Here is a 72,089-nt window from a genome sequence, read left to right as displayed (position 1 = left end):
CACATATTGTTAAAATTTATATATATACATGTATATAATATTACATACATACATATAATTTTAAGAACAAAAATAGTTTCAAGGGATTTGGGAATTGGGCTTTGTCTTCTCTATATGTGTTTTTCTGCAGACAAGCCATTGAGTTTAGAAGGGAATGCATCACATATAACCTAGACAAGGCCTCTAATTGGTATGCTAGCCCACGCAAAAGCTATCTGATTGCATTCAGTAACTGGCAGGGACAGAAAGCATTTCTAAGGGAAATAATATCTTGCTGTGAATCTGGAAATATCTATGTAAGAACTGAACAGTAAACACCAGCCTTAATTTTAATGCCTCATATTACGCAAAATTTTCAAAAGACAAGGTCTCTGATATTCAAACTCATCCCCTGGGAAAGTGATGGTATCATAAGACTGTTATAGGAGTCAATGTCAAATTTCCAACTGCTCGGGGATGCAGTCAGAGCTTTAGACTATCGACATTTCTAGATCATCATTTTCTCTCACAAACAAAAGTATTTACCTATTAAGAACTGTCAAAGGCTGAGATTCCACGATCTATCTGGCTGCTGGCAATCACCCCTTTTAGGTTGAGCTCTGATGGGGCAATATTTAGGTTCTAATGGCCCTTAAAAGCTGCAAGGTGCAAATGTGAAACGATGAAATCCGGACCGTAATGGCCATTTGCAGAATGATCTTGCAAAGCTGCTGAGAGATGTGGCTGTTGATGAGGCATCTCCATCAAAATGTGCTCCCAGAAATGCATTCTCCATGATACCTGCTTTATTTAATGGTGATCGTTCTCATCCTCCACCTCCCCTCCCACAACTAAAGATGATTACTCTGATAGTAAGCTGTGTCTCACCCATCATTTTCTGTCAATTTTCTTGCCTCTGGAAAAGATTCTGTTTGGGTTCTCAGATTAATTCTCAAGGCAAAGCACTCGCCTCTTATCCCTGCTAACTCTGTTCAGAATAGATATCCTGTGAGAGTTAACTCAGCAAACAAAACTTAGAGTATGATTTAAACACAACACATCAATTAAAGTTTGAGAGGGGAATAGGAAAAGATTCAAGAATAACTTTCCTATAGAAACACATGTTAGACATGAAACATTCTGTGAAGTCAGCCATACACATCTGTTAGCTAAGCAGCAGGATTGCTGCTCAATCTCCCATCCAATAATCTAGATTGATGTCCCATCAGCATCTGCAGCATGAGCTGTGCATACCTGATGACATTTAAGCCCAATAAAAAACAGAAAGTAATAATCATACAGCAGTCACACAACCATTGACAAGTGATTTTTACTAACCATTCAGTAGTGTCCCTTCTCTGAAGCCCCTAAAAGGAGGCCCAGGATGGCATTCAAAATATTTCTCAGGACTAAATTCCTGGGATTAAAGGATTTCAGGCACCCTTCTCTAAAAGCATTTCTTTATGGCTCTTCTTTCCAACATGGGTACATTCAACATCTATAAAGATGATGAATCCTTAGTGCCCAAGACTTTATCCCTCCTCAGCTGAGCTGGGGAAAAATCTTGACCTATGCAAAACATATTGAGTGATTCAGGCAGTTGTGACATTTAAAGGGATGACAGAGAGGGCCAGAGGCCATGGAGATGAAATCCAGCCTCATTTGCAAAAGGAGACTGGTTTCAATTGCAAGGCCCTCATCTCTTAATCAGTAGGGTTCTCAGGAGAGTGCCCACTTTTCATTTCTTTTTTCCCACAAGGTAATCAATTACTTGAGAAAAATCCAATTCTGAGGCACTAGAAGGCTTTCTGTTGTTGTTGGTATTAGATCATGAGGCTATCATTTAAGCACATTAGTTAAAATGTATTAATAGATTAGGTGCAAGCTGGGTGTGGTGGTGCAAACTTGTAGTCCCAGCTACTCGAGAAGCTGAGGTGGAAGCATTATTTGAGCCCAGGAGTTCGAGGCCAGCCTGGACAGCATAATGAGACCCAGTTTCTAAAAATTAATTGTTAATTAATTAAGTGATTACTAAAGTAAGCACTTCCCAAGTGGGAAGCTGGAAGTGCATTAGGCATTAAAGCCCACTTTCAAATTTGTCCTCGTGGCATAGTTGATGACCATGGTATTACTGATATCTGTGCCTGGGCGATGGAGTACCAGAGGATGAAGGATCTATTCTGCAGTCTTATGATGATGCTATGGTCAGTGGTGGAACATTTTTCCCAGGGCCAAGATATAGGTGGGGTAAAATTTTATCTCAGCAGTATGTTTGATTCCCGAATCCTTCTGAAATGACAGGTGAGAGGAACACTGATAAAAGAGTTGAGTATCTCTCTCTCTCTCTCTCTCTCACTCTCTCTCAAACACACACACACACACACACATGCACACACACACACACAGCATTCCCTGGAAAAATTGTTTTGGTGAAAGGCTCCATTTTTTATTCCTCTACTCCTCTTTTAGATATTCACCCAACAACACTTTACTTTCTATTATTAATACTTTCTTCAAACACTAACTCCAACCAGAACCCAGTAACACTTTTGAAAGATTCCCAAAACATCCTGCAGGAAGAAACTCACACAACTCAAATCGACTTATCTGACCATAGACACTCCTTTCTTTCTGCAAGCACCTGCAAACACCCTATGGATCTTTGGTCCTGCTGAAAAGAACTTTTGGGAAATGCTAAACAAACTTACAGGTATATTCTCCTGTCCTGCGCCCCTGCCTTTTGGTCAATCCTTTTTCTTCTCTGCTCTTTTCCCATTTTACTCTTCTCTGCCCCATTTCTCTTGCTTTTCCAGATTTGCTCCATCTCTTCTCCACTGAGTCTTTCATACTTCCCCCAGTGATCTTAATACTCTTCCTTAGGTGGTTTTTTCTTTGATTACCTCTTTGCCACCTTCCAAACCTGGATTTCTGTTTTTCACTCCACATAATCTCTTCTGCAGATCACAGTGTTTCCTCCAAAGTAAATTCAAGAATCCAATAAAGCAACTTGGTCTTTAGTCACTTAATTTGTGGTTTACTGCCTCTGCCATCCATTCTAATTCTTTCTTAAGAATCTTTGCATCTTTAGAAACATTGCTTTCTCAGCATATCCTTTTATTATTATTTCCTTAATATTTGTTTCCTACAAAAATTTTTAAAAATCTTTTCACTCCATTTTTTCTTTTTTTGAGACAGGGTCTTGCTCTGTTGCCCAGGCTGGAGTACAGTAGCCTGATCTTGGCTCACTGCAACCTCCACCTCCCAAGCTCAGGTGATCCTCCTGCTTCAGCCTCCCAAGTAGCTGGGACTACAGGCACCCTCCACCATGCCGGGCTAATTTTTGTACTTTTAGTAGGGACAGGGTTTCACTGTATTGGCCAGGCTAGTCTCAAGCTCTTGACCTCAAGAGATCCACCTGCCTTGGCCTCCCTAAGTGCTGGGATTACAGGCGTGGGCCATTGTGCCCGGCCTCACTCCATGTTTTTTATCTTTATTTTTTCCATTCCAAAAAACTTCACCAGAGACTATTTTTACCAGCTTCTATGTTTCATCCCTGCCTTTTAAAACATTCACAGTACAATATCACATATATGTAAATAAATTGGTGTAATAAAGCCTTCCACATATTTGTTTACTTGTGATATTGATTTACCTGGTTTCATATTGAGAAGTCCTACCTATATTCCTGTAATCCTTTTTAATAAAATCTAAAATGCTTTCCCCTATTTTTCGTATTCACGTAAATTATTTGGTGCCATATGAATTGTAAGATCTTTATTGTTCTGCCTAAATGCTCTCAATTAAAAAACAAAAACAAACCTCAGGGTGTTTTGTTTTCCTTCTGAAGTTAACATCATACAATAATATGCGCCCGACCTCCTCCAGTTTCTGAAATTCTTAGTAATTATACAGTCTCTCATAGAGGTCATTCTTTATGATAGTGTTTTCTCTCCAAATGCACTTAGTATCTTTTTTCATACAACAGTAAGTATACAGCTTCGAGAGGAACTACTGAGGAGATAGACAGATGATATATAGACAGGTAGACAGATAAATAAATAGGTGGATAAATAAAAGATTGTCTTTAAACTTTATTTGAAAAATAAAGTAAGAGCTACCATTTATGAAGCATTTACTATGTGTTGCCAAGCTCTACTCATTTACACATTTGTCTCCTCTAATTCTTGTAACAATCTTGCAGTGTGGACATTCATATTCCCATTTTATAGCAAAGAGAGATGAGTTTCATGGAGATAAAGCAACTTCCTTAAGGTTACATAATTTCTGAGTAATCAAAATGAGATTTGAACCCTGCTCTACCTAATTCCAAAGGCTATTAGGCTATACCTCTATATCTTTATCGAAAAACTACCAGTTATTTCCACTAGGATGTCTCAAAACAGCAACTCTAGGACTCAGCTAGTGGTGGCCTAGACCCATATTTGGATAATAAAGAATTTCAGGCTGTATACAACTACCAGCATGGGATAGACACTGGCCAGAAGAGCTGTCTATATCCTAGTGAGGGCAAGTTAGGCTGGATCCTTAAAGCATCATACCAAACAAACATGGGAATGCATCTTCCAGCAGTTCATGCTGGAGGTCAGATCGCACACATACACACATTCCTCCCCCACACAGGAGGAGACTGTGTTTATCGGATTATATGACCAAAAGCCCAATAACACACTTGGCTCCAAGCATGGATCAATGCTGAAATAGTACATATATTGTGTTGTTAAAAATGCTTCACAATACAATTTACGTTAATAAATTGTGTTGTTAAGAATCCCAGCACTTTGGGAGCCTGAGGCAGGCGGATCACGAAGTCAGGAGATCGAGACCATCCTGGCTAACACTGTGAAACCCCGTCTCTACTAAAAATACAAAAAATTAGCCGGGCATGGTGGCGTGCGCCTGTAGTCCCAGCTACTCGGGAGGCTGAGGCAGGAGAATGGAGTGAACCTGGGAGGCGGAACTTGCAGTGAGCCGAGATCGCGCCACTGCACTCCAGCCTGGGCGACAGAGCGAGACCCCGCCCCAAAATAAAACAAAAAAAGAAAAAAATAATGCTTCTCTCCCTCTCTCCATCTCTTGGCACAACTTCACCTAATTTGGCTTCATTCTCAGGCAGGCTATTTATTCTCTTGCATCAGTAAGGTGGCCATTAGCAGCTACAGGCTTACATTGTGTCCCTAGTGGAAAAGAACTTTGTTTTTCCTTACTGGTTCAACAAAAGTCCTACAATTGACTGGGACAGTGTGGGTGAAGTGTTACTTCACCAACTAAGCACATACTCTGGCCATGGGAGAGAGTATACTGATTTTTCATACCTGGACCCTGGGTTCACTCCTAAGGCTGGCAGGAAGACAGGGTTGTCAGCCCAATCAGAGCCACATGAACTGAGAGTTGGGAGCAGATGTTTCTGACAGAAGGTAAAATGGGTTCTGGGTGACCATAAATAACAATGTTCACTACTCTTTTATCGGAATTAATACAAAAACCTGCAATAGCTGAGAAACACGAGTGCCAAGGCTGACTCAGTTTCTGCACTGCTGATTCAGGTTTCTTAAACTCCAAGTGAAGAAGGACAAAATTGGTAATTTAGCTCTATCAGGAAGAAACAAAAAATTACAAGGGCAAGGAGCCAGACATTCATTCATTTACATATTCATTCATTCTGCAAACACATGTCCATTTATTCTGACACTGGACATTGATCTACTATGTGTCAAGCCTGTGACTGGTGCTGGGGATGTAGATGAGAGCTAGTACTTTTCTTTAAGGAATGTACAACCTAGAAGAAGAGAGACAGAGAGGTTTCAATAAATAGCTGCAACACAAGGAGGTAAGTACAATATTCCATTTCCCCCCCAAGGTGGCCTCTTCTGGTAGCAATACCCTCAGTCTACAAAGTATTTTCTAAAAAGAAGGAAAGCACCATTCATGTATTAGGAAAATGTCATAATCAATCATATACCTGCTTCACTCTTTAGGAATCTGTTTGCTTTCTCTGGGCTTCTAACAAGATTTTTCCTCTTTCTTTAGGAATTCTGAATCTAACCATAGCTAACTTCCCTGCAAGTGAAATAGAAACAGGGCACAAATATCCCCAAATAATTTCATTTATTTTAGAGTGACTAGAAAATGTAATTTGGCCTAGATCCTACCTTACTCGCTATGAGGCCAGGGATAAGTCATTTAACATCTTGGGGCCTCTGTTTATACATCTGTGAAATGGAGATGATAATGCAACAGAGGATTGTTGGGAAAATTAAATGAGATATTATACATAAACCTCTTGGAAAAGCGCATGGCTTGGAGTGGGTATACAACAATAAATAGTAACTGCAGTTGTATTTTTATGTGTTATTGTAATGATTATAATTGAATTGAAGATCAGAGAAGGTGAGAGTCTTGCTCAGATTTCCTCAGCTTATTAATGGCAGGATCAAGGCTCAGAACCAGGTTTACTGACTGTCATATGAGAGCTTTTACCCTGATATCACTGGGCCTCACCACTGTAAAGTTAACATTCCCAGTCATGCTTGGCTCAGACAGTTCCTGAAGTCATTTGTATTCCTTCAGCACATACCTGTGGGGAGAGTGAGTGTGGCACTGACAAGAATAATCATACTTGGCATTAGCAGAATATTTTATACTTTTCAAAGCTTTTGCATATGGTACCTCATGTGGGATTAAGTATTTGCCATGGACACTCCATGCATGGATAATCAAAGTTAGAATTTTATGCTAGTTATTAGATTTGACTTCAGCTTGCTTTCTGGGGACCTACAAATCAGTTGATCGAGTGTAAGTTGTATTCATCTTTACCAGTTTTCAGGGAACTTAGGTCACCCAACATTGAAAGTTTGGTTTGCATGTCTTAGAGAAAAGCTGTATTTCCAGGGATTTGCCTTGTAAGTGTAGAAAGAGGAGTGGTGGTGACAGAGAAGACGCTAGGAATATGATGTAAAATTTAAGCTCTTGCCAGTATCCTGACAGGTACTTCCAGGAGATAGGATTGCCTCCCCAGTACCCCCAGAGCTCAGAGTGAGCCAGAAGGATACACTGGCCATGGGTCACCCCAGAGGATGGGTTGACACAGCCCCCACTGTCTGCCCCTTCTTTATGTGAGGCAATGTATACAAGGCTATTGGTATAGTACCCATCACTTAACAAATGGCAGTTTGAGGATAAAAGAAAGGGCTTTAAAGTCAGAAGAACTTGAGTTCAAACACCTGCTATGCTGTCTACCAAATGGTAACCTTGAGCAAGCCACTTAGCCTCTCTGGTCCTCGATTTACTCACACTTTAAATAGGTATTGGGGCACCAATCTGGTAAAATTATGATAAAGATAAAATCTATGAATACAGTGCCTGCATGTGGGAAGTGTGTAAAACAGTAACTCTTATTAATACTAACTTACTATCATTAGCAGTAGTAGTTGAAGTCATTATTTACGCAATTCTGAAGGCTGGGGTGGTGTTCCTTAAGACTGTGTCTCTCACTGTGGCAACTAGAAGACTAGAAGACTGGTTGGAAGCAGCTTTTCAGGATGCAGTTCAGGATACGCTCTAAGATTCCAGACAACCTGAGAGGCTTGAAGGTTGGTGCAGTTGAGGGGAAAACAGTCCATTGCCATACTATAGGAAACCAGCATCCACTGTCACTGAAGGATGCTGCTAGGAAGAGCTCTACACTACGTGGGAGCGCCACAAGGGCAGGCGTGGTATCAGTGCCTGAGACATCCTGCACATGGTCCATGAATAAGGAGAAGCTCTTGTGAGACATAGCTGTTGGGAGGTATCACCTGGAACCAGAATTTATTTAACCAGAAGCAATTACAGAAAAGCCAAAGGGCTGGGCATAGCGGCTCATGCCTGTAATCCCAGCACTTTGGGAGGCCAAAGCAGGTGGATCATTAGAGGCCAGGAGCTCGAGACCAGCCTGGCCAACACGGTAAAACCCCATCTCTACTAAAAATACAAAAATTAGTTGGGCGTGGTGGCACACACCTGTAATCCCAGCTACTCAGGAGGCTGAGGTATGAGAATCACTTGAACTAGGGAGATGGAGGTTGCTGTGAGCCGAGGTTGCCCCACTGAACTCCAGCCTGGGTGACAGAGCAAGACACTGTCGCAAAAACACAAAAACAAAAGCCCAAGGACCAGGAGTGACCACATTCCAGATTCAGGTGCTGTAGGAAACGTTATAGCTTAGGAGCTCCAGCTTACTCCAGTACCCAAAGACAATCTAGGTCAGGTGAGTGTGTGCATTTGTGTGTCTGGGAGGTGGTTTGGTAGGAAGCTGATCAAAAAGGTTAGTATTTGAGTGTTTCAATGCCCCATGTCCACTTCAGGAGACCTGGAGGGGCTGAAGACCCTAATTTGGATAAGACCCTGAGACTGCTAAAGAGACCCTAAAGTATAACCTGGCTGCAGGTTCCTAGTATGATAAGTAGCCTGAGAAAAAGAGGGTTTCATTAGCAAAGGAAATGAGAGCTCTTGTATTCTATTTTATGGGAAATAACATTATCATTCCACAAGGAGATTTCAGAGGGAACATAGCTCTGAACTAAATTATCCTGCTGCAAGTGCATCCAAACTTTTTGACCCCTTGATCTGTGTAGAATAACCTTTGCCCATTCTGGAAAAATAAGCCTTCCACAAACTTCATAGTGTTTAAAAAAATAAGTTGATAAAGACCTTTTTTCTCGTCACCTCTTCACCTTGCTGTGGATTGAGGCTTCCAAGTCAGTGCCTTCTATGACCTTGAACAAGTTTATTATCTCTCAGAGCCTTGATTTTCCGCTGGAGAATAAGTATATATAAACACATATATACACATACACACGTGCACATATATATGTGTATATATACACATACACACATATATATGTGTATATATACACATACACACATATATATGTGTATATATACACATACACACATATATATGTGTATATATACACATACACACACACATATATGTATATATACGTATATATGTATGTATACATACATATATACGTATATATACATATATGTTTCAACTGTACATTGTTAACATAAAGTGGAGATAAGAAACTTTGTATAATGCTTGGCATTAACAATCATAGCAATTACAATAATATTACTTATTAAGTAGTTGATATATTCAACATACTGGGATTACTGCTTAATCTATAACAACCCTCAGGTAAGGTAGTATTATTATTCCTAATTTGACAGATGAAGATACTGAGACTTTGAGAGGTAAACACATTTGCCCAAAATATCACAGCAAGTAAGTAGCAGGGCCAAGCTTCAAACTCAAGCATGCTAATGTTAAGGAACCTGCACTTAACCACTTTGTTATACTTCCTCTATATAGTAATGATTCTTCCATTCACTAAGTAATTACTGTGTCCCTATTATGTACAATGCACAGTAAGCATCCCATCATGAACCTCTGGGAACAGCTTTTTTCAAAGAACAGATTATTAGTTCGGTGTAAAGCACAGTAATTGGCAAGAAGGTACTAAAGAAACATGGGTTAGCTGTTGTCTCTGCTGTTATAATATCAGAACTGGAAGTTAGAAAGAGGAAGCAAATGGAACCCAAGGGAGGAGAAGCATGGGAAACTCAACAAGAAGCCGTTTGCACTAGGAGCTTTAGCTCTCTGGGTTTTTTTGTTTTTGTTTGTTTGTTTGTTTGTTTGTTTGTTTCTCTCTCGGATGTCATGTATTAGTATCATCTCCTTGAAATGATTTTGGAGAATAGAAGTCAAGCCTAATTTTCCTGTGGGCCTAGCACACCCAGGCCTTCAGAGAGCTACAGGTATCTGCTGTATCAATTGTACTGTGAGCATGTTTGCCATCAGTGTGTGGCAACTCCTCTGAGGTCAAGACTTTCAAGAGACTGGGGAAGGAACTTGGTACAAAGCACCATTTCCCAAATTAGGTACTGCCCTTTGGTGGTAATAAATCTATAATCCAGAGGCCTTCTCAGTGACCAGCCATTTCTTCAGGTGAAATGGAGTCTTGCTCTGGTCCTCAAGGCACACCTGCTGTGCCCTGGGGCAGTACCCAGTGTTCTGGCAAGGTGGAACCTCTATGTGAGATAGAGACCCAGGCAACTTCCGTTGGAACACTGGTGTAGTTAGAAAGCCTACATCCTAAAGAACCTTGGTCCAAGGGCAAACTGCTCACCTCTTCTCCTCATGCAAGACCCCACATGTGAGCTCTGCCTGTCAAGCAGGCACAACCCCATGACATAATCGAAGGACGACTAACAGCAGGATCACTGTACCTGAGACGGAAAGGCTGTGAAGTTGGCCTTGCTGTTCCTGCCATTCAAAACTAGAATCCACACCCTTCTGTTCTCAGAGATATCTTTTAATGTCACTAAAACATGATGCCTACTAAGTTCATTTTTTTTTTTTACCTTTTTAAGAAGGAAATCACTCACAAATACAGGGAAATATTTCCACTTTCCTCGTGAGAAAATAATCTATAGCTTAAAGAAAAAAATTAACTAAGCCCTGGTAATATTCTGGCCAAGTAGAGAGGCTTGGCTGCACCTCCTGAGCAGCAAAGCCAAACCTTTCCCCTCTCGCTTCATGGTTTCTGCTGCTGACCCGCTCTGTAGCACCTGGGCCCAACAGCAGCGGCCATGTTGAAATAGGAACAATTAGGGCCAACCTCTTGGATGTCCCATAGTCAATCTTATGGACAAACTTGACTAAGGAAAGAGAAATTCATTATGACTAGAAGAGTAGAAAGTTATTAGTTCCCAGACAATTAGCAACAAATCAGTAGGTAGCTTATTGACTATCTTAGTGGTGAGCCACTGTCTGATATTAATAATTCGTAAGATGCTTAAGAATATCCTTCTTTTTTTTATTTTTTATATTTTTGAGACAGGGTCTCCCTCTGTTGCCCAGGCTGAAGTTCAGTGGCACGATTATAGCTCACTCACAGTCTCGACCTCCTGGGCTCAAGCAATCTTCCTGCCTCAGTCTGCCGAGTAGTGAGACTACAAGCATATACCACCATGCCCGGCTAATTTTTTAAAAAACTTTTTTTTTTAGAGACAGGGTCTTCCTATGTTGTCCAGGCCGGTCACAAACTCGTGGCTCAAGTGATTGTCCTGCTTTGGCCTCCTGAAGTGCTGGGATGACAGCCATCAGCTACCATGCCCTCCCAGAACATTCTTGATGAAGCACGGGAAGTTGAAAAAATAAGTCCCAGCCTAGCCCCAGTGTTTCTGACCAACCACTCCAGGGTAGGCTCTTTCTATTAGGCAGTTATCGTCCCTTCAGTTGACTCCCCTGTGAGCCAATATGTGAAGTCAGAGCTCTTACAATGTTTTCTCCAAGCCACTGAGTTGCCAACTTCTGTGCGTCCTCACACAGGGGGCTGTGAGGGAGATCTGAGAGGCTGAGCGATAGACCACATTCAATATCACGTCTGCTGTCCAGGATTTGTGGGATTTGTGGAAACTTAGATCAATTATTTAGGTTTTCAAGCTTCATTTTTTATCACCTATACACTGAAATTAATAACACTTACCTGATACGGTAATGAAGAGGACTAAATGAGCTAATATGTGTAAAGTGCCCAGCAAAGAGTCTGGCCCATGCTTAGCACTCAGAAGTTCTCTGACAAGGATGGGCGAGGTGATGTCCTGTACCAGAACACTGCAGGGAACAAAGCACCAAGAATCCAAGAGGGATATGCCTCCTATGACTCCTGAGTGTTAGACACCAGGGCCTTTCAGCATTCCAAGAGAGGAAAAAATCATCCCATCTGATTAGAATGTTTTGGAAAAGTATCAGGAAGGAGGTAGCATTTGAAATGGACTTTGATTGCTCATGCAGTAATGAGGGGAAGGTCATTCCAGGCAGAGGAAACAGTAGGAGCAAAGTCAAGGAGGTGGGGATGCACTGTGATTTGGGGAAAGTGGGGTAGTCCATATAGTCTGGAAAAAAAAGTTTTCTAATGTAGGGAGATAAATACAAGACTGAATGGCCAGACTAAAATCAAACCGTGGAGGATCTTAAATGTTGAGTTAATACATTTGAGCACCATTCAGAAAGCAACAGGGAGCTAGCTGTTCACAGTCTTTTAACAGAGGAGTTAAAACAGAGGACACCATCGTAGACATAAATGCTATAGTAATAGGTCCTTATTTTCATTAATTTTCCAACTAGGCTTAGAGCAAGGATTTCTCAGTTTAGGACGGAAGCTAGAAGGTGATACTTACAAGGTAGTTATGGCAAGAATCACCAGAAACAATAAGATAAGGATCCTATCAATTAATATTTGTAGTACAACAAACCATCTCAAAATTTAATGGCTTAAAACAACCATTTACTTAGCTCTAGGGGTCAGTACTTTGAGCTGGGCTTAGCTGGGTCTGGAGTCAGCTGCCAAGTCAGCTGGATTTATTGTTGACCAGGGCACCATGGGTCTCGTCCAAGTGGCTTCTCATCTTCCAGTAGGCTAGGCTGGACTTACTCACTTGGAGAAAGCAGGGATTCTAGGAGAGTGAGTTGTGGTGTGCAAAGTGGCTTCTTGAAATCCAGGCTTGAGACTGGCATGTCATAACTCCTGCCACTTGCTGTTTGTCAAAGCAACTCACGGGGTCAACCCACATTTAAGGGGTAGAGGAAGAGACTAATTTCTTGGCAAGTGAACCTGCAAAGTCACATTGCACATCTACCATAAAGAAAGAGTTCTAATATGTAGCCATTTTTTGTAATCTACAACATGACTATTGGGATTTAACAAATATAAGGACACCCTGTATAGTTACATCCATTCCTGGTTACATATTCAAGCAAATAGCAATAGTGAATCCCAACAGACCATAAACATGGGGCATTCAGAAATCCTAATGTGAGTCTATTGCAGTAAGTTCTAAAGAGGAGTAAAGGGCTTATGGCTCACTGGCCAGATGTAACCAAATGTGTTTGTGACTTCTTACTCAGGACAAAAAAGCAAAATTTAATGGGCTATGAAGGAAGAATTGATCCATGAAGCAATTTGGTAGCAACTGCCGACAGCTTACCGAGAATTAAAGTAATAACAGAAAACTGTCTGAAATGGTTCAAGAGAATAACCTCCAACACTGAAAGTGAAATCATTCAGCGAGGAATAAAGATAAAGAGCCAGCATGGTAGTGCTGAGGCTGAAAATTCAAAAGAAAATTTCAGGGACTCTTGATTCTCATCCTTTTTCTTTCTCCTTGTTTTATTTTTTTAATGCATGAAAAAAAAATCAGACGCATCATCGCCAAACTCAGCATGCAATTAAAATGGCAGTCAGGACCAGCCATAATTTTGCCAAATCGATTTCTCGTAATGATGTTTGCAACCCCTCTGAGGTTTGGAAGTGAAGTCTGCCCAGCTTATCCATTTCTTTTTCCTCACAAGCATGTGCACACTGAGATTGGTATTGCTGGACTGCTCATGAATGCTAAGGGCCAGACATTGATTTCCGTTTTGGAGCGGGTGTGGGAGAAAGCATTTCAGTCAATGAGTTGGTGGTCTCCATCCAGTTCCCTAGCATACTAGTACCCCTAGCCGCACTGTGCCATGACAATGGGACCCTTTGTTGACAGTCTTGGCACAAGCACTAAGGATTAACTGGGCATGCTGCCTCCGCATCTCTCAGCTGCAGCTCTGCTCAGTTCAGAACACAGCTCAGGACCAGGAGACAGCCTGAGAAGGCTTCATTTGTTACTGCCCATGGCTCACCAATGCTGGGGACAATCTGTTGTTTGAAAGTTGTACACTGGGTTTTTTATTTCAGACATAAGCTACACATGGCTCTTCTCACTTATGATGAAGGCAGTTAGCTCCATTATTTTCTTGCCAAGAGATATTCACAGTCCAGAGCATATACAGGAACACACTTTGTTGGGTGACCCACAGCCAAGAAGCGAGTCTCTTTATGCCATGGCATTTCCCTGTAAAGTGTGCAGTATGGAAGTTTAAAACAAGTTTTTGCAGTATGACAGCAATGGCATAGATGATTACAAAGTAAAATTTAGTGTATCTAGGAATGTTCTTGGCTGGGCTCACCCTTCTAAGATATCAAACTGTAAATACAGACTTTAAAGAGATTTTAAAGTAGAGTAGACATCTGTTTGTGTGGGTGGGAGAGGGTGTTTTGCTTTGTTGTTGATTGTTTATTCTGCCTGTTTAGCATACCTTCCTTTTTTCTTGTAAACACCCCAGGATACTTCTGAGAATTACCCATCACCACCACTTCATCATACACAGACCCTTAATTTATTTAGGTGAGGTTGACCCAATCCTCTCAGCTCCATGGTTGAACATATGACTCAAGAATGACCAACTGGACTATTCGAACAACCAATTGGGTAATCAAACTCAGTGATTATTTCACAAGTGAGCCCTTGACTCAAACCAAGACAATCTGAGTCCATTGCAAGATTTTGCTGGTACTCTTGAAAAAGAGGCATTATCATTTCACTGAGTTAGCTAAAGAAGTAAGGTGTAAGTTTGGGACTGCTGCTTGGAGCAATTTAACCAAATTTAAACAAAAAGAGAGCAGCCGAAGGAGATGAAGAGGAATCAATTCCAGATGTCATATTTTGAGTCTCTGGATCCAGCCATGCCTAAAGCTAAATCTATTGCTTGACTTTTAAATTATGTAAACCAATAAATCTCCCCTTATTTAAACTAGTTTGAGGTGCATCTTTGTCCCTTGAAATTGAAAGTGCCTTCATCCATTTCTAAGATTCTCTACTTTGTGATCATCCTTTGGGTCAAGTGAATGTAGAAGCCACTGGAGGTGATGTTTTCTCATAAGTATTCAGAGATAGAGACTAGCAACACAATGGGTGAATCACTCTTTTATTTCCCCCTTATAGGAATGAATGACTTTTTAATGTTCAGAAATATTTTCTCCTAATATGAATCAAGCTCATTTTCTCTTAGATAGCCATGGAGAAATTCCATGTCCTCCTTCCACAAATCTTCATCTAAAGGAAGACAAAATTTAAGTTGTCCCTTTAGTCTGTCTTTTGAGATTTTTTTTCCTTTGGTCATTCTGTTTCTCTTTGTTGGCTTAGATATTGTCTTGGTTAGTTTTTTGAAGTAGAGCGATGCTAATCTGATTAGGTAACTTCCCCATTTAAATCTCTTAATTGGCTCCCCACTTACCTTAATATAATGCCCACCTTCTTTCCATGGGATATAAATAGTACCTCCATTTCTAGCATCTAATTGGCTGGCTAAGTCCCATTTTACTCTCTTGTACCCAGGGCTCAGAACATTCCACTTCACTAACATTTGTTCCTTTTTTGAGGCTTGTATCTGAGGTAAGCAGGGTCTCAGGGACAATATGAGTCAGTGCCATCTTGGCAGCTCTCACAATCCTGGGAAGAAGTATTACAGTAGCCAGCAGGAGAGATTTGCTTGTTAGGCCTCCCTCCTGGAATCAGGTGCTAGCTCTGAGGCCCAGGAAAACACCATAGGTATAACTCCCAGAACTCCTTGAGGCATCATATGGATCCCTAGCTACTGGTTTGGATAGTACTCTTTGAAACAGAGAAATGGGGACCTTGGGAACCTTAAAGAAGGTGTTTCCAGTCACTGGAATTCACACAGGACAAGTAAGAGAGAAGTATTTAGCACATCAAAGTGTGAGGGTGGGAGCATACAATTTTCACCCATTATATCATCTGTGCCCAACTGAGAGCTTGGAACAGGTAAAAGGTGCATAGTAAATATTTGCAAATGGAACCAGATATTTTAGTAAGGGTCTGACAGATGATGCTAGAAGTATTAATTCTGATTTCTTCCACCTCACAGTTATTTAACAGGACCCATAATAATGGTAGCTTTCTCACAACAGCACAACATTATTGATTCATATAGTTTGTGGCCAGTTGGTATCCTTAATAAGCCTGTGGCTAATCAAGCAGATGTTTTGTCTGTGCAAAAAAGAAGGAAGGAAGGAAGGCAGGCAGGCAGGCAGGCAGGCAGGAAGGAAGGAAGGAAGGAAAAAAGGAAGAAGGGAAGGAGGGAGGGAGGAAGGAAGGAAAAGAAAAAAAGAAAGAGAAAAAGAGAAGGAAGAAAGAAGAAGGAAGGAGGAAAAGAAAGAAAGAAAGAGAAAGAAAGAACGAAAGAAAGAAAGAAAGAAAGAAAGAAAGAAAGAAAGAAAGAAAGAGAACGGGAAATAGAGAAAGAAAGAACGAGAAAGAGAGAAAGAAAGAAGGAAGGGAGGAAGGAAGGATCCAGATATTAAAATATTGAGGTGCTAATTGTTTTTTCTTTCAGTTTCGAATACATGTGAAAAGGATGTAGCTTTGCCTCACCTGCTCTACTGTATTCCAATTATGCTGTTGGACGAATCTGGGCTAATTTATGATAATAATTCTAACCCAGTGAGTCCAGTATGAATCACACCGATGAATCATATCGTTTCTCCAGGCACAATTATGTCTTACAAATACATCTTCCAGAACAAAATTTTAAAGGTGGTGCATGTATGATCATTTTACTTTACTTTCTCTCTTGGACTTCATTAAATCAACAGAGAATCAAAATGGCACCCAAAAAACTGGAAAAAAGATCATACTCAAGGCAGAAAAACAAACATGAAACCCTCTAGAACCATAAATCATATCTACTAAATATTGTGAAACATTGAAAATTTATCTATAAGAACAGAAATTATGAGCTAAATACGTATCCTCAGACCACTTTCAGCAAAAAGATCTCCCTAAAATAAGGGATGGTTTTATAAAGGCCTACTGAATAATTAAAGATAAGATAAAAGTTTGTCAAAATTCGAGGATAAGACTTTTAAAAAATTTTAAGTGTACAATGTAATAAATTTTGACATAACATAAACACATAAACCACTGCATGAATCAAAATTTGAACATACCCATCACCCCCCAAATTTTCCTGTGTTCCTTTGTAATCCTTACCTCCTGTCTCTCTTCACCACCCCATTCCCAGGGCAACAACTGATTTGCTTTCTATCATTATTGATTCATTTGTAATTTCTATAATTCTAGAATATAAGTGGCATCATACAGCATGCACTCAGTTGTGGACTGGTTTCTTTCACTTAGCACAATCACATTGAGATTAATCCAACTTATTGTGTACATGAATAGTTTATTTCTTTTTATTATCCCATGATTTGTATATACCATAATGTGTTTATCCATTCACCTATTAATGAACATGTGTGTTGCTGCCAAATACTGCTTTCACCAAAAAAGCTGCTGTAAACATTTGAATATAAATATTTTATGGATATATGCTTACATTTCTCTTGAGTAAGAACATAGGAGTGGAATGACTGGTTAAATGGTAGATGTATGTTTAATTATTTTAAGAAACTGCCAAATTGTTTTCCAACATAGTTGTTCCATTTTAAATAAGAATTCCAGTTGATTCACGTTCTTGCCAACACTTGTCAGAGTTAGTCTTTTTAATGTCAGCTATTCTAATAGTTGTGCAGGGGTATCACACTGTGGTTTTAATTTTCAGTTTTCTAATTACTATTTATGTTGAGAATCTTTCATATGCTTATTTGTCATTCATAAATATTCCTAGGTGAAGTGTCTCTTAAAATCTTTGGCCCAGTTTTTAATTGGGTTGTTCACTTTCTTATTATTGAGTTTTGAGTATTTTTAATCTATTCTGGACACAAGCCTTTTATCAGATATGTGATTTGCAAATATTCTTTTCCAGTCAGTGGTTTGTCTTTTCAGTTTTATGAAAAGTTCTTAATTTTGATGGAATCTTGTATATCATTTTTCTCATGTGTTTGTTGTCATATCTAAGAAATCTTTGCCTAACCAAGGTAACAAAGATTTGATTCTATGTTTTTTTCTAGAAGTTTTATAGTTTTAGGTTTTCAGTTTAGGTCTATATTCCAGTTTGGAGAACATTTTTGCATTTGGTGTGAGGAATAGATTGAAGTTCATTCCTTACATATGCATGTCCCATTGTCCCAGCACCATTTGTTGAAAAGCCTGTTCTTTCTCTGCTAAATTGCCTTTTGTCAAAAAACAACTGACCATATATTTGGGTCTATTTCTGAATTCTCAAATCTGTTCCATTGATCTATTTGTCTACATTTATGCCAATATTATATTATCTTGATTTCTGTAGCTTTATAGTAAGTTTGAAATCATGTAGCACAAATTAAACAATTTTATTATACTTTAAAAAAGTTATTGTAGGCCCTTTACATTTTTATCTAAATTTCAGAATTAATTTACCAATTTTTATTTTTTAAAAGGCCTGCTTGGGTTTTTATCAGAACTGTATTGAATCTATAGAACTTTACATCTTAGTAAAGTTAAATCTTCCAACCCATGAATATAGTGTATTTTTCAATTTATGTAGTTCTCCTTTAGTTCCCTTCAGCAAAATTCAGTTTCCATTATATAGGCATTGTGTATCCTTTTCACTTTTTTTTTTTTTTAAAGACACGGGGTCTTGCTATGTTGCCCAGGCTGGTCTTAAACTACTGGGTGCAAGCAATCCCTCTTCCTTGACCTCCCAAAGTGCTGCGATTACAGGCCTAAGCCACCACGCCCAGCTTTGTGCATCTTTTTCAGTTGTTTCTGTAAGTACTAAATTTTTTTGGTGTTTTGGAAAATGGCATGTTTTAAAATTTTAAACATTAATATTATATTGGGATGCAGTTGGTTTGGTATATTGATCTTGTATCCTAAAAACTCGCTAAATTTCTCTATTAATTTTAGTAGTTTTTATTAAAGACTCTGTGGGGTTATACTATTCCATAAGATTATGGAAGGCAAAACCTCCTATTTGTTTTTCTTGCATTGATTAGAATCTCAATAGCAATGTTGAATAGAAGTGGTGAGAGCAGATATCTTGGGCTTATTCCTGATCTTGGTGAAAAGCATGTGGTGTTTCACCCTTAAGTTTGGTGTTAGCTATAAGTTTTCCATAGATGTCTTTTATCAGATTGAGAAAGTTCCCCTCTAGTTCTACTTTGCCGAAATTTGTATTCAGAATGCATGTGGGATTTTATGTAATGCTTTACCTGTATAAATTGATATGCCATATGACTTTTATTTTTTGTCTATTAGTGTGATGAATTACATTTATTAATTTTGAATATTAAATCAATCTTGGATTGCTACATTAAACTCCACTGGTTGGATTCAGTTCGTTAAAGTTTTGTTAAGAATTTTTGTATCTATCTTCATAGGATATATTACTTTTTGGTTTCGTTTTTCTTTTTTTTTTTGGTAATGTTTTTCTGGTTTGGTGTCAGAGTAATAGCCTCATAAAATGGATTTGGAATATGCTATCTTCTTCAACTTTAAGGAACAGTTCATATAGTATTGGTATTATTTATTCCTTAAATATTTGATACTAAGAGTAAGTAAAATCCTCTAGGCCTGGAGTTTTCTTTGTGAGAAAATTTTCTCTTTGAATTCAATTGCTTTGAATTGACTTGGGCTATGAGGTCAGCTGTGGTTACAGTTTACTTCCAGCTGATATTATATCACTTTAAATATATTATAGAAACTTCTCAACAGTGTACTTCCATTTCTCCTCTGCTAGTCTTTGTGTTATCGTTGTCATAAATTTTACTTCTGCATATGTTTTAAGTTTCATAATACCCTGTTATTATTTTTGTATTAACCAGTCAATTACCTTTTTAAAAGATTAAAACAGTAAGGAAAGAAATCTGTCATTGAGTATCTGTTCACTTTTTTTTTCAGTCTTTTTTCTCTGTGCATAAGTTTGGCTAATTTCTTTTGCTGTTTTCAAGTTCTCTAATCATTTTTTTGCAATGTCTAATATGCCGTTGATCATATCCAGTGTATTTTTCGTCTCAGACAATGCAGTTTTCATTTTTTAAAGATTGAATTGGCTCTTTTAAAACTGTCTTCCTCTATATAACATGCTAAATCATTCCTCTATCTTCTTGAACATACAGAATACTTTTTAAATAACTATTTTAATGAACTTACTTATTTCATCTGTGTTTCATATAGGTGGGTTTCAATTGATTTATTTTAAATTCTATCATCTGTATCATTTGTAGCTGGGTTTCCGTCACCTAATTTTTCTTCTCATTATGGACTGTATTTTCCTGATTCTTTTTGTGACTAATACATTTTATTGAATTCTAGACTTTTTAATTTTACCTTGCCAGGTGTTGTACTTTTTTGCATATCTATAAAAATTCTTGAGCTTTGTTCTGAATCGTGGCTAAGTTGTTTGAAAATAGTTTTTGATCCTTTTGGGTATCATTTTTAACCTTTATTAGTCTTCATTCAGAGCACAGTTTAGGATTTTTTTTTTCCTATTACTGAGCAAAACCCTTTTGAGAAATCTATCCAGTGCCTAATGAATTATGAAGATTTTCAATATTTCATCCATAGCTGGACGATCAGGACAGGAACTGTTCTTAACCCTCAGAGATCTTCCAGGTGTGTTGCTTCTGACTTTTTGGGAGGGTTTTTCCTTACACAAGTGCTGATCAGTAGTACTCAGCTGAAGACTGAGATGAACCTTGCTGATCTGCTGATCTCTCGACTTTGTTCTCTTTCTCTCTCTCTCTCTCTCTCTCTCTCTCTCTCCCCCTGCACTCTGTCCTGTGAGCTCTAGCCACTTTGGGCTCACTGTGTCCCCAGCTTCTTCTGTTCATTTCAAGGAGACTGCCAGGCTCTGCTAAGACTCTGTCTAAGCAGTGACCTAAAATCTCTCTCTGAGCAGTTACCTGGGGCAATCTCAAGGCTCACTTTATTTGTTTCATGGCGTCAGTCTCATTTGTTGTCTGATGTCCAATATCTTGAAAACCACTGTTTCACATATTTTGTCTGTATTTTGTTTGTTTGTGCTTTTAGGCAGAAGAGGAAGACTGGTCCTCATTATTTCATCTTAGCCAAAAACAGAAGCTGGACGTAAGAATTTAAAAGAAGTCAAGTTTTCCTTTAAAATTTCAAGCAGGCAAAATTTCAGTAAATTATAGGATTTCTTCCCAAATCTTTTTTGAAAAAAATATGCTTATTACTACATTTGGCCTCTGAAAATTTCTTAAAATAAACAATTCATAGGTGAAGAAATCATGATAAAAGGTGTTGTGGTGAGCTCTGACTGCTTAAATTCATAAATTAAGGTTTTAAAGCATGGGGAACAATATTATAGAATCAAACATGATTATTATAACTGTTGGCAACCTGCTGTAATAATAAATTAAGTAAAAATTAGGGGTTGGGATAGGAAAGAGGAGAAGAAAGACATATTTGTCTTGTTTTTAATAGCAGTGGGTCAATAATGATGTTTAAAATTGAAACCTGTAATTGGAAAAACAGAACAAAACAAAAATTTTAACTGCCTACTATTTTTCCTGATCCTTTCTTTTTTTAATTTTTGATTTTTTTAAGAAAATAAGGAGGGTGGAGCCAAGATGGCCAAATAGGAACAGCTCCAGTCTACAGCTCCCAGAGTGAGCGACGCAGAAGACAGGTGATTTCTGCATTTCCAACTGAGGTACCAGGTTCATCTCAATAGGGAGTGCCAGACAGTGGGTGCAGGACAGTGGGTGCTTTGCGTGAGCTGAAGCAGGACAAGGCATTGCCTCACCCAGGAAGTGCAAGGGGTCAGGGAATTCCCTTTCCTAGTCAAAGAAAGGGGTGACAGACGGCACCTGGAAAATCGAGTCACTCCCACCCTAATACTGCACTTTTCCAACTGGCTTAACAAATGGCACACCAGGAGATAATACCCCGCACCTGGCTCAGAGGGTCCTACGCCCACGGAGCCTCGCTGATTGCTAGCACAGCAGTCTGAGATCAAACTGCAAGGCAGCATCGAGACTGGGGGAGGGGCGCCCGCCATTGCCAAGGCTTGAGTAGGTAAACAAAGCAGCCGGGAAGCTCCAACTGCGTGGAGCCCACCACAGCTCAAGGAGGTCTGCCTGCCTCTGTAGGCTCCACCTCTGGGGGCAGGGCACAGACAAACAAAAGGCAGCAGTAACATCTGCAGACTTAATTGTCCCTGTCTGACAGCTTTGAAGAGAGTAGTGGTTTTCCCAGCATGCAGCTTGATATCTGAGAATGGGCAGACTGCCTCCTCAAGTGGGTCCCTGACCCCCGAGTAGCCTAACTGGGAGGCACCCCCCAGTAGGCACGGACTGACACCTCACACAGCTGGGTACTCCTCTGAGATGAAACTTCCAGAGGAACGATCAGGCAGCAGCATTTGCAGTTCACCAATATCCGCTGTTCTGCAGCCACTGCTGCTGACACCCAGGCAAACAGGGTCTGGAGTGGACCTCCAGCAAACTCCGACAGACCTGCAGCTGAGGGTCCTGACTGTTAGAAGGAAAACTAACAAACAGAAAGGACATCCACACCAAAAACCCATCTGTACATCACCATCATCAAAGACCAAAGGTAGATAAAACCACAAAGATAGGGAAAAAACAGAGCATAAAAACTGGAAACTCTAAAAATCAGAGCGCTTCTCCTCCTCCAAAGGAACGCAGCTCCTCACCAGCAACGGAACAAAGCTGGAAGGAGAATGACTTTGACGAGTTGAGAGAAGAAGGCTTCAGAAGATCAAACTACTCCGAGCTAAAGGAGGAAGTTCGAACCAATGGCAAAGAAGTGAAAACCTTGAAAAAAAGTTAGACGAATGGCTAACTAGAATAACCAATGCAGAGAAGTCCTTAAAGTACCTGATGGAGCTGAAAACCAAGGCACGAGAACTATGTGACGAATGCAAAAGTCTCAGTAGCTGATGCGATCAACTGGAAGAAAGGGTATCAGCAATGGAAGATGAAATGAATGAAATGAAGTGAGAAGAGAAGTTTAGAGAAAAAAGAATAAAAAGAAATGAACAAAGCCTCCAAGAAATATGGGACTATGTGAAAAGACCAAATCTACGTCTGATTGGTGTACCTGAAAGTGAGGGGGAGAATGGAACCAAGTTGGAAAACACTCTGCAGGATATTATCTAGGAGAACTTCCCCAACCTAGCAAGGCAGGCCAGCATTCAAATTCAGGAAATACAGAGAACGCCACAAAGATACTCCTTGAGAAGAGCAACTCCAAGACACATAATTGTCAGATTCACCAAAGTTGAAATGAAAGAAAAAATGTTAAGGGCAGCAAGAGAGAAAGGTTGGGTTACCCACAAAGGGAAGCCCATCAGACTAACAGCTGATCTCTCCGCAGAAACTCTACAAGTCAGAAGAGAGTGGGGGCCAATATTCAACATTCTTAAAGAAAAGAATTTTCAACCCAGAATTTCATATCCAGCCAAACTAAGCTTCATAAGTGAAGGAGAAATAAAATACTTTACAAACAAGCAAATGCCGAGAGATTTTGTCACCTCCCGGCCTGCCCTAAAAGAGTTCCTGAAGGAAGCACCAAACAGGGAAAGGAACAACCGGTACCAACCACTGTAAAAACAAGCCAAATTGTAAAGACCATCAAGGCTAGGAAGAAACTGCATCAACTAACGAGCAAAATCACCAGCTAACATCATAATGACAGGATCAAATTCAAACATAACGATATTAATCTTAAATGTAAATGGGCTAAATGCTCCAATTAAAAGACACAGACTGGCAAATTGGACAAAGAGTCAAGACCCATCAGTGTGCTGTATTGAGGAAACCCATCTCACGTGCAGAGGCACACATGGGCTCAAAATAGACGGATGGAGGAAGGTCTATCAAGCAAATGGAAAACAAAAAAAGGCAGGGGTTGCAATCCTAGTCTCAGATAAAACAGACTTTAAACCAACAAAGATCAAAAGAGATAAAGAAGGCCATTACATAATGATAAAGGGATCAATTCAACGAGAAGAGCTAACTATCCTAAATATATATGCACCCAATACAGGAGCACCCAGATTCATAAAGCAAGTGCTTAGTGACCTACAAAGAGACTTAGACTCCCACACAATAATAATGGGAGACTTTAACACCCCACTGTCAACATTAGACAGATCAACGAGACAGAAAGTTAACAAGGATATCCAGGACTTGAACTCAGTTCTGCACCAAGCAGACCTAATAGACATCTACAGAACTCTCCACCCCAAATCAACAGAATATACATTCTTTACAGCACCACACCACACCTATTCCAAAATTGACCACATAGTTGGAAGTAAAGCACTCCTCAGCAAATGTAAAAGAACAGAAATTATAACAAGCTGTCTCTCAGACCACAGTGCAATCAAACTAGAACTCAGGATTAAGAATCTCACTCAAAACTGCTCAACTACATGGAAACTGAACAACCTGCTCCTGAATGACTACTGGGTACATAACGAAATAAAGGCAGAAATAAAGATGTTCTTTGAAACCAATGAGAACAAAGACACAACATACCAGAATCTCTGGGACACACTCAAAGCAGTGTGTAGAGGGAAATTTATAGCACTAAATGCCCACAAGAGAAAGCAGGAAAGATCTAAAATTGACACCCTAATATCACAATTAAAAGAACTAGAGAAGCAAGAGCAAACACATTCAAAAGCTAGCAGAAGGCAAGAAATAACTAAGATCAGAGCAGAACTGAAGGAAATAGAGACACAAAAAACCCTTCAAAACATCAATGAGTCCAGGAGCTGGTTTTTTGAAAGGATCAACAAAATTGATAGACCGCTAGCAAGACTAATAAAGAGGAAAAGAGAGAAGAATCAAATAGACGCAATAAAAAATGACAAAGGGGATATCAACACTGATCCCACAGAAATACAAAGTACCATCAGAGAATACTATAAACACCTCTACGCAAATAAACTAGAAAATCTAGAAGAAATGGATAAATTCTTCGACACATACAAGTTCCCAAGACTAAACCAGGAAGAAGTTGAATCTCTGAATAGGCCAATAACAGGCTCTGAAATTGAGGCAATAATTAATAGCTTACCAACCAAAAAGAGTCCAGGACCAGATGGATTCACAGCCGAATTCAACCAGAGGTACAAGGAGGAGCTGGTACCATTCCTTCTGAAACTATTCCAATCAATAGAAAAAGAGGGAATCCTCCCTAACTCATTTTATGAGGCCAGCATCATCCTGATACCAAAGCCTGGCAGAGATGCAACAAAAAAAGAGAATTTTAGACCAATATCCTTGATGAACATTGATGCAAAAATCCTCAATAAAATACTGGCAAACTGAATCTAGCAGCACATCAAAAACTTATCCACCATGATCAAGTGGGCTTCATCCCTGGGATGCAAGGCTGGTTCAACATACGCAAATCAATAAACGTAATCCAGCATATAAACAGAACCAAAGACAAAAAGCACATGATTATCTCAATAGATGCAGAAAAGGCCTTTGACAAAATTCAACAACTCTTCATTCTAAAAACTCTCAATAAATTAGGTATTGATGGGACGTAACTCAAAATAATAAGATCTATCTATGACAAACCCACAGCCACTATCATACTGAATGGACAAAAACTGGAAGCATTCCCTTTGAAAACTGGCATAAGACAGGGATGCCCTGTCTCACCACTCCTATTCTACGTAGTGTTGGAAGTTCTGGCCAGGGCAATCAGGCAGGAGAAGGAAACAAAGGGCATTCAATTAGGAAAAGAGGAAGTCAAATTGTCCCTGTTTGCAGATGACATGATTGTATATCTAGAAAACCCCATCATCTCAGCCCAAAATCTCCTTAAGCTGATAAGCAACTTCAGCAAAGTCTCAGGATACAAAATCAATGTGCAAAAATTACAAGCATTCTTATATACCAATAACAGACAAACAGAGAGCCAAATCATGAGTGAACTCCCATTCACAATTGCTTCAAAGAGAATAAAATAGCTAGGAATCCAACTTACAAGGGATTTGAAGGACCTCTTCAAGGATAACTACAAACCACTGCTCAATGAAATAAAAGAGGGTACAAACAAATGGAAGAACATTCCATGCTCATGGGTAGGAAGAATCAATATCGTGAAAATGGCCATACTGCCCAAGGTAATTTATAGATTCAATGCCATCCCCATCAATCTACCAATGCCTTTCTTCACAGAATTGGAAAAAACCACTTTAAAGTTCATATGGAACCAAAAAAGAGCCCGCATTGCCAAGTCAATCCTAAGCCAAAAGAACAAAGAACAAACTGGAGGCATCATGCTACCTGACTTCAAAATATGCTACAAGGCTAAAGTAACCAAAACAGCATGGTACTGGTACCAAAACAGAGATACAGACCAATGGAACAGAACAGAGCCCTCAGAAATAATGCCACATATCTACAACTACCTGATCTTTGACAAACCTGACAAAAACAAGCAATGGGGAAAGGATTCCCTATTTAATAAATGGTGCTGGGAAAACTGGCTAGCCATATGTAGAAAGCTGAAACTGGATCCCTTCCTTACACCTTATACAAAAATTAACTCAAGATGGATTTAAGACTTAAATGTTAGACCTAAAACCATAAAAACCCTAGAAGAAAACCTAGGCAATACCATTCAGGACATAGGCATGAGCAAGGACTTCATGTCTAAAACACCAAACGCAATGGCAACAAAAGCCAAAATTGACAAATGGGATCTAATTAAACTCAAGAGCTTCTGCACAGCAAAAGAAACTGCCTTCGGAGTGAACAGGCAACCTACAGAATGGGAGAAAATTTTTGCAACCTACTCATCTGACAAAGGGCCAATATCCAGAATCTACAATGAACTCAAACAAATTGATAAGAAAAAAACAAACAACCCCATCAAAAAGTGGGCAAGGATATGAACAGACGCTTCTCAAAAGAAGACATTTATGCAGCCAAAAAACACATGAAAAAATGCTCATCATCACTGGCCATCAGAGAAATGCAAATCAAAACCACAATGAGATACCATCTCACACCAGTTAGAACGGCGATTATTCAAAAGTCAGGACACAACAGGTGCTGGAGAGGATGTGGAGAAATAGGAACACTTTTACACTGTTGGTGGGACTGTAAACTGGTTCAACCATTGTGGAAGTCAGTGTGGCGATTCCTCAGGGATCTAGAACTAGAAATACAATTTGACCCAGCCATCCCATTACTGGGTATATACCCAAAGGATTATAAATCATGCTGCTATAAAGACACATGCACACGTATGTTTATTGCGGCACTGTTCACAATAGCAAAGACTTGGAACCGACCCAAATGTCCAACAATGATAGACTGAATTAAAGAAATGTGGCACATATACACATGGAATACTATGCAGCCATAAAAAAATGATGAGTTCATGTTCTTTGTAGGGACATGGATGAAGCTGGAAACCATCATTCTCAGCAAACTATTGCAAGGACAAAAAACCAAACACCGCATGTTCTCACTCATAGGTGGGAATTGAACAATGAGAACACATGGACACAGGAAGGGGAACATCACACACCAGGGACTGTTGTAGGGTGGGGGGAGGGGGGAGGGATAGCATTAGGAGATATACCTAATGCTAAATGACGAGTTAATGGGTGCAGCACACCAACATGGCACATGTATACATATGTAACAAACCTGCACGTTGTGCACATGTACCCTAAAACTTAAAGTATAATAATAATAAAATTTAAAAAAAAAGAAAATAAGGGGTGTGTGTGTGTGTGTGTGTGTGTGTGTGATTCAGCAATTCTTTTGCATGTATTCAGTTTTTTCTTCCTTTTAATACAGCCAAATGAACACAAAAGCTTTCCTTTTTTTTCTGAAAACCCATGAGTATCAGAATAAAAGAATTTAAAAAGGTATAAACTCATCATAATAAAGAAAACAGAAAAGGAAATTATAAGCAGATAATAGATTTCAACAATTTCTGGAAGAGAGAAAGAAGGGTGCTCGCTGATTAAGAAAAGATTTAAAAGCTGCAGCCTAAATATACCTGTCTCCTGGGCAGGAAGCAGGGGCTAAAGTGGAGAGTATTAGAGAATTATAGGGAGGATCTTGATTAAGAAATCATAAAGCAAGTGAATGGCAGCCATAAAATTGGGTTGAACACAGGCAACGGATTTAAGGTACATGCATAGGTCAATTGATTCCCTCATCCCCTTACCCCCAATTAAAAAAACAGAGGGTAAGTATTTAGCCCTTTAGGAGACTGTACTATTATTACAGATATTTTTGTTCCTTTTTTTTTTTTTTGTGGTACACATGCCTATCCAAGAGTTAAATAGCCTTGTCCTGTTGTACTTGCTCAAGGTCATGTGATTTCTTTGGCAACAAATACTAGCAGAAATGATGTGTTTCACTTTCAAGCAGAAGTGTTAAGGGCCAGCACATGGTTCACCATGTGTCTGTTCCCTTTGCCACAACACTGCCAGTATCTTTGAGAGGAGCTATTTTTGTTAGCCTAGGTCAGGTAATAAAGCAAGAGGAAGCAGAACATAAGCCAATGCATGGTAGACTTGTGATAATCTTTGTTATTGTAAACCATTGGGATTTGGAGGGTTGTTTGTTACTATAGCATTGCTTAGCCGAAACTAATACAAACTCCAGTACAAAACAAGGAAAGAATGCCCCCCTGCCCCGACGCACACATACACACACACATAAGGTTCTCCTTCAAAGAACAAACTGGAGAGAATTAAAATAGCTATTGTGGCTGTCATTGCTACAGAGGAAAAGCACTCATCATTCTCACCATTCTTGAACTTGGGAGGCCCTTATATAATAACCGTTGCCTTGTGCACTCACACTGAGGAAGAGCCTTCCTGCCAATTTTCTAGCTGTATACACAGTTCTTCCAGTCAACATTCATCTTTCTTCATTCTTAACCTTGTAAATAGACAAGTAAGGTTCATTATTCATTTAGGGAAAGTCCCAGTCTGAAGTGATGGAATAATATAGTCCAAAAAATATGAGGCCAGGGGAAATAGGGATTATTCAGAAAACAGACAGAAACAGAAAGAAAGGAAGAAAGGGGAGAGAAGGAAGACAGAAACAGGAGAAAATAGTAGAGAAATAAAGACAAATAAAGAATATTCTCTTTATTTTCCAGGAAAGTTAGAAAGATATTTTATCAATAATACAAATACAGGATGGTGTAACAGAGCTCTAGTTTTCCTCCCTAAATACATTTCTACCCTTCTTCCTGATGGCATGCAGCTAGACTATTTTTCATGTTCCTTCACAGTTAGTTGTAACATGTGACAGTTCTACTCTATTTAATGTGAAACGAAGCAATGCATGCAACTATTGTCCCAGAACTTCTTTTTTCCTTTCCGTGTGAATGTGGCTGTGACACAGCTTTGGCCATGCAAAAGAGAGTGACACCTTAAGGGATGACATGGTGGAAGATGGAGGGAACTTGGGCTCCTGACGGCTTCGGGAAGCACAATCACCCCATCCATCTCATGTCAGTTACACAAGAATGAAATGGAGTTTGGTATTATTTAAGTCACCATATTTTGGGGCCTATTGTGACAGCCACCTAGATTTATGTCAATAACATAGATGATTTGAAAAATAACAGAGAGCAAAACAAGCACAGGGAAATTAACAAACAAAATGGCCAAAAAATGAAATAATGGAAGAAAACTTGAGGATCTATCCCAGTACATATCACTAAAAAAGACAGGAAAAATACAAGAGAACATATAATAAAGTATCAATGCCAAAGCTTCAATGCCTGACGACTAGAAGTTCCAGAGAAAGGATGAAAAATGTGAACAGGAGAAAATTAGTAAACAACAACAACAACAACAACCATTGATTATATTTATACAAAAGAAAAAAAAACAGAAAAACTGAATCTTCCTGTTAGACATCAGGATAGTGGTTACCTTGCCAGGGTGATCAGAACAAAACAGGAGAAAAGTTTCTGAGGTGCTGGAATCATCCCATTTCCTGTCTTTAGTGCTTGTTACAGGGATATTTTCAGCTTTTGGAAAAAGAAATAGATTATACTCTTATGACTCATGGATTTTTCTCCAAGTAGATTATATGTAAATAAAAATTTTTAAATAAAACAAAATGAAGAAATATGAACAAAACTTTCCCGCACTGAAGTGAGATGAATCTTTACTTTAAAAGAGCTTTTCAAGTCCTAGAAAAAGAATATACAAAAAGAAATACCATTCTATAATTTCTAAGATTTCCTAATGCTAAAGTTAAAGAGATCTCAAAAGTTGCCAAAGAGAGAAGAAAAAAGTAATTTACAGAAGAATAAAAGTAGATCATCATCAAACATCTCACCATCAGTCATACATGCTGAAAAATGATAAAATAGAGCCTTTGAAATTCTGAGATAATTAATTTGATCCTAGAATTCTATACCTAATCCAACTAATAAGCAACTATGAATAGTCACATCATTTTCAGATGTGTCAGAACTCACTAAGTTTGTCTCCTTATTTCAAAGTAGTTATTTAAAGATGTACTCCAGCGAAACAGGATAAGAACTAGAAAAGTGAAGACATAGGATATAAGAAATGGAGGAACTGCCGGGCGCAGTGGCTCACACCTGTAATCCCAGCAGTTTGGGAGGTCAAGGCGGGCAGTTCAGGAGGTCAGGAGATTGAGACCATCCTGGCTAATACAGTGAAACCCCATCTCTACTAAAAATAAAAAATAAAATAAAAAAAAATTAGCCAAGCGTAGTGGCATGTGCCTGTAGTTCCAGCTACTTGGGAGGCTGAGGCAAGTGAATCACTTGAACCCAGGAGGCGGAGGTTGCAGTGAGCCAAGATTGCACCACTGCACTCCATCCTGGGTGACAGAGTGAGACTCCATCTCAAAAAAATTAAAAAAAATAAAAAGAAAAGAAAAAAGAAATGGAGGAACAAAACCAAGAGTCCAATGAAAAGATCAATTAGAATGACTGCTGTGTGACAGGCCAAAAAAGAATTGACTAATCATAGAACAAGAAATCGCTGTCCAATGAGCATGCCTTCAGAAAGAAGGGAATAGATTCCAAAGAGTAGTTAGAATGATTAAGAGCTGGACACTATCAATTACATTTTTCCCCTCTCAAGGCAAGAGACAATTAAAAACTCCAGAAAGCAAACAAGAATATTGTGTCCTAAATAAAAAACAAATTAGAATTTGGTGAAGTATAAGAATAAAGAATCTTTCGACCTTGGTTCTGGAAACATTCCATTTTTCAGTGAAACAGGAAGAGAAGGAATCAGAGTGTTACATTGGTTCTGCAGGGAAACATTTACATAGTCATAATGTAAATGCTTTTAAATGCTTTCAACATTTATGGAAAATTATAAAGATTCATCACAATTAGAGAACAAAATGTAAATGCTATCAACCTTGATAATACAAAGTAAGAGTACAAATACTTTTAGATCTGATATGTGAAAAAAATGGGAAAGGGAAGAGGGAAAAATATGACAAAAAGGTAATGTTGCTAGTATCTTTATTTAAAAATTGCATAGTCATGGAACATTTTTAAAAATTGTGCTAAAAAGAGATACATAAATTTATGGTGATAAGACTATCAGAAATTAAAACAGAGAATAAAAATGTATTACTTTTCTCTACTAATGAAATATACAACTTCCAATAAGTTATGAATGAAAGCATTTGTTAGGTAATGTTACTCAATACAATATTTAAAGAAAACTTCTGAAAACTAGAACCCGGATCTATATGTTTATAGCATAGCGCTTGGCATATAGAAGTTCAAAATAAGTATTTGTTGAGAGAGCCAGTACTTGTCTCTTTTTGTTCTTTTGTTTCCTATCTTGAATTGCTTTTTTGACAGAGCTGGTGCCCATACTGCTAATGTTTAGTTGGATTTTTAGACTTGTTTGAAAATTGTTGCATAGTACCTAAGACAAAGGTCTTACCAAGGAATCAAACAGAGGTCATCTCAATTAAGATAAATGGAAATCGCTAATGAGTGGTTAGCATGAAAATAAAAGCCTTAGGCCGGGCGAGGTGGCTCATGTCTGTAATCCCAGCACTTTGGGAGGCCGAGGCGGGCGGATCACGAGGTCAGGAGTTCCAGACCAGCCTGGCCAACATGGTGAAAGCCCCATCTCTACTAAAAATACAAAAAATTAGCAACATGTGGTGGCGGGTGCCTGTAATCCCAGCTACTCAGCAAGCTGAGGCAGAATTGCTGGAACCCGGAGGCAGAGGTTGCAGTGAGCCCAGATCACACCACTACACACCAGCCTGGGTGACAGAGCAGGACTCCATCTCGGGAAAAAAAAAAAAAAAAAGAAAGAAAAGAAAAGCCTTAGTTGTGCAATGGCTAATTTCCTAATTTCACTTGTGAATTTCTCTTAGGAAAAATAAAATCTAGTAAAGATCAAGATGGCGCCTCCCAACCCCAGGTTTTTCTTCAGTCTGAACAGTGAGTTAGAGACACACGCTATTGTGCATCTGGGGTTGAGGGAGTGGGGTCGATGTTTAATACTTACTTAGTCCTTCCTTCCAGACAAATCCATTTCCTTTGACATCATTTCTGCTCCTCCATCAGTTGTGAATATAAAATTTGATTATCCAACAACAAATCCTGGTTTAGTTTCCCCGTCCTTAATCAACATTCCAAAGCTGTCTGTTTACTTAGTTTTTGCAAGCAACTTTTTCTCAAACCCCAGAGTATGCTTTATGAACAGTAACTCACATTTCTGAAAATATTAGAACAATGTTCTCTCTATAGCATTTTATTTTTTGGAGGACTCTCTTATCTTCATATATGACAAGGGGTAACTATTTCCACATTCTCATTATTGACCCTTTTCTCTCTATAATGGGCTATTATCAACCTGATTTTAAAGGAGAGATTGTGCCAAGAGATGGCCTTTTCTTTAAAATGACACCTTTTAAAACACAAAATAAGCAAGCAACTGATTCAAAACAATTAAGGAGTTAGGTTTTCTTCATAATGACAATGTCATCAGTGACAGAATTAGCTGACTGTTATTTCTTTGCCTTCAATTAGTTACTGAACTACTTCAGCCAGAACCCCTGGTTTTATTCCTGTTAGCTGGTTGGGGCTGAGGAAACTGGTATAGATTCTCTTGCTGTGTAAATTCTGTGTATTTTATGGCTATTGCCTTGAATAATATTCATTAATCAAAGAGAGCAGAGTTAAACAGACATTTGCGTGCTTCTATCTTTTCCCCATTTGGATTCCATGGTCCAAGCTCTGGGAAGCCGCTAGAGTTGCCATTTTTCAGGAATTTGTTTGCGAAGTGGCCGATTTACCTCAAGGCCCCTGTGGCTAACACCAAGTGCAAGAAATGACAGGCATGCCATAGCCTGTCAGCTGCTACAATTAAGTAACGTTAATGGCCACGACTGCAGAAAGGGGAGGATAAGAATCATAAAACAGTAGACGTGCATAGGACCATCCAATGCCATCATTTTATATATGAGAAAATTGGGTTCAGAGATTAATGGGTTTGTTCAAGGTCACACAGGTACTTTATCAGGGCCTTATGGTGTTGTGATTTCTTTATAATCCACCTGCTCACCATATTCAGCTGCTAGAATGATTCTCTGCCAACCCAGTTTTGTTACATCACTCCCCTGCTTGGAAACCTTTAGTAACCCCCTATTGTTTCTAGTGTCAGAGCTGTGAGGGGCAAGCAGCTGGCAGAAGCCCAGAGCTCTGTCAGGGACCAGGCGCCTGCAATGAGAAATAAATGGCCAGCTCTAGCAGCAGCTGTGGAAGTCAGATGACAGAGAGGCAGATCATTTGGGTTCTGCTCCCACCTGCATCATTCTAACAAGCTGTCTTGACTTTGGATGAGCCCCTATGACAGACAATCCAGACCTTGATTTTCTCATCTGCAAAATGAGCAAGTTAGACTGTACAGATGTCCATGCTTCCCTTCAACTTGGGAAGTTCATGCCACACCCGTAGCTTTCCCCAGTGCCTCAAAGTTGAAATGTAATATGTACACAATGCTTTTTCCTCTGAGTGCTTTCTGGTCTTCCTTACCTCCCAGGTAAAGAATGAGAAGGTTTGCCCAGTGAGAATCCTGTAGTTTTACACTTGTGAAGGACAGAAAAACTATGGGAATAATTGAAGTCCAACATTATCCTCTTCTGAACTAACTTACTGCCTGCAACCCTTGCCCACTCTCTCTTATACCAACCTTATTTCTTCCCAGTTGGATTTCTCCCCGTTTCTTTCTCCCCCTTCTACAATTTTCCTCCTTCTCATAGACTGATCCTTTATGAATAACCATATTTCCATTTCTCTTTCCAATCTTTCCCTCTCCTCCTTCTATCATTTTTTTTCTCCCATTCTTCCTTCGGTTTGTCTATTCTGGTGGCAAACATCACCTGTCTGTCTCCATCATCAGGAAAAAATTATTTTCCAATCTGGAAAAGCAATCAGTCAATCAGAGGAGCTTTCTCTTTTTTTCTTTTTTTTTTTCTTTTCAAGCTTCAACCAATCTAGATCATTGTGGAGCAGAATAAAGATTTCTAATGGGATGAAGAAAGGTAATTTTTCTCAGGGCAAAGAAATAAGATTGTTGACAGGAAATGACCCCAGCCTTTGCCCTCTAACTTAACAGAATACCTAACCACACTGTTTTGTTCATTCAGAGAGAATCACCGGTGCACCTTTGCAGAAAAATATCCCACAGACTTGCAGGAAATCCCATTTCTCTGATTCCTCATGAGTCAGTGTCTAACAAAGGAAAGAAAGAATGAGTTTTGCTTCACGTTAAGAAAAGTTGGCAACCAAAGTTAAAGGCAGGTCCGGACGCTCTGTACTCTGTGTAGATTATCAATCACCTGAAGGCTATAGCTCCAGCTTCCTCAAGCCTCTCTTACTGCCACCCTTTGACCCTTAGCAAGTAGCTTTTCTCTGCAGTGAGAAATGAAATGGGAAAAGTGGGTAGAGAAATAGAATACAAGGGGGGAAGGTAGAAAAAAACAACAGAGTAGGACACAGTAGAAGGTGGCAAAAAGTGAAGGGCTTTTGCAAGGGAGATATTATTCCACTGGCTTTCTGTAAGGTTTTCTCAACATGTGCATGCTGAAAACACAGGATCCGCTGCATGCCCATCAGTGCAATTCCCAAGGCTCTGCTTTCATTAAATGCAATTTCCTTTCCTCGGGCCCTGCGTTTGCGGCTGCACTGGTTACGGTTTGGGATATTTCATCCATTTGTGACCTTTCTTTCCTGACACCCTGCTTACAGGCAAGTGTTCATGCCAGTTAACCTTCTCTGTTTTCCCCAGGTGACCTTATGAATTTCCAACAGGAAAAATACAAAATCGCCAATTTGTTTGTTCATTACCCAGAGGATAAACACAAAGTGGAGAAGCCTTTTATCTTGCTGCACCGGCAAACCTCCTTATTACTCAGCATCGAACAAACATTTGCTAAGAGTTAATAAATCCAGAGTGTGGCTTTCTTTGTTCGGGGAATGTCCTACCATCCGGGGCAATCACTCATTAAGGAAAAAGAAATACAACACACTCATATTTTATTCATGGCTTCAGAAATCCCAGGGGGGAAAAAACCCAAAATTTATAGACACAGAGAAACCCAAAACAAAAGGTTCCCACTTTCTTATTTCAAATGACACCTTCTGACCCCCAGCCCCTTTGAGGAGATGCTGATCCATGTACAAAATGGTTTCAATACCATTGCCATTTCAGTCAATTGGTCTAATTGTTAACACTGAGCCCAGCGACCTTTCACCATATCCCACCGTTAAAAGAGACTGAGGTTTATTAAAGCATAGCTCTGAATAAGTCCAATGGGTAATACATTTTGCAGTCATCAATCACAAATATCCTCTCAAGATTATTTAGACTTCCTTTCCCAACTTTCTGCCGTAGAGGTATCTGGGCAGGATTCACATTAACGGCATCAACATAGCAACTCTAGCAAGTGTTAATTTACCAATGATTCCTGTGTCTGCTAGCCTGGAAAGGCTCTGCTGATTTATTGGACTTGAGCAGAACTCTCATCCATTATAGCTTGTCTTAACTTAATCAAAGGTATCTTCTCCCTTCAGATTGTCTCACCTACAAACTCCACGGTCACCATGATAAATGTGCCCGCTTGACTTCTTTTTCTGATTACAGTGAATGAAGCATCACAAATAACTTGATACATTCTGTTAATGCTATGGCTTCAGTGCTGAGATGGCTGGAGTTATGTCATGTAGCATTGGCTATGTGGGGAGCTGGAAGGTGATTGCACTGGGGTTTTGATTGAGTGATGTAATTGATGATTGGAAGCAGAACAGAATTCACAGGGATTTCTTGGTTGTTTAAAAGATCAAGAAAGCAAAGCAATTTTCTTGTTTGTTAAGGGAGGCCTTTTCATCCCTCTACCAACAGCAATACGCATATGCACCCCCATTCCGACCCAGCACACACACACACACACACACACACACACACACTCACACACACGTATGCACACACCACAACCCACAGACAGCCACATCCTCTGCAGAAAACATGAGTGGCTTAGAACAGTCTTTAATCTAAACTCTCCCCAAACACAGTGGTTGATAAAAAGAGGATAAGGATGTATCTGAACAAACAAGAACTGGAGGAAACAACTGATACATTTTGAATTTTCAAGTAACTAATAAATTATACCCGAAGGAAAACAGAGTGTTTAAATAACCAAGTATTTTTTTGTACGGAAGAAGTGTCTTGTTTTTGTTTTTTAAGTGGCTTATGGTAAGTGTTCAAGATTAATCTCTAGACTTTGCCTTTGACCTCCTTTTAATTAACAATGATTTGAAATTGGCAACCATGAACTTAAAGTGTTATTCTTTGACTAATTCACCTACCTCCTCTTCTTTGTAGATTTTGACGTCCTCCAAGCAGGTGACGGTTTTATTCCTCTTTGCAACCCCAGCAATTCAGCTAGTGTTTGATCTGTTCAGGGTATTCATAAAATATGAATGTTAAACTGAATTGTTCACATTTAGGAGAAAAATCCCATTAATTTATGTTGTCTCCTATATATGGACCTAGTTCCAAGGATAAATATGGACTGATAAAGCCTCCAGTTGACTGCTTCACTTTTAAATCAGCCCTGTTAAAGAGCAAGCTTTTCTAAATTTCCCTGGTCAATAAGTGCCCCACCCCTTCCCTGGTCAACCTATGGTATCTGGCAACCAGAAAGTCAATATATATATTCCTCTGCTATTGTTTGTGGTGAACATATTTTATTCTATTAAATACATCAGGTTTCTGTAGTACTGTGTTTAAAACAAAGCCTGCAAAGAGTAGACATTGAGTGACAAGTTCAGAGTTTAGATCAGAAGTCAGAAAAACATGGCCTAGGCAAATCTTGCTTATAGCCTATTTTTGTATAGCTTACAAGCTGTATATGATGGTTTTGACATTTTTAAAGGATGTTAAAGAAAGCAATAAAAAAGAATATGCAAGAAAAACCATATGTGGTGCACAAAGCCTAGAATATTTACAGAATGTTTAAAATATTTAGAGAAAAAGTTTGCTGACCCCTGGCTTAGATAATTTTAGACAGCCAACTTCTGAGCATTTTTGAGCATGAAGTAGTTTGATAAAGGTTGATTTTTAAGTATGTTGATCAAAAAACAATGTGGAGAAAAAATTATACTAATAGACCTAGTATAAGATAATAAATTAGTGAAAAGAAATGAGAAAATGAATGTGTCATCTTCTCTAGCAGTGTATACACTCCTTAAAGTAAGAAATGCATTGACAGATTCTTGATTTTTCTGGGAAGATCACGATTTTATATAATCTTATTATTTTCTAAACAAGTAATTTTTTGTTTATATTCTTGTAGGAGAATTTAGCAGATTATAAAATTTTAGTTTGTTTGAAGATGCTATTCCTTTGTATCATAGCACCTATTATAACGGATAAGTCTGCTGTTACTTGAATCCATTCTTATGAAGGTAATCTATCTTTTTCTCTTATTCCATATCATAATTTCTATTTGCATTTCATGTTCTGCAGTTTTACTAGGATCTATGCTGTAGGCTTATTTTTATTTTCTGTAACAGCTTTTTCTAACTAGTGCTTCTTCAATCTATGGGTTCATGTGCTCCTTCATTAAAAAACAACAACAAAAAATTTCTAGCCATTGTTTTTTTGAAATCACTTCTTTGCTTTTCTCATTCCTTACAACTCTTGATACAGCTATCATTAGATTTTCTTATTATTGCTTTCACATCTTTTAAATGCTCTTCCCAATTTTCTGCTTTATCATCTCTGCTTTGCAAAGATGATTTCACTAAATCAGTCTTCCAATTTACTGATTCTCTTACCAGCCACATTTAGTATATGCATTAATCTGTCCATTTAATTTTTCTAAAATGAAACTATTTGGTTCTTTTTCAACTCTGTATCCTTTTTATTAGGTCTAATTTTTCTATTATTGATTCTATTCCTTTTTATCTCTTCAAATATTTTAAACATGCTTATTTTATTGTTTCAGAGTATACTCTTCTATTTATGGTAGTCTTGTGAAGCTCTCCTTGGGGAAAAGATATAAGGCTTATAACTTTCATTGGAGTGGAGAAAACATAGTGTGCAACTTGGAACCAACTGGCCATTTATGGAATAAATGACAATTTAAAGAAAGGAATGAATTATTAGAAAGATAAATTAGGACACAATTGAAAAAGATCATTTTCTTTAAAAATGTTGGAGTTTAAGATGCATGTAATAGAGAGCCATGGAAGGTGAAGCAGGGTACCCTGGTAAAAAGAATGCTGTAGGAATCTCTTAATATCAAAATTTTAAGAAACTTTGGCATTTTTCTAACACAAATGCTTTAATTACAGGGAAGGAAAGAGAATGTACAAGATAAGTTACTCTGCTCAAGAAGTTACAGCCAAGGGAAAGTATTGCATAGAAGCAAGAAGATAAATAAAATTGGAGGAGACAAGAAGATTGATTAGGAAGCTGTAGTAATTCAGGTGTGAAATGAAGAGATCTTGTACTAGGTTAGTAATATTGAGAATAGCAAGAAAAGGATAAAGGAATGATCTACAGGGCTCCTGAATGTTTGTAATATATGGAACAGTGTATAATGGAAAGGTAATTCTAAATTGAAAGCTGAGACAACTGTGGGCCCATTAACATTACTGTAGACAATAAAATGTTAAAAGAAATACTAAGAAGTTCAAGCAAAAAAGAATGGCAGAGAGGAGAGAAGCCTTTTGGCATGTTGTACGCATTTGACACATGTTTACATTATTTTAATATTATTATTATTATTATTTTACTGCCCAGGGAGAGGTATGATTTAGTGGGGAAGAAAACTTGGACTTTGGAGTAAAAAAAAAAAAAAAGTATGCACTATTGGGCATGTTATAACTTCTTTTTATCTTATATCCCTCACTTTCCTGCCTCACTAGAGAATTTTATGGATCAGATGTAACAAGGTGACATGAAAGGTTTTGTAACCTACAAAGCATTATTATTCAAATGTGAGATACTACTTTTCCTGGTCATAGTATTGCAAGTAGAGTTAAGTATCTTTCAGGCATAGATTTTGGAGTAAAAAGTAATGCTCCAGGCTCAGCTTAGCTCCTACAAATTCTGCAATACTGGACAATTTCTTTTTTTCCCCTGTATCTAAGTTTATGAATCTATGCAACATGCATAACTGCAGTATTTACAGCTTGCTGGGTGGATGATATTGGGATCATGTGTGTAAAGCACAAGATCAGGCATGCAGTTGATAATTAATGTTAACTCTTGTCACCACACTGATTTTAAAGAACATGGATGTGTTGCATGGCTGAAATTACCTTTTTACAGCTCTGTAGTTCTTGTGGCTGATGAAGATAAAATTCTGCCTGAATTTTAAGGGCTAGAAGATCTGAAAGCTCTCATAGTTGAAGCCAAAGGGTAATTTGATTAAAGCTGAAGGAAATGAACATAAATGTTCCTTAGCCCATCTGACATATATGAAGTGATACCAAGAACATCACTGTTTACTCAACTTTTGTAGTTGGAAGTGAAAAAGTTTTATGGGTGGGGTACCATCTTTTATTTTCTATTCTATAATCTTGCATTGAGCACATATTATTTCTTTTAAAAGATTCATTTTAAAAGAATGTGCAGTTCTAGGGGAATCAGCTTCTGCCTATTCTATGACCAACACATGATGCTTGCAATGAATTTTCTCAACCTCTGAAAGTTGTAAAATATAAGTATATAGTCATAACATATTGAAATGAACCACCATGGACACTAGTTAAGTTGGACAGAAATTTCAGAAATTTCACTGTGGCTTGAAAGCAAGGAAACCATTAATTTCTAATACTCCATATTAGCCTGGCAACTGTATGGACCTAGCAGGTGTTGCCCAGGAAGCCATGTTTCCTTAGAATTAATGACACGCCATAATTGTAGCAATTTTTCTAAGTCTCTAGAGTGTCTGTAATTAAGAAGTTTAACTGCACTTAAAATGATATAAAGTGCCATTAGTCCCATGCTAAATCATTTCAGATTACTGCTATATTTGCCAGTGAAATTATCCAGGTAATTTTCTCAACCTGACTAATGTAAGGTTTCACACATGAGTACTTCCATTGAATAAAACTTCAGGCTTATTACAAAAAAGAAAATGTTTTGAAGCTCCACAAAATTGAAATGTGAAGCTTTGCTGTTTATTTTCGTCTCTCTGAGCCAGTTTCCTCATTGAGTGGGTTGGACTAGACCAGTGGCTGCCATTTAATTTGCAAAGTGATTTCTTTCCCCTCCATGTAATCAGTGGAACTTCCCTTCAAATACAATTGTAACTGAACACCCAGGTCAGCTCAGGCTGAAGAAAGAAATCAGAAGACCCCCACCTACCTTGTGTTCACCCCTAAGAAGACCCATCCCTCTTTAAAACCTCCAAAACTCCGTGGATTAAATATTGGGGTGGTACACAAGTAATTGCAGTTTGGGCCATTACTTTCAATGGCAAAAACCACAATTACATTTGCACCAACCTAATAACATTTAGGTCCTTTCTAGTTTGCTATTTTACTTCTAAGTAAGGTTCCATCTCAAGTGTTTAATTCATTACCATATATATTTTTTTCTCTACAACCTTCCCTTAAAGACAAGTTCCAAAAAGTGAAGTAGTTTTAATTCATATGAAAAAGAAAACTAGGGTGAAGATTTCTTTTAAGTTAATAGCCCAGTCTATTGTCCTAAAACAAAATGGTGGTCAATAAAATATTTAGAATTAGCACATCTTTTTTATGCATGCATTTCCAGTGTGAGAGGGAAAAGAGTCAGATGTTCAACACAAAATAATTGTTTTCATTTATGGTGTCTTCAACGCATTGCTCTGTTATGTTTCATTTTGCTAACAGTGCCTGTTCTAATAATGTCAGTTACTTAGGTTTATGGGGTAACCTGATAACCAATCCAGCCTTATTCATAGATTTACCCCAGTTTCTTATGGGGTGGTAAGAGATATGATGCTATAATTTAATTAGGTCAGAAACTGATATATGCTATGCAAAAAGAAATTACATGATTCATTTGAATCTTAAAACCCGAAATATATACAATCATAGCTCATCATTACTCACCATCCAGCCATTAAATTGTCTTATGTGAAGTGCTTACATTTTACCCTTTCTAGTGATTTTTATTCTTCTGGCACTTGTGTCTTTCATCTGAGACCAAAACGATCTGCCTAAATCCTTCTGTTAAAAAATCTGCCTAAAACACTTACTATTTCTATGTTTTCAAGTCTGCTATCTTTATTTTTGTGCAAGAACATTATTTGGCCTGCATTTAAACAGATATCTTCATTTAGATATAAAATTCTAGTTTTGCAATTATTTTGTTTCATCCCTTCAAAGATACCCCATTGTCTTCCTGCTTCTATCACTTTCATTTAGAAGTCAGGCAATGCCCTGTTGCTCCTTTTGAAGGTAGTACATATTTTCTATGCTCTGGCTGTTTTAAGAGCCTCTTCTTGCCTTTAACTTTCAGCAGTCTTTCTATACTGTGCTTAGGTGTAGTTTTCTTGCATTTATCTTACTTGGAATGCTTGAGGCTTTTTGAATCTGGTTTGAAGCCTTTCATCAGTTTTGAAAACTTCTTATATCTTGAATGTTTATTTCTCCTCCGTTCTCTCTCCTTTCCTTCTGACACTTCAGCTGCATGTATGCTATAACTTTTTACTATGTTTCATATTCCTAAAGGATGCTTTTCTATGTTATCTTTTTTTTTTCTGGATTTCTATCCAGGCATTTTTTATTGACTTGTCTCATAGTTGACTAATTCTCTTATCAGTTGTTTCTAATTGGTGATCAAACACATCTACTAAGTTTTTAGATTTTCTTTGCTATAAATTCCATTTATTTCTATTGTACTAGTACCAGTTTTCTGCTAAAATTATCCATGTTTTTATCAAGTTTTTTGATACATTAATTATAGTTCTCTTTTTTGGTTGTCTTTCTTAGTAATTTTTTCTCTTGTATTCTGACATGGCTAGTAATTTTTTGTTAAAATGGACATAATATATAAAAAATATATAAAGATAAATAGAGGGTCTGGATAACATTATCTTCCTCCATATTTACATTATTCAATGTAATAGTAACAAGGCACAGGGAGCTATTTCAACTTAAATTAGTTAAAATTAATTAAAATGTGTAATTTCTTCATCACACTAGCCACATTTCATGTGCTCAATAGCCACATGTGGCTAGTATCTACATCATTAAACAGCACAGATATAGAACATCTCCATCATCACAGAAAGTTCCCTTGGACAGCTTTACTCCAGAGGACTCATTTTTGCTTCTGGATGACAGTCACTCCATTGTGAGGTGAATAGAAGCTGGGTTTTACTCTTTTTGAAGCTAGATCTATTCCTGCTTGTTTTTATTCCTAAGGTGAAGCCCTTCAGGGTTCCCAAGTGAAACCCTGAGTCATTTAGCAGCCCCATTACCTCTAATTTGTTGTCTCTATAGCTGTTAGACTGCCCATAGGTCTGGTCATCTTCTTCTTTTTTTTTTCAATCATACTTTAAGTTCTGGGATATATGTACAGAACGTGAAGGTTCGTTACATAGGTATACAAGTGCTATAGTGGTTTGCTGCACCCATCAACCCGTCATCTACATTAAGTATTTCTCCTAATGCTGTCCCTTCCCTTGCTCCCCATCCCCCGACAGGCCTTGGTGTGCACTGTTCCCCTCCCTGTGCCCATATGTTCTCACTGTTCAACTCCCACTTATGAGTGAAAACATGCGGTATTTGGTTTTCTGTTCCTGTGTTAGTTTGCTGAGAATGATGGTTTCTAGCTTCATCCATGTCCCTGCAAAGGTTATCATATTCCTTAGATAACCAATAAATATATTGGCTCTGGGTTTGTCATTCTTTTTTATAGCTGCATAGTATTCCATGGTGTATATGTGCCACATTTTCTTTATCCAGTCTATCATTGATGGGCATTTGGGTTGGTTCCAAGTCTTTGCTATTGTGAACAGTGCTGCAATAAATATATGTGTGTATGTGTCTTTACAATAGAATGACTTATAATCCTTTGGGTATATACACAGTAATGGGATTGCTGGATCAAATGGTATTTCTGGTTTAGATCCTTGAGGAATTGCCACACTGTCTTCCACAATGGTTGAACTAATTTACACTCCCACCGACAGAGTAAAAGCATTCCTATTTCTCCAAATCCTCTCCAGTATCTGTTGTTTCCTGACTTTTTAATGATCACCATTCTAACTTGCAAGCGGTGGAATCTCACTGTGGTTTTGATTTGCATTTCTCTAATGACCAGTGCTGATGAGACTTTTTTGACATGTTTGTTGACCACATAAATGTCTTCTTTTGAAAAGTGTCTGTTCATACACTTTGCCCACTTTTTGATGGGGTTGTTTGTTTTTTTCTTGTAAATTTGTTGAATTTTCTTGTAGATTCTGAATTTTAGCTGTCTGTCAGATGGATACATTGCAAAAATTTTCTCCCATTCGGTAGGTTGCCTGTTCACTCTGATTATAGTTTCTTTTGCGGTACAGAAGCTCTTTAGTTTAATTAGATCCCATTTGTCAGTTTTGGCTTTTATTGCCATTGCTTTTGGTGTTTTAGTCATGAAGTCTTTGCCCATGCCTATGACCTGAATGGTATTGCCTAGGTTTTCTTCTAGGGTTTTTATGGCTTTAGGTTTTATGTTTAAATCTTTAATCCATCTTGAATTAATTTTTGTATAAGGTGTAAGGAAGGGGTCCAGTTTCAGTTTTCTGCATATGGCTAGCCAGTTTTCCCAACATCATTTATTAAATAGGGAATCCTTTCCCCATTGCTTGTTTTTGTCAGGTTTGTCATAGATCAGATGGTTGTAGATGTGTGGTGTTATTTCTGAGGCCTCTGTTCTGTTCTATTGGTCTATATATCTCTTTTGGTACAAGTACCACGCTGTTTGGGTTACTGTAGCCTTGTAGTATAGTTTGAAGTCAGGTAGCATGATGCCTCCAGCTTTGTTCTCTTTGCTTAGGGTCATCTTGGCTATACAGGCTCCTTTTTGGTTCCATATGAAATTTAAAGTAGTGTTTTCTAATTCTGTGAAGAAAGTCAATGGTAGCTTGATGGGAATAGCATTGAATCTATAAATTACTTTGGGCAGTATGGCCATTTTCACGATATTGATTCTTCCTATCCATGAGCATGGAATGTTTTTCCATTTGTTTGTGTCCTCTCTTATTTCCTTGAGCAGTGGTTTGTAGTTCTCCTTGAAAAGGTCCTTCACATTCCTTGTAAGTTGTATTCCTAGGTGTTTTATTCTCTTTGTAGCAACTGTGAATGGGAGTTTGCTTAGGATTTGGCTCGTTGTCTATTATTGGTGTATAGGAATGCTTGTGACTTTTGCACAATGATGTTGTATCCAGAGACTTTGCTGCAGTTGCTTATCAGCTTAAGGAGTTTTTGGGCTGAGACAATGGGGTTTTCTAAATATACAATCATGTAATCTGCATACAGAGATAATTTGACTTCCTCTTTTCCTATCTGAATACCCTTTATTTCTTTCTCTTGCCTGATTGCCTTGGCAGAACTTCCAATACTATGTTGAATAGGAGTAGTGAGAGAGGGCACCCTTGTCTTGTGCCTGTTTTCAAAGGTAATGTTTCCAGTTTTTGCCCATTCAGTATGATATTGGCTCTGGGTTTGTCATTAGTTTGAGATATGGTCCATCAGTATCTAGTTTATTGAGTGTTTTTAGCATGAAGGAGTGTTGAATTTTATCAAAGGCCTTTTCTGCATCTATTGAGATAATCATGTGGTTTTTGTCATTGGCTCTGTTTATGTAATGGATTACGTTTATTGATATGCATATGTTGAACCAGCCTTGCATCTTGGGGATGAAGCCGACTTGATGAGATCATGGTGGATAAACTTTTTAATGTGCTGCTGGATTTGGTTTACCAGTATTTTTTTATTTTATTTTATTTTATTTTATTATTTTATTTTATTTTTTGAGAAAGAGTCTCATTCTGTTGCCCAGGCTGGGGTGCAATGGCACAATCTTGGCTCATTGCAACCTCCATTTCCTGGGTTCAAGCGATTCTTGTGCCGCAGCCTCCTGAATAGCTGAGGTAATTTTTTGTACTTTAGTAGAGACAGAGTTTCGCCATGTTGCCCAGGCTGGTCTTGAAATCCTGAGCTTAGGTAATCTGCCTCCCTCGGCCTCCCAAAGTACTAGGATTACAGGCATGAGTCACCGCACCCAGCCACCAGTATTATATTGAGGATTTTCGTGTTGATGTTCATCAGGGATATTGGCCAGAAATTTTCTTTTTTTGTTGTGTCTCTGCCAGGTTTTGGTATCAGGATGATGCTGGCCTCATAAAATTAGTTTGGGAGGGGTCCCTCTTTTTCCATTGTGTGGAACAGTTTCAGGAGGAATGGTACCAGCTCCTCTTTGCACCTCTGGTGGAATTCGGCTGTGAATCCATCTGGTCCTGGGCTTTTTTTCATTGGTAGGCTATTAATTACTGTCTCAATTTCAGAACTTGTTATTGGTCTACTCAAGGATTCGACTTCTTCCTGGTTTAGTTTTGGGAGGGTGTATGTGTCCAGAAATTTATCCATTTCTTCTAGATTTGCTAGTTTATTTGTGTAGAGGTGTTTATAGTATTCTCTGATGGTAGTTTGCATTTCTGTGGGATCAGTGGTGATCTCTCCTTTATCATTTTTTATTGTGTCTATTTGATTCTTCTCTCTTTTCTTCTTTATTAGTCTGGCTAGTAGTTTATCAATTTTGTTAATCTTTTCAAAAAACCAGCTCCTGGATTCATTGATTTTTTTGAATAGTTTTTGGGTCTTTATCTCCTTCAGTTCTGCTCTTAGTTATTTCTTGTCTTCTGCTAGCTTTTGCATTTGTTTGCTCTTGCTTCTCTAATTCTTTTAACTGTGATGTTAGGGTGTCGATTTTAGAGCTTTCCTGCTTTCTCCTGTGGGCATTTAGTGCTATAAATTTCCCTCTACACACTGCTTTAACTGTGCCCCAGAGATTCTGGTATGTTGTGTCTTTATTCTCATTGGTTACAAAGAACTTATTTATTTCTGCCTTAACTTTGTTATTTACCCAGTAGTCATTCAGGAGAAGGTTGTTCAGCTTCCATGTAGTTGTGTTGTTTTGAGTGAGTTTCTTGATCCTGAGTTCTAAATTGATTGCACTGTGGTCTGAGAGACTGTTTGTTATGATTTCCATTCTTTTGCATTTGCTGAGGAGTGTTTTACTTTCAATTGTGTGGTCAATTTTAGAATAAGTGCTGTGTGGTGCTGAGAAGAATGTATATTCTCTTGACTTGGAGTGGAGAGTCTGTAGATGTCTATTAGCTCCACTTGGTCCAGAGCTAAGTACAAGTCCTGACTATCATTGTTAAATTTCTGTCTCATTGATTTGCCTAATATTGAGAGTGGGGTGTTAAATTTTCCCACTATTATTGTGTGGGAGTCTAAGTCTCTTTGTAGGTCTCTAAGAACTTGCTTTATGAATCTGGGTGCTCCTGTATTGGGCACATATATATTTAGGATAGTTAGCTCTTCTTGTTGCATTGATCCCTTTACCATTAGGCAATGCCCTTCTTTGTCTTTTTTGATCTTTGTTGGTTTAAAGTCTGTTTAATCAGAGACTAGGATTGCAAGCCCTGCTTTTTTTGGCATTCCATTTGCTTGGTAAATCTTCTTCCATCCCTTTATTTTGAGCCTATGTGTGTCTTTGCACATGAGATGGGTCTCCTGAATACAGCACACTGATGGGTCTTGACTCTTTATCCAATTTGTCAGTCTGTGACTTTTATCAGGGCATTTAGCCTGTTTACATTTAAGGTTAATATTGTTATGTGTGAATTTGATCCTGTCATTATGATGCTAGCTGGTTATTTTGCCTATTAGTTGATACAGTTTCTCCATAGTGTTGATGGTCTTTACATTTTGGTTTGTTTTTGCATGGCTGGTACCAGTTTTTCCTTTGCATATTTAGGGCTTTCTTCAGGAGCTCTGTAAGGCAGGCCTGGTGGTGACAAAATCCCTCAGAATTTGCTTGTCTATAAAGGATTTTATTTCTCCATCACTTATGAAGCTTAATTTGGCTGGTTATGAAATTCTGGGTTGAAAATTATTTTCTTTAAGAATGTTGAATATCGGCCTTCACTCTCTTCTGGCTTGTAGGGTTTCTGCAGATAGATCTGCTGTTAGTCTGATGGGCTTCCCTTTGTGAGTAACCTGCTCTTTCTCTCTGGCTGCCCTTAACATTTTTTCCTTCGTTTCAACCTTGGTGAATCTGACAATTATGTGTCTTGGGGTTGCTCTTCTCAAGGAGTATCTTGGTGGTGTTCTCTGTATTTCCTGAATTTGAATGTTGGCCTGTCTTGCTAGGTTGGGAAGTTCTCCTGGATAATATATTACAGTGTGTTTTCCAACTTGGTTCTATTCTCCCCGTTACTTTCAGGTACACCAATCAAACATAGGTTTGGTCTTTTCATATAGTCCCATATTTCTTGGAGGCTTTGTTTGCTCCTTTTCATTCTTTTTTCTCTAAACTTGTCTTCATGCTTTATTTCATTAAGTTGATCTGTAGTCTCTGATATCCTTTCTTCTGCTTGATTGATTTGGCTATTGATATTTGTGTATGCTTCACGAAGTTCTCATGCTGTGTTTTTCAGCTCCATCAGGTCATTTATGTTTGTCTCTAAACTGGTTATTCTAGTTATCAATTCCTGTAACCTTTTATCAAGTTTCTTAGCTTCCTTGCATTGGGTTAGAACATACTCTATTAGCTCTGAGGAGTTTGTTATTACCCACCTTCTGAAGCCTACTTCTGTCAATTCATCAAACTCATTCTTTGTCCAGTTTTGTTCCCTTGCTGGTGAGGAATTGTGATCCTTTAGAGGAGAAGAGGCATTCTGGTTTTTTGAATTTTCAGCTTTTTTTGTGCTGGTTTTTTTTCATCTTCGTGGATTTATCTACCTTTGGTCTTTGCAGTTGGTGGCCTTCAGATGGACTTTTTGCGTGGTTGTCCTTTTTATTGACACTGATACTATTCCTTTCTGTTTGTTAGTTTTCCTTCTAACAATCAGGTCCCTCTGCTGCAGGTCTGCTGGAGTTTGCTGGGGTTCCACTCCAGACCCTGTTTTCCTGGGTATCACCAGCAGAGGCTGCAGAAGAGCAAAAATTGCTGCGTCCTCCTTCCTCTGGAAGCTTCATCCCAGAGGGGCACTCGCCAGATGCCAGCTGGAGCTCTCCGTATGAGGTGTCTGTTGACCCCTGATGGAAGGTGTCTCCCAGTAAAGGGGTACGGGGATCAGGGACCCACTTGACAAAGCAGTCTGTCCCTTAGCAGAGCTCGAACACTGTGCTGGGAGAACTGCTGCTCTCTTCAGAGCCGGCAGGCAGGAAAGTTTAAGTCAGCTGAAGCTGCGCCCACAGCCGCCCCTTCCCCCAGGTGCTCTGTCCCAGGAAGATGAGAGTTTTATCTATGAGCCCCTGACTGGGGCTGCTGTCTTTCTTTCAGAGATGCCCTGCCCGGAGAAGAGGAAGCTGCAGTCTGGCTACAGCAGCGTGGCCACTCTGTGGTAGGCTCTGCCCAGTCTGAACTTCCCAGTGGCTTTGTTTACACTGTGAGGGGAAAACTGCCTACCCAAGCCTCAGTAATGGCAGATGCTCCCGCCACCAAGCTCAAGTGTCCCAGGTCAACTTCAGACTGCTGTGTCGGCAGTGAGAATTTCAAGCCAGTGGATCTTAGCTTGCTGGGCTTTGTGGGGGTGGGATCTGGTGAGCTAGACCACTTGGCTCCCTGGCTTCAGCCCCTTTCCAGGGGAGTGAATGGTTCTGTCTCGCTGGCATTCCAGGCGCCACTGGGGTACCAAAAAAAACCTCTTGCAGCCAGCTTGGTGTCTGCCCAAATGGCCACCCAGTTTTTGTGCTTGAAACCCAGGGCCCTTGTGGTGCAGGCGCTCAAAGGAATCTCCTGGTCTGTGGGTTGTGAAGACCATGGGAAAAGTGTAGTATCTGAGCCAGATAGCACTGTCCCTCATGGTATGGTCCCTCAGAGCTTCCCTTGGCTAGGGGAGGGCGTTCCCCGACCTCTTGTGTTTTCCAGGTGAGGCGACGCCCCACCCTGCTTTTGCTCACCCTCCGTGGGCTGCAACCCCTGTCTAACCAGTCCCAGTGAGATGAACTGGGTACCTCAGTTGGAAATGCAGAAATCACCCGCCTTCTGTGTTGGTCTCACTGGGAGTTGCAGATTGAAGCTGTTCATATTCAGCCATCTTCCTGGTCATCTTCTTAATTCCATGGCTGTCACTTTCTGCTTGGCCTCCCAGGCTTTACTCCAGGTACCACTTATAAATAAGCAAGTGAATTAAATTGGGGGAAAAAAACCCAGCAACAATTGCTGAGCTTTCTTCAATGCCCTTTCTTTCTCTCTGGATCATGGCCAATTAGTACTGTCGCTCTTAGCATCTCTCAGATATCTTCAAATAGATTTTTTAAAATCCAGCTTTTCTAGTTATTTCAGCAGGGGGTTAGTTTGATACAAGCTCAACCATTATAGCCAGAAGCAGCATCTTCCCATTCTCTCTATAGCTCCCTGCTGTCAGGTTTTCATCTTCCCATGGAAATATGGAAATATTAAACTATTCTTGTCAAGGTCACTAATGACCTCTCTGTCATCAAATTCAGTGGTCAGTTCTCATCTCACATGGACTTTCAGTGGCATTCAAATGCTCCTCCAAATGTATATATTCAACTTCCTACTTGACTTTTCAAAATAAAAATTTAATAGTCATCTCAAATGTAATGCATATGGTTATAAATTCTGGATCTCCCCATTCTGCGTCTCCCTCAATCTTCTGTCATCTCCATAAATGACAGCTTTATACAGAATTCTAAGTGCACTGGTGAAATACTTTGTAATCATCTGACTCCTTTCCAGTGACTTTCCATTTTACTCAGAACACCACCCAACCTTCAATCCCACAGACTCTGAGCCATAAATAATCTGTCCTCCCTCTACCTCTCTGACTTCATTCTCCTGCCATAGTTCGTGTCTCCTGTTCTACCCCAGTTATGCTGGTCTCCTTGCTGTTCCTTGAAGATACAAAATAGCTTCCTTCATCGCATCTTAAACCAGCTGTTCCCTCAGCTTAGTTATGCTTTGTCCAGATATATATGAGGTCTTTGCCAAAACATTACTCCTCACAAAAGCTTTAGCTGATTATTCCATGAAAATGAGTACCTTTCTATCACTGTCTACCCCTTTACCTTGTTTTGTATTTCTGTTATGTTTTTATCACTACTTAATAAATTATTAAGTAGTGATGAAAAGATGTATTTACTTGATTTTTGTCTTTGCTAGAATGCAAGCTCTACTGGAGCAGAGATATTATCTGTTTTATTACTGCTGTATTCTCAGTGTCAGCCATACTAATATAAAAATAATGCATCATCCCCATTTTACGGTTATAAATGGAAAAAACAAAGAGGTTATTCACTTTAATCCAGGACATAGAGCTAGTGAGCTAGGACTGAATCTGGTAGCTTGAGTCCAGTGTCCATTCTCTTAGCTATTTCCTTGTATCCTCTTCTGATAGAGGAGGTTTTAATTAATAGTCTGGGCTATATGAATCCACACAACTTCTTTTGCTTGTAGAAGTTGGGCTCAAGACAAAACACAACAAAATAAAACAAACAAACAAAAACAGTGTTATCTGGCATGCCCACAAACCCTCCAGAATCCTTCTTGTTTTCTAAAAAGATGAAAGTGGAAGGGAAGAATCCTTATCCCTAGTGGGAGCAAGACTGAGACCCCTTATTAAAAGCACTTCCAATGTCAAGGCAAAATAAGACAAAAGTTCAAGAAAAGAGGAGGCAGAAGAGGGAAAGGCAGAAGAGGAAAGGGAAGAATGGAGGAACAGAGGAAAAAGAGAGGGAAAGAGGAAGAAAGCATGCAGCCTCGTGCATGTTCAGATTTTACTTTTTTTCACATATACCAAAACCATACCACAATTTAACCTTATAGTTGAATAACTATTATTTTCATGATTCTTATTCAAGTCAGGGAGAGACAGGAGGTGTAAAAGGAGTCATGAACTCTTCTTAGAAGACAAAGCACACACTTTCTCTTAATAGTTCCCATTGGTAGAATAGAGAGAAGAAAGCCAAGGAAAATGTAGGCCTAGTTGGACAACAGAGGAACCATGTGATGAGAAAATCTTCTCTTAGAAAGACCCAGAGCAAGCAGAGGTAGGATTAATCTGGAGAAGCTAATAGTGTCTGTCTGCTAATGGTTAGACTATGAATGGGTAGGAAGCTCAGTATCTGTCTACTAACGGTTAAACTATGAATGGGTAGGAAGCTCAGCAACTTATGAATAAAGGAATTTAGTAGAGTCTACTCAGGTTATGTGTTTAAGATTGGAGGTTAAATAAGCTCTCGCAGAAATAATACAAAGCCTAGTTAGAAAAGAAGAAAGGCATTTGACCTGTATTTCCCATAAGTTTTTAATTTCTAAATGTTTGCTCTGAAAAAGGGCTAAGGGATTTGCTACATTTTGAGGCCATCTATTCTATGCATGGACAATTATCAATGCATGACATAACTTATTTACATATGTAGTTAAAGACTTCCTCTCTATAGCTTTGCCAACTGGTGCTACTTTTGCCTTACAGAGTTGTACTTGTAAACTGTGTTCATTTTCCCAAATACCAGTTCTTTAGGTAATTAAAGGCAGGATTCACATTCCTCTATAGATCTCCTCTGTTATGTTCTCTACTCTCCTGTTTCAGTTTTCACTCTAGGTAAACTTCCAGTTGTTGGCTGGACATTTGGATCAGGAAGTCATCTTGCTTAGATCTCAATTTCAACGTGATTAAAACAGAACAGAATCACTCCTACCCCTAGAGCAACTCTTCTCTTGACTTTCTCATCTGCCAAGAAGTCATTTTTGACTCTATTATTTCTCTACTGCAATCCTGAATTAAATAGATCACCATGTCTTTGTGGACATTATCCCATTTGTTCCTTCCTTCCCATCTCCTCTGCCTTAACTGGAATCTATGCCATAATGACCACTCCCTTTGACTTGTAATTGATGTCTTCTCACCTCAGCCTGCTCTTTTTTCAACTCATCTAATATATCCCAGCTAAACCATATTCTTATCAAAATTGTCAGTGCTTTCTAATGGTCATTTAATACAATACAAACTCCTTAACCCAGTATTTGAGGCAATCTACACTATGGTCTGACTCTATGAGATTGTCTTGTACCAGATTGCTATTAGGTTGGTGCAAAAGTCATTGTGGTTTTGCCATTACTTTTAATTGCCATTACTTTTAATGGCAAAACTGCAATTACTTTTGCACCAACCTAATATATCAACAAAAACAACAACAATAATTAAAATGTATTGACTACTTCTGACTCTCTACTATGTCTCGTATAAATCATACCTTCTAGAACAATGTTGTCCAACATGGTAGCCACCAGATACATGTGGCCTATTGAGCACTTAAAATGAGGCTAGTTTATATTAAGATGTGCTGTAAATGTAAAATATATACTGGATTTTGAAGACTTAGTATGCAAAAAGAATGTACTACATCTCACTAGTTTTATATTGATTACACGTTGTAATGATAATATTTATATATATATTAAGTTAAATAAAAAATCAAGGCCAGTTGCGGTGGCTCACACCTGTAATCCCAGCACTCTGGGAGGCAGAGGTGGGTGGATCACTTGAGGTCAGGAGTTCGAGACCAGCCTGCAACATGGTGAAACCCCATCTCTACTAAAAATACAAAAATGAGCTGGGCACGGTGGAAGGCACCTATAATCCCAGCTACTTGGGAGGCTGAGGCAGGAGAATCTCTTGAATCTGGGAGGCAGAGGTTGCAGTGAGCCAAGACCGTGCCACTGCACTACAGCCTGGGCAACAGAGCGAGACTCCGTCTCAAAGAAAAAAAAAAAATTAAAATTACTTTTAACAGTGTCTTTTAAATTTGTATACTGTAAGTCTTGGAAAATGTAGAAGTACATATATGGTTTGAATTTGTGGCTTAAATTATATTTCTATTGAATAGTTTTGCTTTGCTGTGACAAATAAATATGTGCATGAACAAAAAAAGGAAAATATATAGAAATACAGCATTTTAAAAACGTGACAGGATTTGGGGATGAGTCTTGCTTTTTTTTCAAAATAATTGTTATCATTTTAATTGTTTATAATAAAAAGTATAACACCTAGTTAAGTTTAAAAATTGTCATATCTATCCCTCAAGATAACTCTTTCTACAGGAAGCTTTTTTCGGGAGTCTCAGCCAAAAGTAATTTCTTCTTCATTGTATTTCTTCTGTGTGTGGTTCTGAAATGTGCAGCACAGAGAACCACCCAGGGTGTATCTAAAAAATTACCAGCTACCCAGGCCAATTGAATCATCATTTCTTGGGATGGGGTCTATTATCAATACAATTGATATTATCAATATCCCCATCTGTGGATGGGGTCTATTATTAATACAATATTAATAAAAGCAACATTGAGAAATAGCAATGGGTCAGGCTGTGGCACTTATTAGATGCTTCCTTTTAGTACAGTAACTTGTCTATTTGATATTTTGTCTCCTTTATTAGACTTAAGGTATGCAACTTTGCATCCTCCATGCTACAAGGTTTTGTATGTCACAGATCATCAATAAGTATCATTAAATAAATGCTGAAAGTTGAAAAGCATTTCCATAAATGGAATCACTGTAGGTAAATTTAGCAAATTCTGTCAATTACTGGGTTATTTATTTCTTACCATCCTATGATGTGCATACTATTATTATTCCCATTTTTATGAAGATGAGAAAATGAATTTTCTGAAAATGAAATAAAGTAGATGTGACATCCCACTAACCAGTGACAGGGTCAGGATTTGAACACAGATTGAATTGACTGCAAAGCACCAATGGCTAATTACCATTGTCCTGGAAAAATAGCAGACATTATTGTTCTCTATATTAAGTATGACCAAAATGCAGTCTGCCCAGCAAAGCATGAGACCAATAAAACAAGACAGGTGAAAAACTTAAACCTTTATGACAAGAGTCTAGTGGTGGCACTGAGTAAAGAAGAAAGTTTAGCTTGTACTGAAAGGAGGAGTACATTTGAATGTGTTGCAAAAGCTTACATTTTGATATTTTCTCACATTAGAGTGAAAATCTTTGAGTAGTAGCCAACTAAATCATATGTTGGGCTGAATTTAATTCATCGAACATTTTTTGAGGGTCTCCTATGTGCCAGGCACATAGGTCCTTAGCATACAATAAAGCAGAGCCTGACACATAGTAAACATTAGGAATGTTGCACACATTGTTGAGTTCTTGAATGCCTGAGTAATGAGTAATGATTCATAAAACACAGTTTCTGCTCAAAAGGTACTCACAGTCTGGTGGGGAAAACAGTTAAGAGACAATTATAGCACCATCTGATCTGTGTTATAAAAGAGCTAAGTCCAGAGGGGAGGGTGGGCCAACATAAGGGCCACCTAGCTGAAGCCTCCCGTGGAAGAAAAAGGCCCCAGTACCTAATCTCTTGCATAGAGGGGAAAGCTTTCAGCTACAGAAGGCTATGGATCCCTTCTACTTAAAATATCCAGGATCCAGGAGTGTGCCCAGCTATTTTTAATTAGCACTGCCGATAGGAAATGTGTTATCTCATGGAATGTAATGCCATCCATGCAGGAACCCAAGGAAGCCTAAACATTACTCTCAACTCTATCTCCTCCTTCCCTGCCTATGTTCGATTGGTTGCAAACTCCTTCTTAATAGTCCTCCTTAATAGCTTTCTAATCTGCCCCCTGTAGTCTCCATCTCCATCACTACCACTGTAGTTTGGGTCCTGATAAATTCTCTCCCGGATTACTGTGTCAGCCTCCTGACGCGTCTCTCTGCCCCCATCTTATCTTATTCTCCCACCCTGCAGCTAGAGAGATCCTCCCGAGAACCAAAGCTGATCACAGTTCTCTCTGTCTCTGAATCTTAAGTGGCTCTCTATTGCACACAAGATAAAATATAACTCCTTATTTGACATACCCTGCAGGTCTCTGCTTGAATCTTCTCTTCATAGCCAGTGATTCTGATGTACTGAATTGATTACCTATCTTGCATCTTGTCGTGGTGGATGATGATTCTAAGCTTACCACGGGCTGCTGCTTTATCCTGAACGCTCTACATTCCTCCTTCAGCTTTCTTCACTAGGCTTCCTCCAACTTACCTTTCAAATCTCAGCTGAGATGTGACTTCCCTAACAAGCCTTTCCTTGTTTGCCAAGTCTGGGTGGGGGATGGCTCAATCTTCTAATAGAGTAGTTATCATGCTGCATTACAATTACTTTCCCCACTTCAGCCTGAGGGTCTTGCATCAGAGAGAAGTCGGTGTCTTTCCAGCGTCTATGTCTTATGCCTAGCAAAGCACCTATCACTTAGTAGGAACTCAATGAATGCGTGTTAGGGTAGCCTTTCTAGTCAGTCAGCACCACAACGAATACCCTCTTTCCTTGAGTAGGTATGATAATCTAATTAGTGAGGCTGAGAAACTTCTGCAAGTCAGAGGTCAGATGGTGGTGGTAAACAGAGGTCTGTGGATTGTCCCAGTGGATGAGGACCAACTATGCAATATGTATTATATAATCGGTGCTAACTGAACAGGCCAGAGAAAATGAGCTTGGAACCAAAAAGCTCTCCCTTGGCCAATCTAGTCAGTGTAAAACTGTCCAAACCATCATTTAGCTAGCCACCTGGAAATACCTAGTTTCCCAAATAATACCCTGACAGCCAAAATTGAAAAAATTTCCCATCACCAGTGAGGTTTTATTTTTTTTAATTTTCTGTTCCAATGACAAGAATGTAAAAGTATGTAATTCTCTATACAAATGACAAGAATAGAAAAGTCTGAGTATGGTATGAACTTCATATCTTATTATGTATTACATTTTATTAGGCAGAATGATATCAAAGTTAATAATGTGAAGTTTTTGTGTAGGAACTGCTACTATTATCAGTAAAAATACAACGCTGAAACAAAATTATAGAAAAGGAATATTACACTTTTGTTCCTAAAGAATTTGCATTAAGCTCAAAGAGAGCAAATAATGAAGAATGAAAGGAGGCTTTGTTATTCAGCAATTTCTGTGATCTGCCAAAATGTCAAATAAACCATTTAATCAATCAGAAAATTAAAGAATGTGGCAAACCTCAAGGTAGTTTGAGATTACAGCTGTGCAAAGTACTTCAACTGTAACATGGAGCTATGTCACAATAACAATTACTTCATGACTCATTTTTCTATAACTTTGTTGCTGCAAAAACACAATTTAGGTTTCAAATTAATTGCAGCTGTGCTCCCATTTGAATCTTGTGTACTTTATTTGTGGATGTTTTCACAAATTCTTCCAACTTCTACTTTAATGAACCTCACTTTTACAGGGAGGCTACGTCTATTAAAAAGGAATTTTTGCCATATTTCATCCCAAAATTCAATTATAATCCTCAAATTTATTTCTTTGAATAATTATGTAGTGAAATCAAGCTTGGGAGGCAATTTGAGATTTTTGAAAAGAAACATGAAATGTTCTGATAAGTTGTCCCAGGATGGAGAAATTATTCAAGCAATCATTCAACAAACATTGAGTTCTTTCTGTGTACCAGGCCCTCTGGTAAATGTTGGAGAAAAATAGGGACAAACCAGAAATAGTCCCTGCTTTCATGGAGTATCAATTATACTTGAGAAGAAAAACATGAATTATGCAAATGATAATTGATTAGAAACCAAGTCAAATGCTCTGAAAGAAAGAACTATGCTTTGATGGGAATAAGTAACAGGTGAGCCTGATCTGGACAACAAGCTAGGAATGTGATAGATGGGAGAAGAGTCTGAAGGCTGAATAGATGTGAACTAGAGAGAGAAAGGCAGAGAAGTGGGCTTGGAAAGGCTTCCAGGTGGAGGCAGCCATGAGGGTGGGAAGAGATGGGAAGGGATGCTAAGGTAAGTAGATTGCCCAGAGAATGGAGATAAACCTGAAGAGGTAAACAGGGCCCAAATCATACAGCACCTATGGGCCATGGTGGTGACTTGGGCCTTTATTTTAACAGAACTGGCAAATCATTAAAGGGATTTAAGAAGGAAAGAAAGTTAACATGTCACACTTGAATTTGAAGAGCTATGTCTGGCTGCGCTGTGAGACTGGAGGCCCAGAGAGGATTCAAAACACATTGGAATTGTAGGCCATTGCAGCAGTTTTGGCAAGTCGACCTTGGGTAGTGGTGGTGAGGACAGAGAGACAGATGGATTTCATAGATATGTAAGACATAAAAATCAATATAACTTTGAATTAGATTAGAAATGGGTCAAAAAATTGTTTCAAGGATTGTTCCTAGACTTCTGCTTTACCCAAATGGTATAAACCACTAAGATAAGAAAACGTGTAGGAGGCCCAGGTTTAGGGCAGAAGATAACTAATCGGTTTTGAACTTGTTGCAAGTGATATACCTTTGAACCATTCTAGTGGCAGTGTCTAGAAGAACTTAGATATATGGATTTGGAATTCAGAAGAGATCAGGGAAGAAGTTATTGACTCCATGGACCTGGAGGAGATTTCCCAGAGAAAGAAGAGGAAGAGATCTAGGCCCAGGAAAATACCTGAAATCTTAAGTAACTTCAGATGAAATGTTTGGGCAAAAATGGAAAAACCTGCTAAAGAAATGAAGCTGTAGCTAGAGAGATAAGAGAAAACAGAAAATTGTTGTGTCATAGAGGCCAAAATGACACAAAAGAGAATATATATATTTAAAGCCACTGATCAACAGCATAGATTGCTATGGAGAAATCAGTAAATGAGGATTTAAATAGTTCATTAGATTTAGCTACATGGAGGTTATTGGTGACCTTAGCAGCAGCTATTTACAGAGATGAGTCATGGGTTATAAGGCAAATTAGAGTGAACTGAGAGCAAGGAGGAAGTAAGATAATAATGATGATGGTTATAATCATAATAGTATTAGCTTACACTTGTATAACATTTACTATATTTCAGGCACTATTTTAAGTCATACCTAATTTACTCTCTACAACAACTGTATGAGAAACATCCTCTATAGAGAGGTTTTACCATTCCTCTTTGGCGAGGTTAAATAACTTCTCCAAGGTCACACGTGATGACAAGTCTCTGAAGAAGTTTTGTACGTGAAGGGAAGGAGACATTTATTTAGCAAAGTAGCTGAAAATTGAGGAAAGTAACAGAAAAGCTTTAGAGTTGACTTGTCCTCACCCCTTAAGGGAAACCCCTTGGTTTGTTTATGTAGGAATAGGAAAGGTATTTGTATCCCCTCAAAGATAGAGGTGTGGGTTTCTATTTTATACCTATCAAGAGAAATGGGGTTTTGCCTCTCAACCATGGTTCAGGAGATACTGAGCCCTGCTCAGCTAGCCAAGGAGGATCAGAATGGAAAATGTTCTGTGTGAAAGTTCACCCTCAACCTAAGAATTCATTTTAATTTTATATCTGTGCAACAATAGGAGGAACTACTTTGAATCCTTATTTAATATATGGAAATGGAGACTGGAAGAATGTCAACTCTGTGTTTTCTAGTTTTATGATAGTCGTGATGTTGTGGCCTCCTTCCTCTGAAACCAGAGTTCATATCGCTTGTCCAGGAGGCCTTCTCTGATTCCCCCAAAGGAATCACCCTATATGTCTATTAAACCCTGGGCATCCCTTTTCACAGCATTCATTCAACTTTCACCACTCACTCAGTCTGTTCCCCTGTCACCCCCACGATGCCATTAGTCCCAATTGGGGACCGTGTCTGCTTTGTTCTTGACAACATCCTTAGCCCCAGGCAGAGGACTTGGTACATAAATCAGCAAATGAATTTCAAATCTACACATTACATTTCAAGTGAAATGACATTTTTGTCTTTTTCATGTCAGTTTCTAATCTAATAACCCTGGAGATATTATATCTTCATAGTCTCCATAGTGCTGTTATGGTTTTCAAGCATTTCTGCTTGTATCTCTTGAGGAGAGCCTCAGAACAACCTGAAATGGGAAGGATGGAAATCACCCCCAAGTTAGGGGGTTAATTTGGATTTGGATTTGATAAAACTGAAAAAAACTATTTATTGAAATTAGCTTCTATAATTTGAATAAGAAGGGACCATAACCAAAAGGTATGTATTTTAAATGAAAATAACATTTGCAAAAGCAAGATGAGGAACTTGGGCTTCAAAGGAGTAAGTAACCTCTTCATGGCCACACATCTAGCCAGGAGCAGAGGAGGGTCCTCTCATTGTATTAATTCCACTGTCCTGTTTACCAGCTACCATTGCACACAATGTGTTCTGTGTTCCATTATCAAAAGTTTATGTGGATTGCTACAGGGTGGTTGAGCCTCTTTCAAATATCTACTTCCTCAACTTCCCTTTAGTTTTGATGTCACATGCCCTAGTAGAATTAGGATATAAGCCTTCCTCAGCTGCACTGTCTGCATAAGGATGTGGGGAAGGTCTGAAAATCCACCCCACAGAGACCTAGGGACCCTTGACACTTTGCTCCCTCTTGGGAGGCGGGAAACCTACTATGCAGGTACTCAGAGGCTTTTGCCCAGAGGGCTATCCCTATCTGTTCTAGCATCATTCTGACCTTTACCAAGAATATGGGGAAAGGCTGGCAATATGGACAGAGAGAACCAGACGGGTTGAGAGGGCTTGCAAGCTTTCCCTCAACTGGGCAGGCTCAATCATCAGAGGCGACAGGAGAGGGGAATGTGTATGGAGGGGTGGTGGGCACTCTCTGCTTGACCTCAAAGCCCTGATGAGAAGTAGGAGTGAAGGGATCTGACTATATCACCTTACGCAAAGCATAGAAGATAAGTTTGGAGCTGAGAGACAATATCTTGATAATTGGCACACCTAGTACGAGTCCTGTCCTGGGTCTGAGGACTGACATCAAGGTTATGATGAGAATATTTTGAAAAACATCCCAGGCAATCGTAATCTCTAAAAGCCTTACTTTCCAAATCTGGAAGAAAAAAAAAATTGGGGCAATAACTTCCTAGTGAGATTGTTGAGAGAATTAATCAAGAAAATTTATGTAAAAGACAGGGTATCTAAACGGCTATTAGTGGATTATTGTGTTCTTAGTTCCAAGGTGTCTCACAGAGGAAGATAGTGCAGAAATGGAGTGAGAGGCAGGAAAGCCATAAACATCTTAAGACAAAGTTGTTTTCTAGATTTGAGAGGCTACAACTGCTGACAGATGGTGGGGGGTCTCATTGGCTTTAAAAACTTGAATTTGGTGAAATTGAGAAAAATATTTACTGAAATTATTTTCTATAATCTGGATAGGAGGGGGCCATAACCAAGAGGTATATATTTCAGATGAAAATAATATTTGCAAAAGCATGTGCAGTATTTGCTTAAAGCCTGGTTTTCTTTCGAGCCTCCTGCCTCTTGGTCCTTGAATTTAATAGAAATTTGTGCTCCTGAAACAAATGGGTATGCTCACATGTACACATCTACACATACAACCATAGTAAGCATCTGTTAAATTTATTCATTATCATTCCTTTTGGATTTCTCCTGTCAACTTAAGTCATCTGTTTATTTTATCTAGGCTATTACATTTTCTTTAGAGACATTAAAGCCTATTTGTAAATAACAGTGTATTCTTCATAAATAGAAATTGCAGACATCCTGCATTTAGAGTAGTCTCCAGTTAAGACATATTTTCATATACTACTAATTTTTATCAGAACACAGTATCCTATTTAAACTCTCAACTGATTCATCCTTCAAAATCTGGGAATAAACAGTTCTTCTTTACTATGGATATTAACTACCATTTGATCTATGGCATTCCTCTAACAATTAAATTCATGAGTAATGTAAGAACATCATAGCTGAAAAACATCTTATTAAGGCTTTTTTAATGTGGAAGAAAACCATAGGACTAGTCTTGAAGATTTCAAAGGAAAGGCAACATATAATTCTAAGTTCTTCATTAATGTATATTTCTCTACAGATAAATGAGAGACTATATGTGCTTATCTGTGAAGATAGATGTGGATGTCTCCAAAGGCTTATACAAATGTACATGCTGGTGTGAATCGCCATTTCCACAAAGTCTCCAAATGACGATTTGTTGATCGCTCTGTAAAAGCCCAAGGCCTTTCTCTTTAGTAGGAATACCAACTATCTGATTGTTTTACTTTTATTCAAAGAAATTTAACAAATGCTGCTCATTTCTTGGTTACCTTATAATTTTATGAAATTCACAAAAAAAAAAGACAAATATGAAGGAGCCAGATTGTGCAAGAGTCTTAGATAAACAAAAGATTCTGGAACAAGCTAACATAGTAAGTAGAACAGGTAGTGCAACTTCAAAGTTATTTCATACACACCACAAACAGAGCTAATCTCTCAACATCGAGAGATACTCTTGTGGACATTTTGACCTTAATTTTAACAAGGAACAGGTAGACACTGGTATTTAAGAGTTAGCATGGTGTACTTTGATTCCTATTTGGTGACTCATGGTTTTCAAATATTTGCAGGTGCTGACGTGAGTCACCAAAGTCCTGTGTCTCTCACTCCTGGCCTTGTTAGTAGTCAGCAGTGTGAACTCCATCTCCTCATATGTGGAATGGGGGATTGAAATATATAATTTATGGTTTCTTTCCATTTCTAAAATGATTGCTTTCATTCCAGAAATTTAAGATCAAAGTTGAAAAAGTAAATAGAAACAGCACATTTTGACAGACACTCCCAGAGGGAACAAAAAAAAGGAATGGAGACAGCAAGGGAATCTCGTTAACTTTGTGCGAAACAGCATAACACTGATAAAGAAAAGAAGGTAAACAAAAATTTTCTGACATTTACTTCTGCTAGGAGTGTAGATTGGTACAACATTCCTGGAAAACAATTTGATGATAGTTATAAAGAGCCACAAAATGCTCATTAATTTCTAAATTGGTAACTTCACTACTAAGAATTTATTCTAAGGAAAAATAGAGATAAAAGTTGATGGGCAAAGAAAGATCCATCTCTGCATTATTTATAAGAGGGAAAACTAGAAAAGCAAAACTATGTGTCTCACAAGAAGATAATGGTTGAAGCATGGTGAACTCGGTGAGAAATGTAAGTGATTCTTTGTTGTCATGACATATAATGGTGGTATCTTGACACAATAATGCCAGGAAGTACCATATATGTATTACTTCTTTTAACAAATATTTGAATTTCTACTATGTGCAAACATAATTCTAGGCTCTGGGGACAAAGTAGCAAATAAAGAGGAAGATTTCTCTTCCAGCTCCCCCAGAGCTAGTGAGGTAAGACTATAAACAAATAAAGAAACAGGTAAATATGTAGTATATCAGATGACGAAAAGTACTATGGAAAAAAAGCAAGGTGGTAGGAGTTTGGAAGAGGAGGAGACTTGTGATTTTATAGTCACAGTCAGGGCAAGGCTCATTGATCAGAGATTTTGGAGCAGAGATTTGAGTCAGTGAGCTAGTGGACATGTAAATATCCAGGAAGGGTATTCTAGGTCAAGGAAACAATTTCAAAGGCTCTGAAGTAGAAGTACACTTGGTGTGTTTATGAAATACCCTAAAGTCAGCAATGGGGAGAGTGGTAAGAGATGAGGTCAGAAACATGGGGTGAATGCAGACCATGTGAGCCTTGGGGGTCACTATAAGAACTTCGAGCTTAATTAAGCAAGCAATTAAGTCATCAACATTTATTGAGCCCTCATTGTGTAACCTAATTTTGGACTACCAATAAGATTGCTTATGTATTCCCTGCTAAAACATACTCTCAGAATGTTTGTTATCATTAAAAAAAGATTTTTTAATGTCCAGTTAAACAGATGAAAGAGAAAAAAAGTTAATGGAATGAAACAATGAACTATAAGGGCAAACCTTATTACCTTGAACCAACCGATTTATTTTGCATTCTTCTTGATAAGGAATAAAGGTGAAGAAAAAGGTAAAAAGGCCTGGTATCACTGACTTCCATCTCTGAATTATCATATGTTTCAGAGTCTCTTTTATGGAAGGTTGTAAGAAGGGCCATCTAATAGAATCAAGAGAGATTTTCCTCAAACCCCATCCCACTCCACCTTTTGGACATCAGTGTTTCAAATCCAAGAATAGTCTAATCTATAAAAACCGGGTCTGGGGAAACCCTTTCTGGAGTAGCTACCCTGCAGAGATATGATTCCAGGAATTGGTTTAGAAGCAGAAAACCTGAGGCTCATGACCAAGAGGGTCACATTACTTGGTGTTCACTGAGGTTTTGGGTTCTGCTCTCCTGGTAGACCCCACCCTGATCCCAAGCTGCAGGTTCTGTTTCTTCCTCAGTCATGTCTCACGTGCAGATGTGGGTGACTTTGCTGATAAAGGTGGGCAAGAGGAAAGGTGTGTGCCAGCATGAGCTCATTTGCACCTGAGAAACACAGTGTACATGTCTACTTGGTGAGGTCCAAATTGTGATGAAAAAGATCAGGCTCTGCAATTTGAATGATGGGTTCAGTGTGCCTGTTACCACTCAAATAATGAGATAAGATTTCCAAACTCTCTATTTCACCTTCTTAGGAGGCCTACCAACTCCATAGCACCATTTTGGGATTTGAATATGTAGGATGATGTATGGTTTTTTTCTTAAGCTGCCCAAACCCAGATCCCATGAATATTGTCCTCCAATGACTAAGACAATGTTGTTGGTGAGACCTCTGATGAAGAGAAATTTCTGATGAGGGCATAGAGTTAAGCAACATGAGAAAGATGGCTCTGTGATCTTGCTACACTCTCATTCTTTCCTCATGCTTGTCTCCTGCTTGTGCCAAGGCCAGTGGCAAGATTGAGAGATTTACTCATTCACTTGCTGAGGGAGATCACCTTTCATTGCAGCATTCTGCTCCACTCACCAACATATTTATATGCACTTTACATAGGAATACCCTGTGAGATTTATTGCCAGCCAATACTTTTTAAAAGGTCAGAATCCGGTGACAGAGTCAATATCCAGAGCTATTGGGAGCTGCTGAGCCCTTCTTGGAGACAGTCAATCACTTTTGCACAAGTTGCCTCAGAGATGAAGCAAGTATTGGAATTCAGATAGAACCACACAAGAGTACAGGAAAGGGGAAAGTAGGCAAATACATGGCCATTCCTGAAATCACCAGCATGCTGGAAGCTTAGACTTATCTCATCCCATATGGGTAATAGCTGATTGCAGCCCACTGAGACTCAGCAGTAATTAATTAATCTAAGTAAGTGTGTCCATTAAAACCTACTATCTGCTTCAAATGGTATTTGTGAAGATATTTAGAAGTAAATATATTCTCCAGGGTAGAATACTTTGTGTGTTGGAAAAATTCCCAAGAACCACTCATTTAAGCTTTTCATGAATTCCTTGACACATTAATTTTCAATCCTTGACTCTTGCCTATGGAAATTTGATTGTCTATATCCTGACATTAATCTTTCCCTGATTCTAGAAAACTTTCTTTACATGAGGTCCCTATAGTAATTTTTTCTATGCCACTCATATTACATTTTATCTTGAGTGGTGTAGTAATATCTACTCCAAACTTAAACTCTCCTCATTCTTGCAGTAGGCCTTCACGTGCGTGCGTGTGTGTGTGTGCGCGCGCCCATGCATGCACATGTCTGCCCTGCTTTCCTAAATATACAATATATTTCCTACGATGATATGGCCTTTTGCTTCTTTATTCTCCTCCTGGCTCCCCCTTCCTCTCTCCCTCTCACATCATCTTTCTCCCCTCTTTTCCCATTCATTTGTTCACAAATAACTAATGCCCTACTATCAGGGATATTTCTAGGACCTGGGGTTACAGGGGTAAGTGCGAGTTTTAAAGAACAAATTTGATGATGATAAAAGAACTCTGGATACAAATGTGGTGTCACTGATTTTCACTACATTCTATTTTTATAGCAATACACTTACATTATTCTATAATTTTAAAAAAGTTTCTGTTACTTGCAAAGTCCTTTCCTTTATTGACAATTATTCCTAGGCTTTAGTGATAAAGTCAAATTCTAATGTTTATATGTTTAAAACATAAATGGGCATCACAGTTACAACTAGATTGATAAATGTCCCCAAACACATTGATATGCAAACAAAATGTGGGAGTGGAGAGTAGAGAGGGGATATAGTTCTTTTGGTACTAACAGTGGGTGGTTCTTAAGAAAAAAGCATCATTTGTCTAACTGGAGCAGCCTAGACACAGGCTAAAATCCCATTGTGTAAAGGAAATAGACAAAAGATAACAAAAATAATTTTTATTATAATTTTCATTGAAAAAATACAGAAAATCAATAAAAATGAGCAGAGGTAAATAGTCAATATTAAAACACTTCAAGCAAAAGTAAATATACAGAAAACAGTAAAAGTGAATGTAAGTCCATAGTCAATATTAAACAGTTCAATAAAAAAATTAAACTATTGATCCAACCTAGGCATTTAGGCCACATACGGAAAGGAGGTGCAACTAGACATTCTTGAAGCAGTCTTTTCTTTCTCAAAGGTGCTGCTTAGATCCAAGGTGCTGTTTTAGACTAACATCTGAAGGAAGGAGAGGGCAGAGGAGGGAGAGAAAAGGGAACAGGAGAGAAAATAGAAAGAGGGGAAGGAAGAAAAACTAATATTTCATGAGCTTTTAAAAAATATGATGTTAAATACTTTGTTAGGCACTGTATGCATTACTTCATTTAATCCTCACAACAGCCCTACAAGGTAGGTATTACTTCTCTTCATTTTAAAGATAAGGAAAGAGGCTCATAGAGTTTATATCATTTGCCCCAGGTCACATAGTTGAAGCGGCAGAGAGATTAGAATGCAACTCCACTCTAAAGTCCTCCTGCTTTCCTCCAACATCAGGTGTTCCCCATTGTACCACACCCTTACATGGAAAACAACTCTTGGCGGATTTATGGCTCTCAGGAGGAGTTGATCTAGCCCATCCAATGTATACCTTTTTTGGAGCTTGGGAGTAGAGAAATCTGGACCACATTTCCAAGAGGGCAAGTCTGATTTGTCTATTTCTTCTTTGTTTCAGAAGAAAGACCTCAACAGGTGGCGAAAGAAGGCATAGAAGGATTGAATGCTGCCTACCCGACTGGTGGGCTATTAATAGTTCCCCTAGAGCATGTTCTTTAATAGAAAACGGAGAAAAATGTATGATAAACAAAAATGTGCAAACCCAAATGTGCATGTTAATCAATGATTACGAATATGAATCCACCTAGATTTCTCAGCTGTCAAATCTAAGGATAAAGAAACTCAAAGGAACACCAGGCAGGTAGCAGAGCTATACACTAAATCTTGTCTCCATCACATTCACAGCTCCACAGGCTAACGTTCTCTATACTGATGGCCCCTTCTTAGTTGATGATTTTTCACAATGTATTTCATGGCTTCCATCCCTACATGAGACTTTATTACTATCACATAGGAATAAAAAGCCATAAAGCACTAGAGTGAATTTATCTTGGTCGGATGCAAAACTTATTTTCTTCACATGACTTCACAACCATTTCAAAGCTAACCAATCATTTCACGCTACATTAAAGAACATTTTAAACTACACATAAGTGACAGGAAGCACACTTGAATTGTGACATCACGAATTAACAAGATTTTATCCTTCCACGACATTCTTAGCTACAAGGACCGGGAAACAAGACCAAGAGACACTCAGCAACATTCAGCCATTGAATTCACCAAAAACAAAGGACACTGGGAAGAATTCCTGGAGAAATGCTCATCACTTTGACATTGAACTTGGAAACACATACGGAAAGACAGAAGACAGACAAATCACTGATGCAAACTGAAACCAGAGGAATTATTTCAAGCCTCTTGCTCCAACTTTTCCCCAGAAAGCTTTCTTACATACCCATGCTGGCTTTTAGACTTTTCATTTTGGGTCAGGTGGGGAGTCGGGATCTTAGTACCTGTTTGACTATGTAAGCGTTAAGCTTTCTCTACACCTAAATAACAAAAAGGAAATAAAAAAGTATAGCATACTATGTGCTAACTGCTCACCTACAGCCTTTTATAGAGATGCATCCCCAACCCCATCTACAAAAGCGAGAACGATGCCAGAAACAATACTATGCACTGAAATCTCTCAGTGATCTAAATAACTCAGGTCCAAAGACCAAGAACATTCTTCATGCTGCATTAAAGTGACATTGCTCTTGGTATTATTAAAACACTTATAAGTGGCCATGCTGAAACCCAATTCTCTGTACCACTGAAAACTCAATACCATAAATCCCAATGGTTTTATCTGGACTTTAAAAAATAAACTTGAGGTGCCTATCTACCAACTCCCGAAACAGCATTCCAGACTATTAAGCACTGCCCTCTGCTTTATTTTTTAAAAATGCATTATTCAAATTCAAATAAAAGAAACAAGAACTTGAGTTCCTCCTTAGGAGTAAAGGCTAGGCAAGCTATTTCCATCTAGAGGTGACTACCATGACATCTTGGTTTATGTGAATCACAGGGAAGAGACTGGAAATAGTTAAACGAAAGGAAGTGCATACATAAATTCAATTATCATGCAGAAAACATGCAAATGATTTAAGCACTGCATCTGAAACTCTAGTTTATATTCATTAATCTCAGGTTGCACTTTTGAAGGAGAAAGACATGCTAATTGGGTCCAGATTAATGCACTCCCAAACCTCTCCAATTTGTTTTTAGGTGAGGGTTAAATGATATGTTTTAAAATAAACACAGCTGCTCATCTGCCTCCACCTTCTACCTCCCAGACTCCACCTCTACCTCCTCCCCCAGCTGGCTCAGCTCTCCCCACCAGCTACCCTCCCAACCCCCACCGCTCCTCTACCACATCTCTCCTTCCATTAGGGAAGGGGTTCAAGAGCCCTACCATTTTCCCTTTGAAAATACACTAGAAGAATAACACTGTTTCTTAGCCAGCTCAACACTTTCCCTTTCTCCACCAGCCACCAAACTCCAGAAACAGAGTCAATCACATATCAAATCTGCTGATGCTTAAATGGTAGCATCAAGAATGTGGATACATGGGAAGGCAGCCTTGCATTTGCTCAGGTAGCGGGTTCTTTCTACAAGTTTGGACCTGCATCCTTTGGATCAGTACTGAAGGGCAGTTTTAAAGTGTCGAGGCACATGCTTGCTGAAAGCCAACATTGCTGAAGGTTGGCATGGCAATCCTGTGACTGTTATGTGGGAAACTAGAGACTCAGGAGAGAACTTGGGAGTTTTGTTGCTGTTCTTCCTCTGTGGCGCACTCAGCCAGCAAAAACTGGCACCAAGCGGAGGGCACTCAAAATGCCTTTCAAAAGGATCCCTTGCTTCCTTTCTCCCTCCTCCCTGGCAAAATTATCTTTAAAAAAAGAAGAATGTTATTATTGATTAACAGATTGATTGATTTAATGTATTAAAACATTAGTTTGGGACACACATTTCAGGGAGAATCTTATCTTGTGAGGAGTGAAGCTTTTGAAATGGTAAAATATTCATTTCCTGGACCTGATCTTTAGAAAAACAAAGGAGGAGGAACTGTGGGCTACTGGGAGTAGACCTGGGCACGGAGCTGGGATGGAAGCAATCCTCTCTGAATGAGCAGCCACCAAGGAGTTAAACCAGGCACAAAAAAAAAAAAAAAAAAAAAAAAAAAAAGCCTTCAAACTAATTTCACACTGAAAGTGATGTTTAATTTGAATCATGCTCGTCCCAAAGGGAAAAGGTTAGTCTTGTCACTTGACTCATATCCCCTCCCCTTCCTCCTTTCATGTGAATTGAAAATTCAGATTCACCATTAATCATGATGTGACACGTTCTTTTTTTCCCGTTCCAAAAATCAAATGAAAGCCTGGGACCACATCTGAGAACCCAATGGTTGGCTAATTCTCCCAACCTGCGTTCACAACAGAGAGAAGACAGAACAAGGGCACATACAGACACAGAGACATAAACTACTGGACATGCACTCACAGCAATACACACAAATGCATACAGCTAGTAGCAGTCATTGGCTCGGAGGAGAGCCTTTCCGCCTAAATTGATTTTTGCATATTTACAAACGTAAAATTAGTCATAGTAAATAACAACATGGGCAAGACTGATATTAAATCTGTCAACAACCTGACAAATGCTCTGAGCACTCTTTAGTTAGGAAATACATGTATGATAGTCATTGCTCCTAAAAGAGAAAATGATTATACGCTAACCAAACCCTAAGTACAAGCTAAAGATATTCACCTCATGAAGCCATTCCTCAACTAGCCCCTTGGCACTTGCTGGAATTATTCACAGCACGAGCTCTACTTTCTCATTTTCTGCTGACTCCGTGTGGGTAATTTCTTTCTCATGATTAAAAGTGAGCTTGGCAGATCCTTCAAAGCATGGCTTTAGGTGTGTTGGGGCTCCGAGTGCATTCTTTGTCTAAGGCAGGTCTCCAGTAATTCATTACTGGACCACTGGATGAGCAGGTCAGGGGAATATTCCTGCACCTAAAATGATTTTTTAAAAGGAAAACTTTATAGATATCTTTATATAAACATATTTGTATACTGAAACATGCCACTGACAGATGAAATGAACTGTTTACCTTGGAAAGAATAGGTAGGCTTTTCTCTTGCAAGTAATCACTCCAGGCTTTCTGAATGTCATCCCAAAGCGATTCTGCCTCCGTCGACTTATCCAGCATCTGAGGTTGTGAGATAACCCTGGTAGCACTGGCCTCCTTCCCGGCCCCTTCATTATTAGCCTCCTGGTGGGTGAGATAGAATACAGTGAATGTAATAACCCTACTTCACACAACAGTCTTGCTCTCTCTTTTAAATTGAAAATCCCCTTATTACAAAACAAGGGGTGTTCTTTTTCTTCTACCTTTAAGTAGGACTGCCACATTCATTGCTTTTTACAAAAACGCAGCTGCTTTTTAAGCTACAGATAAATAGAATCTGCTAGGCGGTAATTCGACTCAGTCTGAATGCATTATTTTCTAAGACACTTTAGCGAGGGGCTTTTTATTATAAACTGGAATGAACAAGGAAAGTCCTTTTCTCTTCTAATTATGAACGTGTTTTGTTCCCTACTATTAACCTACAATGTCAGATTGATCTTCTTCTTCTTCTTCTTTTTCTGCAGTCAGTTCAATAAATCAACTTTTTTTTCTGGAAAATTAGAGGGATAATTATTAAGTCTTCATGAACTTCAATGACAAAAATGAAAATAGCACATGGGAAAAGCAAATGCTGAAACCATAAATAAAGACAACGAAGTGGCTCTCTGATGTCCAAGGTAACAAATCCTGTTTTGACACCAAAAGTTAAGATAAAAAGGATTTACTTAATTTTAATGAATTTAACTTTAATAAAATTAAGGCTTTCCAGGCATCTTATTATATTTGTTCACCTAGAAAGGATGAAGGTATTTTTAAAATAACATTTCTATATAGAGTGCCCATACCACTCGTGTTTGTTGTTTACTTGTTCATTATGCGTAATAGTTTGCAATGTAATCAGTCATCCCCACACTTCTAGAAGCAATGAAATGAAGAATTAAAACAGAAGAGGAAACACTGTGATAAAGCATATTCAATTTGAGCTTCTGCAGACATTTCTGTAACTTCAAAGATAAACACTGAGAAAAATCCTGAGTTCCTAATAATATCTAAAGGCAGTCTAGAAACTGGACGTTGGTTTAATTTTGATCCCAGTGTTGATATTCCTGACTATAATATTACAATAGACCATGGCGTTTATGATCTAGGTCTATATGGATATATTGCCTTGCCAAGGGGAGGGGTGGGGGGAATCCCACAGGATATCAGTGGGGTTCCAATTAAGGAAAAATAAATACTGCTGCAGCTCTGACAGTAAGTGGAGATTACCAGTACATCACAGAAGCACAGGCTGGTGCCCCACTACTAAATTTACAGATTTAAAGCCAATGCTGTCATTTCCCTTCCTTTGGCAATAATAGAAAGCAAAGTGTTGAAGATGAACTCTGCGTGGCAGATAGTTTCAGAACAATTTACTCTGTTTGTTTATACAATTTTGAGTTTATTTCCGATAACAGTAGGAGTGGAAATCAAAAGGGCCTTATGCAAAACACAAAGTCATTCATGAACCCTAAACTGAGATCACATGCATATTCAAAAGACCCCAGACCCAATGTATATCAGAGAGAGAGAGAGAGAGAGAGAGAGAGAGAAACCTCGAAATCATATTTGCATCTAAAACCATGCTGCCTTTCTTGTGTCGTTCTGTGTGAATTTTTTTAAAGGGGATATTTATCACAAGTGAGATGCAGACCAAATTTTCAGAACATTCCCTCTAGGAAGAGTATATTTGCAGTGAGTGTTGGTGACAGAGCTTTTGAGATTCTACTACTCTGCTTAGATTTGAATCCATTTTCTTTCCTTCTGTTACGCCTGGGAACAAATGAGGCCCCATCAGGTTGCTGGCCTCAGTATCAGGAGTCTAAGTGATGCTGTGGCAACACAAAAAGCCCAGTTTACCCAGAATAAATAACCAAGCCCCTTCCCTGAGACACAAATTGAAGTATATTAGGCATCACTATAAGAGTGAAATTGAATCCCAGGGCATCAATATCTCCATTGAGC

General features: G+C 38.7%; 1 long non-coding RNA gene and 1 other non-coding gene across 48 annotated transcripts in view, besides 3 other annotated features; both read right to left on the bottom strand.

The window, feature by feature from the left end:
* Positions 21,800 to 22,344: an enhancer, noted in NCBI's record as "NANOG-H3K27ac-H3K4me1 hESC enhancer chr12:98002200-98002744 (GRCh37/hg19 assembly coordinates)". NCBI's record gives its function as "activates a minimal SCP1, AML or CMV promoter by ChIP-STARR-seq in naive H9 embryonic stem cells {active_cell/tissue: H9 hESC(naive)}" and the evidence as "EXISTENCE:reporter gene assay evidence [ECO:0000049][PMID:30033119]".
* Positions 35,186 to 35,330: an enhancer, noted in NCBI's record as "145 bp enhancer 214 fragment used in the MPRA reporter construct; PK_construct_3120". NCBI's record gives its function as "activates an SV40 promoter by MPRA in HepG2 cells {active_cell/tissue: HepG2}" and the evidence as "EXISTENCE:reporter gene assay evidence [ECO:0000049][PMID:23512712]".
* Positions 35,253 to 35,263: a transcriptional cis regulatory region, noted in NCBI's record as "NFE2L2 motif; enhancer activity is reduced when this motif is scrambled". NCBI's record gives its function as "necessary for full MPRA enhancer 214 activity {active_cell/tissue: HepG2}" and the evidence as "EXISTENCE:site-directed mutagenesis evidence [ECO:0005528][PMID:23512712]".
* The window catches only part of RMST (rhabdomyosarcoma 2 associated transcript), a 102,232-nt gene continuing 95,873 nt past the window's right edge, over positions 65,731 to 72,089 (bottom strand). For 32 of the 47 annotated variants that reach the window (NR_186054.1, NR_186102.1, NR_186098.1 and 29 more), the window contains 3 exons: positions 70,068 to 70,229; positions 69,719 to 69,969; positions 65,731 to 66,616 (listed from right to left, as the gene is read on the bottom strand). This is a non-coding gene — a long non-coding RNA (rhabdomyosarcoma 2 associated transcript). Of the gene's footprint in view, positions 66,617 to 69,149; positions 69,970 to 70,067; positions 70,230 to 72,089 lie in introns of those variants that run through there. The other 15 variants (NR_186073.1, NR_186103.1, NR_186057.1 and 12 more) reach the window with 3 other exon arrangements.
* MIR135A2 (microRNA 135a-2) lies at positions 66,855 to 66,954 on the bottom strand. Its single transcript, NR_029678.1, has one exon. It is a non-coding gene; the product is annotated as a microRNA 135a-2 (primary transcript).

This window comes from Homo sapiens, chromosome 12 (assembly GCF_000001405.40).
Source record: "Homo sapiens chromosome 12, GRCh38.p14 Primary Assembly".
Classification (NCBI taxonomy): domain Eukaryota; kingdom Metazoa; phylum Chordata; class Mammalia; order Primates; family Hominidae; genus Homo; species Homo sapiens.
This window is presented reverse-complemented; position numbering and strand designations above follow the sequence as displayed.